This window comes from Oncorhynchus mykiss, chromosome 12 (genome assembly GCF_057628025.1).
Source record: "Oncorhynchus mykiss isolate SJ-2025 chromosome 12, ASM5762802v1, whole genome shotgun sequence".
Taxonomy (NCBI): Eukaryota; Metazoa; Chordata; class Actinopteri; order Salmoniformes; family Salmonidae; genus Oncorhynchus; species Oncorhynchus mykiss.
Window position 1 is genome coordinate 70,423,220 of NC_143033.1, and position 72,089 is coordinate 70,495,308.

Sequence of the window (72,089 nt, forward strand, 5' to 3'; positions counted from 1 at the left end):
CTTGATACACACAGGAAATGGTTGAGTGTGAAAAACCCAGCAGCGTTGCAGTTCTTTATACACTCAAACCGGTGCACCTGGCACCTACTACCGTAACCAGTTCAAAGGCACTTCAATATTTTGTCTTGCCCATTCACCCTCTGAATACACAATCCATGTCTCAATTGTCAAATGGTTTAAAAATCCTTCTTTAACCTGTCTCCCCCCCTTCATCTACACAGATCAAAGGGGATTTAACAAGTGACATCAATAAGGGATCACACCTGGATTCACCTGGTCAGTATATGTAATGGAAAGAGCCAGTGTTCCTAATGTTTTGTACACCGATTTGAGGTTGCACAATTCCCGGGAACTTTCAATAAGTTACCTGGTTTCCCAGCAATCCTGGTTGGAGATTTCTGGATTCCCTTCTTGTTCTGGGAATCCTCCAACCGGGATTTCAGGGAAACCAGGGAATTTATTGAAAGTTCCCGCGACCCTACACTGAGTGTATATCATTGATTTCAATGTTCAACAGTGCATGTTGAAACTGCAGATTGCTCCTTTTAACTCAAAAAGCGGCTCGTCTCCAACGGGCAAACCACGTGGGCGTTTACAGGATGCCACGGCACCACCCACCTGGAGCAATGTGGCAGCTGCAGTTCCGAGCTCCAGGGACAAGGGTGGTTATGTGGGGAAACAACTGGTTGATGTCTGTTAACATGGTTTCAATGCAATCCAATTTAGACTTTATTATTATTCACCCCAGAAGGGACACCTGGGCTGGGAAAGGCTTTGTAAAACAAGGTCCCAGATTGGTTTCTAGAGTTCACTTTCTTTTTGGGGTATACTGATGTTAGAGGAGGGATGTTGACCATGTGGGTACTCAGAAAGGGACATGGTTCACCATGGTACCTGAGCTGGAAAAGTCTCTCTTTCATTGGGCTGTTTCCATATCTATTCATGCCTTTGCTATGGAGATGTTGAATGTTGTTGAATCCGAAATGAGAGATGCAGCTGGCAGACCCAACAGCATCAAAAGGACACCACTCTCTCGGGTCTCCTGTAATTGTAAATACATGAGCCAAGCTGAGCGTAACAACAGACTATGATTCAGTCCTTCAGCCTTTGCAGGCCAGGGGACTTCAGCATGATTATATGTATATGTATGCATGATGTAGATTTGTTAGTGTATGTATTTGTTTTTGGAGAGGGGAAGGGGAAAATAGTTTAGGGGAATCACATTTTCTATGTGGAGTTGTATGGATACTTTAATATTGAATATATTTTCGTTACAGCGTTGGCCACCTTAATGTGTTTTGGACTGGGAAACCTTCCACATACACAGGCAATGGCTGTTTGTATGTGACAGTCGGTTTGGCCTACATCTAGGCTACAGCACGCCATGACGCTTCTATATATTTCTTTAGTTGACTATTCCAGATTTCCCGACCGAGTGGGGAGAGGGAGCAATAGAAGAAACAAGGTGGTTTTTATGTTTCGGGATGTGGGATGGCATAGCAATCATGGCAACAGCCAATCGGATTTAGCCGGTGGCAGATGGAGTTGGCAATGTGTAGCCTAGCCTAGACTGTGGACAGACTCTGCTGGGCAGGTTTAGCACACGCCCACTCTATATGCCCCGTCGACCATGGCTCTCACTCACACCAGAGCTGTGCCAGGGCCCATTGCTCTGCCATTTGAGCCTCGTTAGCTCCCCCTTCTGCGAGGAGAGTGCTGGCGGAGAGAGGGTAGCGCGGGAACGACCACAGCCTTCTGTTCCCTCAGTAGTGTGTGTTCACTGAACTGGAAGAGGCCTATGGGCAGCTGCCCTGTTGCCTCTATGCTGCGATGAGGTGATATCCTTCCTGTTATCCTAGCCTTCTATGCTAGAGGGCGCTGTGGTCTGTTTACAAGTCAACCAACATGAGTTAGTGTTGTTTGGTGTTGTTGTTGAAGTGATTGTTCTTCACTCCAAAATACCAGTTTTCTAAGATTCTTTGAATTGTGTCAACGCAATCTGTTGTGTTTGTGTAGATCCAGCTATATGTCTCAATCCCACATGAATGGGAAAGAAGAGAGCATTTTCTGAATAAAAATCAAAAATAGTTTCCAAGTGACACCCGTTTGGGACACAGACAAAGATTGGGTATTGCAGTTCATAACATTAGTATTACAGAATGACTGACTCTAATGACTTACCCTCCTTCCTGTGTGTCCCCTCAGTTAGCCATTGACCTGACTGAGGGATGGAGTCCCTCTTTGGGGGCGAGCTGGGCCTCCTGGGCGGGGGCGAGGGGCTGAGGGATGACGGCTGCGGCTTGGGGTCGGGGGTCAACTGGTCGTCCTCACCCATCCAAGATGATATGTACCCCTCCCACTTCGCCCTGGCCGCCGCCTACCATGACATCAAGACGCGATTGGCCAGCCTGGAGCGAGAGAACAGCAGCATCAAGAGGAAGCTGAAGAACTATGAGGTCAAGGTAGGTTGACTGATCTATTCATGACAGAGGCTACGTCCCAAATGGCACCCTATTCCCTTTATACTGCACTACTTTAAAGGGAAGTCCTATGGCCTTATGGGGCCTGGTCAAAAGTAGTGCACTATATAGGGAATAGTGTGTCATTTGGTTACACAGGTATTGATTGGTCAGATAGTATGCAACACTGATGTTGTAGGTCTACATCAGCCATCCAATGTCCCTTTTTGAATATTTTTAAAAGGCATCCCCCTTAAAGGGATAGTTAGGGATTTTAACCCTTTATCTTCTTCCCCAGAGTTAGATTAACTCTGGATACTATTTTTATGTATCTGAGTCCAGTATGAAAGAAGTTGGAGGTAGTTTCGCAAGAAAATGCTAACTAGCCTAGCACAAAGACTGGAAGTGCTAGTTATTCCCATATACTTCCAGTCATTTTGCTAATGCTAGTTAGCAAACGTGCAAATGCTAGTTAGCAATTGTGCAAATGATAGTTAGCAATTGTGCAAATGCTAGATAGCAACTTTCTCAAAACTGCATGCAGATACATAAAAATGGTATCCACAAGTTCATCTGACTGTGGGGAAGTAGATACAGCTTCATTGCCAAAATCCCAAACTATCCCTTTAAAGCCATCACTGATTTTACATGACTGAATTGGTAAAAGCTATTCTATGGAACCTGTGCTTTCACCTATGTAATTGAGTTCGATCAGTGATTACTCCCAGGAGAGGAGGAAGGGAGGATTGATTTTGAAAGTATTGAAACATTCAGGCATACCCGAATGAGGCCATTATTCCGTTGAAACTCACAGTGGAAAAGCTTGTGGTAGAGGAAGGTTATTTCCTAACCTCTAATAATAATCTGACCTCGACTTGCACTCGTGTACTCTTTTTTTTTTCTCTCCTTTTGCTTTTTCCATCTCCTATCTTTTGTGCTGTGACACTCCGTGTCCTATTCTCACCGTCGTCCTTTGATCTACTTTCTCACCTACTCATCTAATTTTCCTCCTCTGTCCTTCTCTTGTACCTCTCCCCTCCTCCTCTCTCCCAGTTCCCTATGATCAGTGAGTTTGAGGAGGAGAGGACCCTACAGTGCTGCTCCTGTGAACCCAAGGAGACCTGCCTACTGCAGTCAGAGACCACCAACCTGCAACAGAGAGTCAACTCACTCACACAGGAGGTAAGAGATGGAGGAAGAGAGGAGAGGGTAGAGGAAGAGAGGGGAGAGTGAGGAGAGAAGAAGAGATGGGGTGAGGGACGCGAGACGGAGGGAGGGAGGGTTGTGAGGGGAGAGAGAGGTAGGAGAGGAGAAAAGAGGGAGAGGGGTGGTAGGAACTGCACATCGAACACTTTTCTTTCTCCTACACTTTTCCTGTAATGGCATATTTTCTCTATTCCATCCCATAAATATGACCACTGCCCTGGTGAGAGAGGGGCTGTCTTAGACACTCACCCGCCGCAGGCTTTACTGCACGTCCGTAGAGATGATGGTTGTGTGGCACTTCGGATTGCAAGTTTACAAACAAAAGGATGCTTCTTCGTTCAAAAATATAAAACTTAGACTTTCTAATATAAAAGATGGGAAACAAAAATATTCCTTATAATTCCTCTAATTCTAATACCTTATAAGTGGCAATAAATGAAGACTGTTTTGTGCAGTAAATTCAAGATATCATATGAGTAAGTGCGGTCAAAAAACTCTACCAACTCTAACCAAGACTCCTCCTCGTAGGCCTGACTTCCTCCCTCCAATAACCTTTCCTTCTCTCATAGCCACTGCACCGGCCGCAAGGGGGGTATAGTCATCTCCAATAATGGCTTCACACTAATAATTCAACTTATAATGCTCTGGTTATTGTATACAAATAGGCTATTTGGCTTTAACATTCCGGCCCCTAATTGTAAAATGCACAAAATGCATCAGTTACCTAAAATATTTCAAGTAGAGCCCATAACAACAAAAACTATACTGCATCAGAGCGTAATCGTAGTTCATAATTGTCTAAGGTCCTACATAGACCTAGATGTATGGCTGTGTGTCAGTGAAAAATCCATAGTTCCTGAGCTCGACATCTTGGGATGCATGTCACTTAAAAATGGAGGTTGGGGCCCAACATCAGGCTTTTTTCATAGGTTTAGTCTGCCTCAATGAGCAGAGAGAGCTTGGTGATGGGCCTGTCTAAAATGCTAGTCTTTGTCTAAACTAAGATGCTCCGGACTAGGCCTTTAGCCCCTGGCAGGGCCTTCACCAGGCATCCCATTAACCATGAGTTTCTTGGAGCTATCTCATCCATGATGACAACCAGGTCTCCAGGAGTGAAATTTCTCCTAGTGTTATTCCACTTGTTCATTTTCCTGCATCAATGGGAGATATTCCCTAACCCACCTCTTCCAGAAGAGGTCGGCAATGTACTGCACTTGCCTATACCATCTCCTGGAGTGCAGGTCTCCTCTCTGGAATAGCCCAGGGGACATGACAGGTTTTGCCCTCAGCAGAAGCAGGTGGTTAGGAGTGAGAGGCTCAAGGTCGTTGGGGTCGTTGGTCACAGTTGTTAATGGCCTGTAATTTATGATTGCCTCGACCTCGCACAGAGTTGTTTGCAATGCCTCGTCATCCGGTGCTTGTTCTTTGAGGATTGATGCTAGAATCTTCTTCGCTAGCCGAATCAGCTTTTCCCATACTCCTCCATGGTGGGCTCCTGAGGGAGGGTTGAACGACCATTTTACTCCAACGTTCCGTAATGTGTTCTGGATCTCCTTGTGATCCAGTTCCTTCAGAGCCTCTGCTAGCTCCCTTTGTGCACCCACAACCTCTGTGCCATTATCAGTTCTGATACTAGAGGCTGGGCCTCTTCGGCAGGTAAATCTACGCAAAGCGTTCATGCAAAAAGCTGTGTCTAAGTAGCTAGCAACCTCTAGATGGATGGCACGACAAACAAGGCAGGTAAAAATCACACCCCATCACTTCACAAGAGAGCAGCCTCGCTTGACCTGTATAGGCCCAAAGTAGTCCATACCCACATGTGTAAAGGGTGGCAGGTCACACGGTCCTGTGGAAGGTCAGCCATCTTTTGTTCTCCAGCTTTGGCCTGCATACGCCTACAGAAGACACAACTCTTGATGATCTTTCTTGCCAATGCATTGGCACAGGGCATCCAAAAGCATTGGCTAAGTCTGGACAGCATATGGCCCCTCCCACAATGACCAACCTGCTCATGAATCTGTCCTAGGATCAGTTTGGAGGTGCGGGAATCTTTTGTCAGTATCATGGCATTCTTCAGCTCCATAGGCATGGATCCTTTATTTATCCGCCCTCCTACTCTCAGTAGGCCTTTATCCATGATTGGATTGGGTCCATCTTACCGATTCCTTTAGCAGATTGACTCCCTTTCTCTATCTTCAGGTGCTGCTTCTGCTCGTAGCAGATAATTGCTTGCTCAGCTTCCTCCATGTCCTCCACAGTGAGGCTTTGTGTCTTGACAGACAGCTTGAGCTGGGTCGAGCGGGTAATTCAAACCTTCATGTTCTGGCTTGATTGGAGCAGCGGCCCTTTTAGCTTCAGCATCCAAGCTGTTCCAAGGTGAATATTGCTCGGTCAGCTTGCTAGTTGACTCTCCTCTGTCACGCTCACACTCTTTATCGTGAGATCCTTCCTTACCTCGGGGTTGTCCTGAGGGATAGAGCCCAGCTGTGGATTCTTTGGCCATTGTGTTTCTGGTTTCCCAAAACTCTGGTCCTGCCAGCCATCTTGAAGTCAGAAAGGTCTCAATGTCCAGGCCACGTGAGGTGTCGTCAGCTGGGTTCTGTTTTCTATTGATGTATCTCCACTGCTCTCCTCTTGACAGATCACGAATCACAGAGTCTTGGTTCGCTACACAAGTATGGAATCTTGTAGTCTTGTTGTTGATGTATAAAGTCGAGTCTTGTAGTTCAATCTGGACCTCTGTTCTGAGCAGCTGATCTACTCGCACAGCTTGTGTTGATGCTAAATTCCAGCCTGGGGATTGTCTTCTGCTTAATGGGAGTCACTCTGGACTTACCTAGCACAAATCCAATGTGAACCTTTTCTTCTTCGCCTGTGAGCCTCAAGTAGCTTGCAATTCCGCAGCCTTGTTCACTTGCGTCACAGAAGTGATGCATCTGGAGCAGATTTAACTGGACCAAAGTTTTCAGGCTTCATGCATCTATTCACCTGGAATCTGGAAAGCTGGTCTAACTCTGAGAGCCATCTTTGTCATGGTTTACAGAGTTCATCTGGAATGGGCTCATCCCAGCCACACTTGATCTTGCAGAGCTCTTGGAGGATCTGCTTGGCCTTCAGAATAAAGGGAGCAAGGACACCTAGTGGATCGTAGAATGAGCTTACGGTTGATAGGATACCTCTTCTGGTAGCTGCTCGGCCCTTGATCATGACCCGGTAGGTGAGTAGGTCATTCTCGATGTTCCTTTGGATACCAAGCGCTCGTTCGAAAGGTAGCTTTTCTCTGTCGAGATCCAGTTCCTTTATCTGCTTGGCTTTATGTTCATCAGGGAGGGAGGCCAATACAGCACGGCTGTTACTGACCCATTTGGTCAACTCAAATCCACCTTGAGAGCACAGATCCCTGAGATCTCTTGTGAGAGCTATAGCTTGCTGTTTCTGTGCCCACTGACTTGAGACAGTCATCAACATAGAAGATATACAGAACAGTATCGGTAACCTCCTTATCATATTTCTGACAGTTATCTTCTGCAACCATTGTTTGTGGGTCCTGTGGAGTATTTTTTCCATGTTTCCACCTCATTCAGAAACTCCGCAAAAGTTTCCATCTTTGGCTCAAACCGATCAATTGTCTCATTCCTTTAAATTCATCAGGTCACAATATTTGCACCGCTTCATGAGCCTCCTTAAATTCAGTGAGGATCGAATCAAATATTTCAACAGCTTCAATTTACAATTTCAAAACGTCCTTCCTTAAGCAAAGCTTCAAATTTCGTTCATTTTGCGTGTGCACCGTCCATGTTTGCCTCTACGTATAGAGCTGAGCAACTTTAATTCATCTTTATTTTCTGCCATAGCAGTGATTTGGGTTTGCCCGTGAGACATTTATTTCCCCTTTTATTCACTTTGACACTTTGTCGTTTCAATACGTTCACACGTTTTGATTCGCGCAGTTCATTCCTTCCTTTGATTGCGCCTTAGCTCCGTCGGTATATTTTCATTTGCAACACGCAAAGTAATTCCATTTTCATTTATTTGTTTAGTATTTTAGTTTCTGTTTGTCAAACATTAGCACCCATCGGCACTTCCATCCTTTGCTTGACCAAACAATTGTATGGAACCGATGAGTTCCTTCAAAAATTCTCAGTGGTTACTGAGGACTGCAGAATTGTAGGACTTGAAATCCTTCCAGAGAACGGTCCTCCCGGTCCAAGTGCGCTTCAGTTAAAGAACAATAATCCAGCACGTGTAGCAGAGCTTTCGGGCTGAGATTTTTGTCTAATGTAATGGCACATTTTCTCTATTCCATCCCATAAATATGACCACTGCCCTGGTGAGAGAGGGGCTGTTTCAGACACACACTCGCCTCAGGCTTTACTGCAGGTCCGTAGAGATGATGGCCGTGTGGCACTTTGGATTGCAAGTTTACAAACAAAAGGATTGCTTCTTCGTTGAAGCGTATAAAACGTAGACTTTCTAATAGAAAAGATGGGAAAACAAAAATGTTCCTTGTAATTCCTCTAATTCTAATACCTTATAAGTGGCTATAAATGAAGGCTATTTTGCGCAGTAAATTCAAGATATCATATCAAGCTGCTTACCTATTGCAGATTCAGTCTTCCCAGCCTGGTGCAGGTCTACAATTTTGTTTCTGGTGTCCTTTGACAGCTCTTTGGTCTTGGCCATAGTGGAGTTTGGAGTGTGACTGTTTGAGGTTGTGGACAGGTGTCTTTTATACTGATAACAAGTTCAAACAGGTGCAATTATTACAAGTAACGAGTGGAGGACAGAGGAGCCTCTTAAAGAAGAAGTTACAGGTCTGTGAGAGCCAGAAATCTTGCTTGTTTGTAGGTGACCAAATACTTATTTTCCACCATAATTTGCAAATAAATTCATTAAAAATCCTACAATGTGATTTTCTGGATTTTCTTTTCTCATTTTGTCTGTCATAGTTGAAGTGTACCTATGATGGATATTACAGGCCTCTCATCTTTTTAAGTGGGAGAACTTGCACAATTGGTGGGTGACTAAATACTTTTTTGCCCCACTGTAAGTGCGGTCAAAAAACTATACCGCTCCCCCGTCTAACCAAGACTCCTCCTCGTAGGCCCGACTTCCTCCCTCCAATAACCTTTCCTCCTCTCATAGCCACTGCACCGGCCGCAAGGGGGGTATAGTCATCTCCAATAATGGCGTCACACTAATAATTCAACTTATAATGCTCTGGTTATTGTATACAAATAGGCTATTTATCGCTAACATTTCCCTTTGTATATCTCCACCTTTCCCTCAGCTCCAGAAGAGTAAAGAGCGAGAGGAGAGACTCGAGGATGTGATTCAGGCCTATGAGAAGATCCACATGGAGAAGAGTAATGTTCAGAGAGACCTGGACAAGATGGTGAGACGCAGTAGGAAACAGTGCCCCCTCCTGGACACCATGAGTAGTACTGGTAGAGCGATGGCGGGAGGGGACAGTATTATAGGCTAAAGCATTATAATGAAATAGAATCCTTTACATACTAATTTAAGCAAACACTATATTGACCATCAGTTTTCCATCAGCAATGTACATCAGCGTGTGTGAGACCGATTGTACCGCTACCTGCACACGTGCATGTACCCTACATTTGTGTGTGTGTGTGTACCCTACATCTATGTGTGTGTGTGTGTGTGTGTGTGTGCTCTCCATCAGACAACACTAGCAGAGCAGCACATGGAGCGTATCTGTGGTCTGGAGTCAGCTCTGAGGCAGAGGGAGGGGTCCCTGCAGAAACTCAGTGCTCAGCTGCACAGCAAGAACATTCATTACCTACAGCTACACACCAGTCTGGACGTGCCTCGTGGTGAGTGTGTTTGTATGTTTGAGTGAGTGTGGATGTGTGTGTGTGTTTCTGTGTATGTTTCTCACTGTACCTGGATGTGTACTACAGAGCGGAACGGGCGGGGTCCCACCCTGCAGAGCTCTCGTAGTCTGGACGCCGTGTCCGACCTGAAGCTGCAGCGGTTGGAGGCGGAGCTAGAAGGGGCGCGGCAGCAGGCCCAGGGGGCGTGTCAGAGAGAGACGGAAATGAAGGAGGAGCTACAGAGGCTGCAGACAGAGATCAGACAGCTGCAGCAGGATGTACAGACACAGGTCAGATAGTGACACACACACAGGAGGTTGGTGGGACCTTAATTGGGGAGGACTGGATCATGGTAATGGCTGGAGAGGAATCAGTGGAATGGTAACATTACATTTGCTACGTTTCAGCCATTATTATGAGTCGTCCTCCCCTCAGCAGCCTCCACTGACACACACACACACATCTGTCTCTGTCCAGCAGGAGGTGACCACACTCTGTGAGCACTGTGACGTGGAGTGGATAAAGAAGGCAGGAGATGAACAGTGAGTGACAGCTGCCCATCTAATACTCCTGGCATGTAGCTATGTCAGTAGAATAACCAAGTCTCAAATGGAAAACTATTCACTATTTAGTGCACTACTTTTGACCAGGACCCATAGGGTGTGGTGCCCTATATATGGAATAGGGTGCCATTTTGGACGCAATCCTAACATTGTCCCTCCTGTGCAGGGTGAACCTGGCGTTGGCCTACACTGAGCTGACCGAGGAGCTGGGTCGTGTGAGAGGTCTGGCTGTCAAACAGACTGAGATCCTCAGGAAGGCATCCCACGAGCAAATGGGTCAGTAGAAAACATGTGAATATTAAAGATTGTGCTCCATATGGATGTTGAATGGAGTGGAATTGCAGTATGCCCAATGAGGGTGCCAATAGGGACACTAATGTAACAATAAATGCGATTTAGCAGATGCTTTCATCCAAAGCGACTTAGTCACGTGTGCATACATTTTACGTACTGGTGGTCCCGGGAATTGAACCCGCTATCCTGGCATTGCAAGCACCATACTCTACCAGCTGGGCTAGAGAGGCACCAGTGGACTATAATAACCATCCCATTCTCTCTCCTCCAGTCCTAAGACACTCCCCAGCCCCCCAGCGTCGCTCCCCAGCCTCCCAACGCCCCTCCCCAGACCGCCTCCACCCTCTCCCCTCTCCCTCTCCTCCCCTCTCACCTTCCTCATCCCCTTCTTGCCCCGCTTCCTACTCCCCCACTGGCCTCTCTTACTCCCCCACCGGCCCAGCCTCCTACTCCTGCCGTCCAACCAGCCAGCGGTTGCGTGCCCGCTTCCAGGGGCGCCGCAGCTACTCGGAGGTGGCCGACTCGTCTGCCCACCAGAGGCCCCCACCCAGGCTGCTCCGTGACCCAGTCTCCACCCTGCCCAAGCCCAGGAACATGGGGGAGTCTGGGGCCTACTCCCGTCGGCCGGCCTCGGCCCGTGGCGCTGTAGGAGGTGGTGGTGGAGGGGGAAGCAGCCTGAGCAGTAGTCCCCATCACCATGACCTGGAGCAGGGCTTCCTTCTAGATGCAGAGGTACACACCACATTGTATATATTTGTTTAAATATAACTTATATAACCTTATTTTGTCATTTTTTAAAAACTCACCACTCGTTTGGATGAGTTTTATTAGGGAGTAACATTTTAAAACATTAAAATAAACATTTATCCACCAAGGGGTGCCACTTCTGTCATCTGGAGGATTCCCCGGCCCCCACTCCACTGGTCACCCCACCCCAGTCGTCTGATGATGAGGAAGAGTGGAGATGCCCATCCCCGGTGGCCAGTCCTCCCAGGACACTGGGGGTCATGGGGGTAAGCTCACGGGAACCCCCTCCCTGCCCCTCCTTCTTGGCCCCAAATGGCCCAGCTACTCTCACCTGCCACCTGCCAGGGTACGTGGATGCAGACCACGCCCAGTCCTGGCCCTCCATCAATGTGAGTTGTTGCTGCTAGACTTCAGAGCTCAGTAGTGTATCTCAATAGCAGTAATAATCAGAGCATCCTTACCTGACATGCAAATAGAAAACCGGTTATTCAGTCATTACAATGAGTACATTTACAGTGTTTACCTTTGAGTTGAGTGTTTACACATCCTAACGGGTGCCGTTTTGTGATTGGCTGCCTGCAGTTGTGGATGGAGACGGAGGAGAACGACACCCGGAGCTGCCCGCTGTGTCAGCTGACCTTCCCCACCGGTTACCCTGACGACGCCCTCATCAAACACATCGACACACACCTGGAGAACAGCAAGATCTAACCGTTGCCCCCAGACACAGATCTAGGAACAACTTACCCTGCCAAATTCAAACCTAAACCATTACCAGGAAAACACAAAACTGACCTTAGTGTCCAGAGGCGAATTCGTCCTACTCCAGTCTGCTTCGCGTCATGACTCTACCTGCTGTAAAATACAGGATTCACGATGGGCTCACCCTTAATAAAAGTGACAGCACCACAATTGCGGATCCCCTTGGCAATATGGCACTCGAGAGGAACAGACTCCATCTAACTGTAGAGAGGTGATACTGTCAAGCCTCTAGTCGTTTTCTAAACTGGAAAGTTTCCTTACCTCTGGTTTTTGACCATGTTAGTTTAGGGCTATAACAAGGGCCAGTGCTGTTTCTGAATGCTCCCTCTCTCGCCCATGTTATCAGGTATGGTCTTTGACATGGTTACCTCGCACTGTTTTTAAACGCCATCAGTAAAATGGGTCACACCCCTAACTACATGCTTCATCATAAAGTTGACTCTCCGTCAAACCAGAAGGAAGTCTTTGCCCAGACTTTAAGGGCACATTCATAGCTGGAGGTACACAGCACTTTTTTTGGAATTTAGTTCAAATGGAAAGAAGAATTTTCTTGAATCTTGATGAAAACCGATCTTTAAATGAATGAATAACAGTATCTCACGTGTCTTCATATAATTCAATGAAACAAGTCAAGGATGACTGAGGGGTTGGCGATAATCGCTATAAATGGTTGAGCTATGGCGGGATGTCAAGGACCCTGAAAACAGGGATGGACCACTATAGGTAACTCATAAGAAATTCCTTTGTATATTGACATTCAGGGATTCAGGACATTGTACAACAGTGATTAAAACTAGGGTAAATAACAGGCCGAAGATGTTCTGGTTTGCAGGAGCTGTACAGTGAATCCAGGCTGTTGTTCTCCATGGATGATTTGTGAATCTCAGAATACTGAAGCTTTATATGCAGTCATCTCCAGTACTTGCCTACAGGTTGTCAATACAATTAACAGCAACCCATTTAAAACCCAACGGGGGGAGGAGTTTTCCAGATCTAGAACATCAGCTGATTTCTCAACTCAGCCTATTGTGAAATTTGCACAGCAATCAATATGATCCGAATACACTGGATGGGGATCTACCATCAGTATGTTGTCTTACGTCAGATCAGTCGGCACTGATCAGTCGATCGAGGGACGAGCGTCGCGCAGGGTTTACACCACCAGTCGGAAGACAAAACGCCATTAGTATAGATACCATAGAAGGTAACACTGCAATCAACCACAAAAATGCGGGATCGCTTCTGGAGGAACAACCAAGACACTGCCAATGAGAGAACAGTACGGCGCTACAGGAATCAGCGATCAAAAGGAAATTACATTTGAAAATAGACATGAACCCACGTGCTCACATTGCATTCCAACACACTACAGTATTCCATTTCTGAATCTTTTCTTCCTTCAGTAGAATCACGAGGCTTAGTTTACCCTTTATAGTCATCTTTCGGTTTTCTGTAACGCAAATAATAAAAACCTAAATATCAAAATGATATAACTGGTTGAACTTCAGCTCATCCCAGTCTTCAATGACTAGTCTTAAACAGCAACTGGTTGGACTGGGTTCCACGCTTCGATTCAATTCATTAGACGTCAACTCATAAGGGAACATGTTGTACACCCATAGGCATTTTACATTCCCTGCATTGGGAAATAGTTAAAAGAGATCCTTCCAGTTAAACAACTGCTTACAATAGCCACAAGACGTTGCAGTGTCAAAGAAAACCAAAATCGTTTTAAGTTCCGTATTTATTTGAAAATAGACTAGAAAACAATTCATTTGGGATGATCGATGATCCCCCCCCCCCCCCCGCTATAGCCCTCCCAATTGTTTTTACACTGAAATGTAACAATGGTTCTCTTTTCCGTAAAACCCACTGTTGAAACATACATAAAAAAAACACTTTATAGTATCAACCTAAATCAAGGTTGAAAAGATCACCCTAAAAAGCATTAAACATCTATAAACTCACTCTAGATAAATACAAAAAACTAAGGAAAGCAGTGAAAGTGTTATATAGGTCACTGTTCTTTAAAACGGGTGAGGAAGGAGACAGACGTGAGGCATTCAGTGACTCAAACCAATGTGTTATTTAAAAACAAGTCCAAAAGATGTAAAGTACTGTACAACTAAATATACAAAAACACAGTAAGACCCATCGAGAGTGCAAGAGGTAGCCCTTCTTACCCCATAAAACCCCATTAAATCCACAGCAGTCTTAAAAACAATCCCCTACCCGGTTAGTTCCTCTTTAGAGTGAGAGTTTGATATCACAAATTGATTTAAATAAATCTGCATATAGACCTAAAAAGTCAATAAGTAAAAGTGTTTAAATATAGACATATTACATTGACAAAAAGCATCATGCATCTCTATAACATGCAAGGTAACATTATTCAAAACTCTATGTTGGATCTCCGACCACCAATGGGTAAACTTGACAGTTAAATGCATGAACCAATTTCAATCTGGTGATTTTCAAGGCAGTTTATATTTGCGGACACCAGAGCGTTCACTGGGGTGTGGAAGATCGGCATCAATGTGGGAACATCAGACTTGAAGGAAAAGATCCATAGTAGTCCTCATCTACTCCATGTTGACATTTCCTCTCTCCAATGGCAGACAGTCACCCTGGAATGATTCATCCATGCAGTCAAAACTCCCTTCACCTTTCCCGTCAGTGGAACGTTAGTATCTGCGTTCAGTAGTCTCATTGGGAATTCAGTCTATGATGAAGCCAAAATGACAGGAGGCTCTGCCAGGTCTACTCAACACCACAGATCCAAGTTCTTGGTGTTGGCAAAGCCTGGCTGATCGCGGATCTTCCAGTAGGTTCCGTTGCTCAGCCAGATATCATTCCCGGCCGCATCCAGTTCTTTCCTGAAGGAGGGAAGGGTATATTTACTTTCTAGTGTGAGGTAACCTTATAAAAAAAGGGGCATCAACAGATACTGTGCATGAACACAATATAATGTCAGTGGTCACCAACACAAGTCATGGAAAAGCTACAGGTGCAGGCTTTTATTCTAACCCTGCCCTAACACACCCGATTCAGCTAATCACAAAGACCCTGGATAAGCAGGGATGATGACCACTGCCTTGCTGTTTCTACAATAAAATTCTATTTGATTGCGTAAGGGACGGTTGGTGAGACTCACCTGAAGAAACGAGGCACGTGCTCCTCTCCCTTCTTGGCCAGCTCCTTTCGTCGGTCCCGCTGTTTCTGCTCTACTTCCTCCTTCTTACTGTCAGCCCCAGCTACATCTCCCTCCTCCAGGATCCTATGGGGAAAGAACAGTGGAGAGATACGACATTCAGCTGCACTCTGCATGACCGGATCAAAAAGGCGTTAACAGGGTCAATTGTGTGTACAGTACCATCGCACGCAGCCACATCGGCTGTGGCATCACATCAATGCACAACACAGCTCCCTGACATTTGAGGAAGTAGATGTCACTGAACGATATCACCCACATGACCCACTGTACAGGACCCAGAGTTTCTCTTAGTTAGATCCTGTTCAAGAAGTATTCCTAGCCCTACTTCCAATGCATTTGACAAATCTAAATGAAGTGCACACAGCTGAACATCCTCTACGTACGCATTACTGAGCAGGTTGGATGGTGGTCTCACCTCTGGTCTGGCCTGTAGCGGGTGTCTGAGGGAGGTAGGACCTTCTTGAGTTCAGGGGTCAGCTCATTGAGCTCCCTGGCGTAGCGACTGAAGCCGTAGTACTGGAAGTGGTCATCAGGCTGAGGGTCTGGGGATGGGAGAAATAGGGTACTGTGTGAGGCGATACATAGTGCTGGTACTATAGAGTGGATGACGGACTCACGGATTGAGGAAAACATCCATAAGATAGAATTCACTGAAATAGTGTGGATTAGGGAAAATATAATAGACACAATGGTGTGGATTACACCATTTTATAGGATAAACTATAATATCAAGATCGGATTAGAGATTAGGATTATCGTATATAGCAAATAATAGATTGTTCAGATAATAGCAGTACTCACTGGGCTTCCAGATGCACTTCGGGTTAGGCAGGGTGTCGCAGAAGATGCCCTCATGCCACAGCCCACCGAACCGGTGGACCACCTCTCCCGCTTGGTTCAGAACCTGGCCCTGCACCTCGTTCTTACTGGTCTCTGAGGTCCAGTAGCGGGACTGAGGGAGAGACGCAGGGAGAGAGAGAGGGGGCCGCGTCAATGGAGACTTGTTAGGTACCTCCATATGTAAAGCTTTGGAGATTTGACAAATTTCTAGACCCCATTCAGGCTGTTAACATTTTATTGTATTCATTATAGGTCCCATTGTGGGGTTATCCTTCAATTGAGCTTTATGTTCTGTGGTCACCGGGCAGGGGTCTCACCTTGACGAAGGAGATCTTGCAGGTGCACAGGTCACTCTTGGTGTTTCTGATGGTCACCTCGCCGTAGTGCTCCAGCCACCTCTGCTGACTCAGGACGTTGTGGACGCAGGTCACCACCTTGTTCCACTCGTAGTGATCCCCATATCTAGAGGGCAGAGGGAGACATGGGTTTAATGCAACTGGATGAAGACGTGCACTCTTCAAATTCATGACCACTTGAGCCGGTTTCAATACTATGAACATTTCATTGAATAAACACAGTAAATGATACTTTCAGGCTTGTTACAGCTCATTTGGCAAGCTAACGCCTTTTCAAATCTTCAATCAGCTCAATCAAAACACTGTCCCCGAGCTTCTACTTTGAACAACGGATCAAGACATTCAAAATGACGAAGTGAAAGTAGGGTTACGTTACCTCTTTTTTTGGGGTCGAATAATCATGATGGAATTTGCATAAACACTCACTTTGACAACTTGACATTCACTGGACCAGAGGAGATGATCTCCAAAGACTTTCCCCAGAACTTGTTCTTCCATTGCTGGTCTTGCCAGAAGGTGAAGTTCTCAGACTCTGCGTGCACGGCGGAGCAGGGTGGGTGGTGGCTGACCTGGGAACAGAAAGGAAAAACCTTAAATAACTGAATCTTCAGTGGAAGACACCCTGGATCAGTTAAGGGTTACTTGCCGTGCAGATGGAATCTAGGATGATTCTGGGTGAGGATTATTCAAGTCGTACCTGCTCAGCGACGTAGCGGAAGCCGCGCTCCTTGCGGTGGCTCTCGTAAGTCTCTCCCAGGACGGGGTTGAAGGGCTTGTAGCGGTTCCGCCAGGTAGCCCAGGCGTAGCCAGAGATGGAGAAAACGCCAATGTACAGCTTCATGAAAAATAAGGTATGGGAAAATGGATGAGTGAGATCGCACCCATCAAATGGCACCTGAAGAAAACTGCTACCACAAAATACTATAGTATTTTACATGCTAAATCTGCAATTCAAGTTGACCCCATTCATTGTTTGTGGATTTCACCGTTTCTCTTGCAATGGCTCTAATGCACAGACTCTACCCACACACATACTACACTGACACTCCAACACACACACGCTGCTGCTATTATGTTTATTATTGATCCTGATTGCCTAGTCACTTTTACCCCTACCTACATACTGTATTACCTCAACTACCTGGCACCCCTGCACATTGACTTGGTACTGGTACTCCTTGTATATAACCTTGTTATTGTGTTATCATTTTTTTATTTCTCTGCATTGTTGGGAATGGGCTCGGTAAAGTCTAAACCGGTTGTATTCGGCACGTGACCAATAGCATTTGATTTGAGAAAGCATAGACCTTTTTTTCAGATTTCAACTAAGCAAATCTACAAATCTAATTCACTTGAATCAGCACCAACGCTGGTATGGCAGCACAAACCTATACTTGAGCTGCTTCGTTTCAATGTCAGGCACACGTCGGGCCGCCTTACCATCCTTTCGAAGGGGTCCTCTGTGCGGTTGGCGATGTCCAGAAGCTCAGAGTACTCCAGCTCTTCGCTCACCCTCTGCAGCAGGTTCAGAGGTTCATTCAGGCCACAGGGCATGGACACACGTGACAGGTCCTTGCCAATGTTGTTGTACAGGATGGTCATGATGCCAATGTGGCTGTTGTCGACACAGTTGGCGGGCAGGACGGTGCGGCGGCCTGTGTTGGTGGGCACGGTGCTGACCATGTCCGGGGCTCTGGACACGCTGGTGCGGTAGTTCAGGGTGGAAGAGGCTGCCAGGGGGAGAGGGCATACAAAGGTTAGATGGAATTCTATACATTTCCTATTGAATCTCACATGTTTTTTTACAATTACGCCCAGCACTTAAGGCTTGAACATAAAAAAAAAAAATAGACATGATTCAGCCCTTAAAGAGAGAGTTCAAGATTTTCTCCCAGGGTCAGATAAACTTGTGGATACCCTTTTATGTCTGTGTTCAGTTTGAAGGAAGTTGCCAAATAGCGTTAGCACAATGCATGGAAGTCTATAGGAATAGCTAGCATGCTAGCTGTTCATGTTGACTTCGTCATTACACTAACATACCTCAATAGTTAGCATTGGCTGGCAAAACTACAGGTGACTGGCAGCCCTTGTGGTGTGGGGTGCATTTCCCTGGCATGGTTTGGGGCCACTCAACCCCTTAGAGGGCAAGGCCTGTTAATACACAGCCATTCTTAGTGATCACCTTCAACCTACGGTGAAGCATTTATATCCGGAGGGAAGTGGCCTCTTCCAGAATGGCAATAATGCCCCCATCCACAAGGCACGAGTGGTCACTGAATGGTTCGATGAGCATTAAAAACTATCCGTCTCAGTCACCAGATCTCAACCCAATTGAACAGCCTAGCTAACGTTAGCCGCCTAGCTAGAATTCGTAACATCCGTTTTGCAAATTCGTAACATATAATACAAATTGTAATTTGTAACATAAGAAATGGCCGATGGATTCCACAAATGAATACATACCATACGAAACATATGGAGTGTCTTGGATTTACATGACAGAATAATACGAAATGCTCTGAGACCAGGTTGAATTGAACACTTATGGTTGATTCTGGAGCGGCACTTAACAGCATTTTCTACCCCAATCGACAAAACACCAAATTAAATGATGGAATTTCTCGTGGAAGAATGGTGTCGCAACCCTCCAAGAGAGTTCCAAGGCTCATTGAAGTAGTTCTGCCGGCTCGTGGTGGCCCAGCGCCTTATTTAGAGCAATGTTGGCGTATCCTTTATTCTGCCGGCTCGTGGTGGCCCAGAGCCTTATTTAGAGCCATGTTGGCGTATCCTTTATTCTGCCGGCTCGTGGTGGCCCAGAGCCTTATTTAGAGCCATGTTGGCGTATCCTTTATTCTGCCGGCTCGTGGTGGCCCAGAGCCTTACTTAGAGCCATGTTGGCGTATCCTTTATTCTGCCGGCTCGTGGTGGCCCAGAGCCTTATTTAGAGCCATGTTGGCGTATCCTTTATTCTGCCGGCTCGTGGTGGCCCAGAGCCTTATTTAGAGCCATGTTGGCGTATCCTTTATTCTGCCGGCTCGTGGTGGCCCAGAGCCTTACTTAGAGCCATATTGGCGTATCCTTTATTCTGCCGGCTCGTGGTGGCCCAGAGCCTTATTTAGAGCCATGTTGGCGTATCCTTTATTCTGCCGGCTCGTGGTGGCCCAGAGCCTTATTTAGAGCCATGTTGGCGTATCCTTTATTTTGGCAGTTCATTTCATACTGGACGCAGAGACAAAAATGGTATCCACAAGATCTTAAGTAGATAAACAATAGACATTCTGTATGATTGAATGTATGCCAGAGTGCCAATGTCTCTTGTTTTAACTTGCACGGCAACCATTAGAGGACCACAATGGAAACAAATCTTTAGACTTGTGCATATAATCCTCAGCAATTTTTGGTACATTTATTTGTTGCCTTGTTTCTTTATGCATTTTAAAATTGTCAAAATCAAGGCTTCTTTGCCAAAACGCTGAACCATCCCTTTAAAATGTCTGAAGTCCCAAAGCTGTCAAGGAAAGGAGGATGGTGAAACAGGAAGAAAAATTAAGTAATGACAGTCACTCGATTTCTCCATCTCCCAAATTAGAGTTTGATGTTGGATTGAGGTGGAGGGTATGATGTTTAAAGAATGAAATATCTATACAGATTAGACAATGCGTTTGTTAAATTGTCACCAGTCCCACACAACCAAAGAGACACCTCAGGAGGACAAAGGAGGGAGAAGAAAGAGAGATGATAAAATCATGGTAATAAAATGAGTAGACTACTATAGGGCGTTTTCAGGGTCCAATCAGTATGCTTGCATGTACAACATTGAAAATGTACTGTCTTCAAATAAATTATGTGCATCAATGAATTAAATGATCCATATGGGACTTCCAATATGGCCGCAATTCACCACCACTCCACCGATACTTCAGTTTGACCAGTCCCAAAATACCTTTTGTTTGCGGTTGGTCCGGTGATACTGCCTCTGCAGGCAAAGTGGAAGCTATGTTCAGAAAACGTAATAAAAATACATTTGTACACAGATTACATATATACACACCCAATGTTGGTGTCAGCCGAGTTCATGAATATAACTACCTAGATAGAGCTTGGCGATATAGACACAAATCCACATCACATTAAAATGACTAAATGATCGCGGTAAATTGAAAAAGACAAGTTTACAATAATGTGCACCAGTTAATTTTTATATTACCCTTAAAACTACTCATTTGAAGGTTGTGGTCATTAATTGTCTTGTTAACAGCCCACATTCAACAGACATCTCATTTCAAACTACACATTCCTCTAGTAAAGGCTACTTCTTGTTAAAAATTGATATCAGTAAAACGTCCTCGATAAATGGTTGGTTCGGTCGGTAGTGATCATTTTCGGTTTATCATCCCAGCTGTACTAGATACTGCATATTGTTACTTATTTTTCAAAGACAAAAACTCAAACGGACCACGTAGACCGAACTGTATTCAAGGTATAATGGGACTGCTCAAACACAATATTATAGAACACATCCTTAGAGTGGCCGTTCTAGTCATTCTACTTCTAGGACCACAGCTGAACAGTGATATCCAAAGAGTGGCGGCTCACCATGGACCTCGTCTGGCTCAGAGTTACTGGTGGTGGTGATGTCACTCAGCCCGGACTCATCAGACTCATCTTCTCCGTTTTCAGAGGAGTTCTCACAGACGATGACATCTCTGGCGTCATAGTACTCGGCCATGGAGTCGGCCAGCGAGGGGGTGCGCTGCACCGAGCAACCCTTAGAGGGCGTCTTCTCAGCATTCTGGTGACCGAAGTAGGAAGAATAAGACTATAGTTAACAGGAAGCATACAAAATCAACGCTTTCAGATGGATAAAAGTGATGTCAATAATGTCTTACAAAAGAAAGTTAAGGAAGAAAATCCTGCTCACTTGATAGAGAATCCAATGCATACAGGCACAAACACAGATACAGGCAGACAGTACACAGCCAGACACACATTCAGAAACAAGTGGCAACCTGCCTCTTGCCGAGTGGGGGTTGGCGCCTGAATACACACCTGGTCCTGACGCACAGTGCTGTAGGACTCCTTGGAACCCCCCGTGGATCCAGAGGAAAGGGACAGGGAATGAACTTTGGTTTGGCAAGACTGCACCTCCAGCTGGATACACACAAACAGTGACTTGTTAGTATACTGTAGAGAATTGTATGAAAACCAAGCACAATATTAAGCTCATTTCCCCATTATCAAACTTGGCCCATATGCAGGTAAGTTGGACAAAATGTACAGTATGCACATTTGGTGGAAGATTTCCCTCAGAACTCTTTCAGCTTTGTCAGATCCATCCAGGACAAAACAATAGATGCAGCGTTCAACCAAAACAAACTATCCTAGTTCCATTTTCATAGTAATTAGTGAAGTTCAGAAACATCTAGTAACTCAGATCAAATAGATACGTTCGGGGGAGGTTTTAAGTTGTTTCACCAAGATAAATCTAATGTTTGAACAAGTGTCTTTACATTTGAAAAAGGCTTTTGTTTCATCCAGGCAGGCTCAAAACAGGAGAGCAGGGGAGGAATGGTTCTGCCCCTGATGGGCAGTACCGAGATGTCCCAGCCCCAAACAGCCCAAACCAGTTCTGGCTGGCTTCTCACACGCTTGAACAGCAGCACACTGAGACGGGACTATATTTTGTAAGGAGAGAGCAAAAGAAAGCGAGAGAATAGGTGTGGCCCATCGAAACGTCTGCTGTGTGTGTTTTAAAAACAGACACCACAGTGTTATTGACTAAATGTGAATAAAGCCTTTCTATTGGTCGCTAGATCTCTTCCTGTTCTTCTTGTTACTTCCGAAAAAACAAAACAAAGAAACGTAGGTCTCTCCTTTGGAGCCATAAACAATGGTTTATGTTCTTAGTGTGTAGCAGGAGGTTCCGTCTCATCGAGTGTACTGTATATGTGAGTGTGTGTCCGGGGCAGGCCTTTTACCTCAGACAGTGTGCTACACAGGGTGGCCAATTGATTGGAGGTGGAGGAGCGTAGGTCTGGACCGGTCCAAGCCTGTCGGACCCGCTCACGTTCCAGGGCGAGCACTTCGTGGATGGACTTGAGAGATGCATGAACTAAGAAGATTACGGCAGACAAATGTCATTTCCATTTGATTTCCCGTGTTCATCCACACCAACATAAGTCCCTGAGTAACTAAAGTAAGTCAATTACTACCAGATTGCAGTGGTCTACATTTTTTAATGTTGCAGAACCAGCCTCACTATAACCAGCTCTACACATGACTTTCCTATGAGGAACTTTATGAACACCCCATCGAATGAGCCCCAAAACCCTGTAACACCCCTCTCTTACCCCTTTGGGACAAAGCACAGATGTCCTGCTGGATCTTCTTGGCTTCGGGGGAGGTGATGAGGGGGTTGGAGAGCTGGGAGTACACGTAGTCTGGGATGGACGACACCGAGGCGGCCCCCACACTCAGGTGGTTGGACGATGTGCTCAAGTGGCTGGAGGTAAACTGAGGGAGGAGAGGGGGAAGGAGGGAGGAAAGTTGGGGGGGGGGGGGGGTTGATGTGTATAGAGAGCCATTTTGTGTGTGTCACTTTCGAGTGACGCACACACATGCTAGCGTCAAAATGGCCTGTAGCTGTATCAGAAAAGCTTTACATTGATGTCGGGACCTTGACAAACGCAACATTGAGTGATGACCATGAAAACAAAACTGATGGCTAGAATTTTGCTCAACAAGTACAATATTCTCCTGGCTTTATCTAGCTCCATCTTTTTGACATTTTTTATCTTGCCTGTTGCTAGCTCGCTAGATAACTAGTCCTCAGACGACATCTGCCATGTAATTAGATGGTCTTTTACAACATGTTTGTTAGCTTGCATGAGCTGCCTCTGAAGTTGGAAGTTGTCATTCACTTAACTGTAAACAAGCCCCTTTGGATGCCTAACTGTAAAACAAGCCCCTTTGTATGCCTAACTGTAAAACAAGCCCCTTTGGATGCCTAACTGTAAAACAAGCCCCTTTGGATGCCTAACTGTAAAACAAGCCCCTTTGGATGCCTAACTGTAAAACAAGCCCCTTTGGATGCCTAACTGTAAAACAAGCCCCTTTGGATGCCTAACTGTAAACAAGCCCCTTTGGATGCCTAACTGTAAAACAAGCCCCTTTGGATGCCTAACTGTAAAACAAGCCCCTTTGGATGCCTAACTGTAAAACAAGCCCCTTTGGATGCCTAACTGTAAAACAAGCCCCTTTGGATGCCTAACTGTAAAACAAGCCCCTTTGGATGCCTAACTGTAAAACAAGCCCCTTTGGATGCCTAACTGTAAAACAAGCCCCTTTGGATGCCTAACTGTAAAACAAGCCCCTTTGGATGCCTAACTGTAAAACAAGCCCCTTTGGGATGCCTAACTGCACGCGCAACGTTTCATGACGCGGCCAGGAACTTAGTTTATATATTGTATGTTAGTAGCCTTACTTCTTTTGTAGAATCTCTACAATTTCTATTGCTGAGTTTTTAACTTTTCTCGTCTTTAGAAAAACCCATCTCGTCAGCTTTAAATATACTAGGGTGCAACCATCAGATTATTTTTAATGCAATGTGTCAATGTGTTTGTACCGGTCCCTTAACCATACATGAAAATGGAGAGGGGACATGCGGGAACAGTGGGTGAAAGTAGAAGAGGAGGATTCTGAGACAGCCATGACACAAATGTCCAGAAAACGTTCTTATCCAATGACGAATGTCTTGTACAGTGTATCATAAGTATTCAACTCCTTCGAGGTCACATTTTCCTGTTACAAAGTGGGATTAAAATGGATGCAATTGTGCTCTCTTTTTTGTCAACAATCAACACAAGCATTAAACACTAATATACCTTGATGAGATAAGTCTTCACCCCCTTGAGTCATAACATGTTAGTAATACTTTTTTGGCAGAAATGACAGCTGTGAGTCTTCTTGGGTAAGTCTTATCAGAGCGTTGCACACCTGTATTATGCAATATTTGCCCATTATTCTTTTCAAAATTCAAGCTCTGTCAAGGTGTTGGGGATCATGGCTAGACAGCGATTTAAGTCTTGCCATAGATTTTCAAGCAGATTTAAGTCAACTAACTTGGCCACTCAGGAGCATTTACCATCTTCTTGGTGAGCAACTCCAGTGTAGATTTGGCCAAGGAAGGTGATTCCTCTCCCAGTGTCTGGAATAAAGCAGACTGAAGCATGTTTTCCTTCAAGCTATTGCCTGCGTTTATCTCCATCCAGTTTCATTTTGTCCTGAATCTCCCCAGTCTTTGTCAATGCCCATAACATGATGCAGCCACCACCAGGCTCGAAAATAAGAAGGCAGTTACTCAGTGATGTGTTGGATTTGATCCAAACATACAGCTTTGCATTTAAGCGAAAAAGTAGTCATTTTTCAGTTTTTTTTGTGGGTTTTTTTTTCCCACACTAGGATTACTTTAGTGTTTTGGAATATTTTTTATTCTGTATACTTATTTGTATTCATCTTTTCACTCTGTCATTTAGGCCCTCATTGTAGAGTCACTACAATGTTGATTCATCCTCAGTTCTCCCATCACAGCCATAGAACTCCATAGTCGTTTTAAATGGCCTCATGGTAACATCCCTGAGTAGTTTCCTTGCTGTCCTGCAGCTCAGTTCAGAAGGACGATTGTATCTTTGATGTGTCTAGGTGGTATAACGCATCATCCACAGCACAATTATTAACTTTACCACACAGAGTTATTCAATGTCCGATTTGATATCGTTACCCATCTACCAATCACTGCCATTCTTTATGAGGCGTTTGAAAAAGCTCCCTGGTCTTTGTAGTTGAATCTGTGCTTGAAATGCAATACTTGACTGAGGGACCTTAGAGGTTTTATGTATGGGGGGACAGAGGAAAGGTTAGTCATTAAAAAAATAAATCACCCCTATAACTCACACAGAGTGAGTCCATGTAACTTATGTGATTTGTTAAGCTACATTTACTCCTGAACTCATTTTGGCTTGCCTAAACAAATCATGTGAATATTTATTAAACTATATTTTAGTCATTACATTTTTGTCAATTTGGAAATTGTCTAATTGTATTTTTCACTGACAGAGTATTTTCTGTACATAAATTACTTTTTTTTTTATTATATCCATTTCAGTCCCACTTTGTAACAACAAAATGTGGAAAAACATACTTTTGATACCCACTGTATAGGACATGAGAACTTACCATGCCGCGGGTTTCGACTCCAGACAGGGTGCGAGAGTGACCAAATATCTTGTTTGTCGTCTTCCTCTCCTTCTTGGCCTTGGGGGTATTAAGGGTCAGATTCTGAAAGACAGGTAGAATATATACATGCTCAGACTAAAGAACAGCCAACCACTAAATGAATACTCCAATGTCACACTCACAGGTGTTCCATTCTTTCCAACCATAGAGAACATCTCATATACAGCACGTGCGGTTGTAGAGTAGTGGTTAGGGCGGTGACCTTACCTGCATGTTGATTCGTCGCTCTAGGTCACTGTTAGAGATTGGTTGCTGGTCACTCTCCAGCCAATTGAGCCTCTGGATGAGCTGGGCCAACTCAGTCAAGTCCAACTGAGAACGAGCTAGCTCTGTGGGGGTCAAGGGTCAGAGAAGATTATTGATAAAGCTTTGGAGTGAAAGCTTAGCTCTGAAAATAACTGGATATTCATTTCATGCTGAATTGTAAAATGATAGCCTTGATTCCCTAGCCTCACCATGGAAGTACCTTACCTTGGGAGCAGGTATCGGACTGGTGGGTCTGCTGGAGCCACGCTGCCACCTTGCCGTTGACCCCTGGGGCTGCTGTGGGCGGAACCTCCATCTCAGCCTGGTAGACCGAGGCAGTGCTGTCATAGTGAGGGTACTGGAACCACATGATTTGGGGACAGAGGAGGGAAAGAGAAAGAAGAGTAGTCAAGTGTCAGTCAAAGCCAATTTGTATAAAGTCCTCTTGTTCTATTCAGAATATACCTTCACCTATTTCGGTGTGACCAGAGCGTATTTGGTTGTAGCACTGCAAGTAGGAGACCACATTGCATCACACCCCTGTTTCTCTGTTCACTCACCATGCCTGGCATGGCAGCTTGGTTCCTCTGGGCTAGACTGGCCATGGCTGGCAACAACGTGCTGTTGCCCATGGTGAGGGCATGGAGGACTCCGTGGTGGACGCCCAAGGCCTCATTCTTTTTGAAGACACGATGGGCACACAGCTTGGTCAGCCATATGTAGAACAAGTCACTGTTCTTGGCCTAACAGGAGAGTGAATTTGACATGAATAATTACGTTAATTGGGAACAACACATGCTACTTCTTCTGGATAAGGAACAGGAAACTGTTGAGCGTGAAAAAAAAAATACATCAGCGCTGCAGTTCTTGACACAATCCGGTGTGCCTGGCACCCGTTCAAAGGCACTTAAATCTTTTGTCTTGTCCATTCACCATCAATGCCACACAATCCACGTCTCAAGGCTTAAAATGTTTTTTTTTTTCCTACCCATCTCCTCCCCTTCATCTACACTGATTGAAGTGGATTTAACAATTGACATCAATAAAAGATTAGAGCTTTCACCTGGTCAGTCTAGGTCATGGAAAGAGCATGTTCTTAGTATCTTGGGATACTCAGTGTACCTTGACGTGGTATAAATAGTCTCCACCATCCAGATCAATGCGATTGGACTTCTTGTTGATGGACATGACAGCGAGGCTAACGTCCAGGGAGCCGTGGAGTTTTCCTCTTTGGATCTGACCAGTGGAACATTAGAATGGATGAACACCCCCCCCACTGTATTGTCCAACGTGTATAAACAAGCATTACATAGCCTGTAACATTTACAATACGGCACTGACCGATTTCAGAATGATTGATATCGTGAGTTGAATTTGTGTTTTTGGAAATGTATTGTGAATACATACATCCTGCTGTGTCTTGGAGTACTTGAGGATCCCTTTTTCCAGCAGGAAGTACCTCTGAAAGGAGAGCGACAGAACCACATCAGACAGGGGTCTATTCATAAGTGCACACCAGTAGCAATGAGAACAGATTTATTTTTTTGAGAGAGATTTAGATTAGTTTGGGAAACCCTGGATTAGTCCCTTCCAGCCATTTACTTCCATTTGGCTACTAGTGAATCCACCCCAGGAAGTCAGGAGTGATGGTGAAACAGAACTAAACAGCAAAACTGTGCTTCAATTGGCTTTCAACTGTTCTTCAAATTGGCTTGCCAAGTATAGCCTTCACATTACCTTGTGCCAGCCATTCAAAGGGTACTTCCTCCTCTTCATCAGGAAGCCCTCACAGATACCAGGTATGCTCATGTCCAGCCCTGACCCGATCCCTGAAGCCATGTCCATGTGGTCTTCCAACACCTCCCAGTTCCTGGAGTTCTATGGGGGGGGGGGGGGGGGATACAGTTTATTAGTTTGGCTCCCAAGTGGCACAGCGGTCTAAGGCACAGCATCTCAGTGCTACTAGAGGCACCACTACAGACCCTGGTTCGATCCCGGGCTTTATCACAACCGGCCGTGATCGTGAGTCCCATAGGGCAGCACACAATTGGCCCAGCGTCGTCCGGGTTAGGGGAGGGTTTGGCCGGGGTAGGCCGTCATTGTAAAATAAGAATTTGTTCTTAACTGACTTGCCTAATTAAATAAAGGTTAAATAAAATAAAAATGTTGCATTGTCCATAAAGAACTTAATACTCACAAAGTGGGTTTCATCCATTCAGCCATCCATCCATAGAGATATTCATGATGGTTACATACATCATTGGTTGCATTATAGTGTAAAGAGGAGACACGTCATATACAAAAGCCAGGCACACCCCACTCGCACTTTTAATAAAAAGGAACGGCTCAGAAACTACCTGGCGGGAGTTGCGTGATGACCCAGCGCTGTCGTTCCGTGAGTGTCCGGCCTTGAATCCTCCAGAAGGAGACTTGTCCAGATTGCTCATCACTGATTGGCTGCTGTTGAGTGAGGGTGGGCACACCCGAGGGTCCATCATTATGATTGAATGAACAATGTCGCTAAAAGTAAGCTCTGCTTTTCGACAAGGTTCTCTCTCAGTGGAAACACAAATCTGTTGACACAAAAGGAACAGTAATGTGAGGAGACAAAAAAAAGTGACATTTTAACTGGTTTCACATTTAGCAGCTTCATACGCTTTTTAATGTCCCATTTTAAATGATGAGAAATCAGATAATAGACTTGAAGACGTCTTTTCTTGAACTTCAAGTGTCAGGAACACACTTCACGTGTGCTGCCCTGCTGCAGTGGGCCCTTGGATCATAAGTTCAGGAAAATGAGGAAGACAACTTACACATAATCCACCCCAACCCCCTCAACCTTATGGTTGGCTTGGCCTTATGAAAACCGTGGTGGACAAAGCAGTACTAGACAAGGTCCAGGAGTACTGACCAAAGAATAAGACAATGCATTATTCAAAATTAATCAGATTCTACTAGCAATTTTTAAATTGGTCAGCTCTTTTTTTTTAATTTCAGTCAAAACAATATTTTCCTGAAAAAGTTTAAATTAGACCTAATCTACAGCATGAGAGATTATCAAAAGTATCAAACAGATATAATTCCACAGTAAAAAAAAAAAAATTGGATCAATCTACTGATACTCCAGAGTTATCCTATTCCATGGAATAATGTCTTTAGAACCTTGATAGCATCCAACACCACAGTAACACACCAATGTTGAGATGTAAACACATACAGTGCCTTCGGGAAGTATTAACACCCCTTGAGATTTTTTCCAAATTGTTACCAGACTTATTCTAAAATAGATTAAATAAAACCGTTTAAATCAGCAATCTACACACAATAACAAAGCGAAAACAGGTTGACATTTTTACAAATGTATTAAAAACAGAAATACCTTATTTACATCACTATTCAGCCCCTTTGCTATGAGACACAAAATTGAGCTCCGGTGCATCATGTTTCCACAACTTAATTGGAGTCCATCTGTGGTAAATTCAATTGATTGGCCATGATTTGGAAAGGCACAAACCTGTCTATATAAAAGGTCCCACAGTTGACAGTGAATGTCAGAGCAAAAACCAAGCTATGAGGTCCGAGACAGGATTGTATCGAGGCACAGATCAGGGGAAGGTACAGTGGCCAGACGGAAGCCACTCCTCAGTAAACGGCACATGACAGACCGCTTGGAGTTTTACAAAAAGCACCTAGACTCTCAGACCATGAGAAACAAGATTCTCTGGTCTGATGAAACCAAGATTGAACTCTTTGGCCTGAATGCCAAGCGTCACATCTGGAGGAAACCTGGCACTATCCCTTCGGTGAAGCATGGTGGCGGCAGCATTATGCCGTGGGGATGTTTTTCAGCGGCAGGGACAGGGAGACTAGTCAGGATCGAGGGAAAGATGAAAACTTGCTCCAGAGCGCTCAGGACCTCAGACTGGGGCGAAGGTTCATCTTCCAACAGTACAACGACCCTAAGCACACAGCCAAGACAACAAAAATAGCTGTGCAGCGACACTCCCCATCCAACCTGACAGAGCTGGAGAAGATCTGCAGAGAAGAATGGGAGAAACTCCCCAAATACAGGAGTACCAAGCTTGTAGCGTCATACCCAAGACGACTCAAGGCTGTAATCGCTGCCAAAGGAGCTTCAACAAAGTCCATGCCAACAACAAATTCTGAACCTATACATCCATGCATTAATCATTTTATATTACTTAAAGTGTGTGGAAGAGGTGATTTTTATTTTTTATCAACAATGACAATCCACCTGAGTCTGACAACTTGGATGGAAAATTACTGAGGATGATAGCAGATGATATTGCCACTCCTATTTCCATCTCTTCAATGTAAACATACAGGAAAGTGTGCCCCCTCAGGCCTGGAGTGAAGCAAGTCATTCGATCAAACAGCCGACCAATCGGCATGTTAACAACCTTTAGTCAACTTTTGTAAAAAAAAAAATTTGACTAGATAAAACTTCCTCTCACTGTCAAATGAGTTTATTTTCAGCAAACATATGTTCAGACAAATATTTACACAACAAGATTAAACAACAGACACACTGAACAAGTTCCACAGACATGTGACTAACAGAAATTGAATAATGTGTCCCTGAACAAAGGTGGTGGTCAAAATCAAAAGTAACAGTCAGTATCTGGTGTGGCCACCAGCTGCATTAAGTACCACAGTGCAGCTCTTCCTCATGGACTGCGCCAGATTTGCCAGTTCTTGCTGTGCGATGTTACCCCACTCTCCACCAAGGCACCTACAAGTTCCCATGAAAATAAAGGAGAGCTGCACACTCTAGGAGCTCAGATTCAAAAATGTAATACCCAACGTTTCGACAGCCAAGCTGTCTTCATCAGGGTATAATCACAAACACTGCGGGATGACTCATTTATAGTGTCAAAAGACGCTATGTAATCATGGCCAAGAGTGGCCTAATATCATTGGTTAATTCTCAAATATTAAAATCGCATACAAAAAACAAATGGATAGCATACGATCATAGATTCATTTTAGACTACACAAGCTTACAAACAATTACAATGGCAAAGTCACAATAATCACAAGAATGGCTTCAGATCAAAGTCTACGTTGAGACCGAAGGGAGCAAGGGTCTTTAAGTTAAAGATCCAGGCAGCCTCTTGTTTTAACAATAAATTCTAAAAGGTCACACCCTCTACTAGGGAGGGTGACATGTTCAATGACAATATAACGCAGAGGCGAAATCGAGTGGCCTGCCTCCAAAAAGTGGGCCTCAACTGGGTAAGTCAAGTTTTTGCACCTAATGGTGACCCCACTCTCCACCAAGGCACCTACAAGTTCCCATGAAAATAAAGGAGAGCTGCACACTCTAGGAGCTCAGATGCAAAAATGTAAAAAATGTAATTTAAAAAAAAGATGCTCTGAGATACGTACTTTTAATTCGCGCTTTGTTTTACCCACAATTTTTACCAGGACAAATAACTGCCTTAGTGGAGCACGTAATAACACCTTTGATTGGGATCGATTTCCCTGTTTGTGGGTGTTTGAAGGATCTACATTCATAAGTGCCATTGCATTGAGCACAGCCATTACACTTGTAACTTTCATCCAGTAGGGGTGCAAATAGACATTGCTCAGGAATATCTTGGGGTGGTAAATCAGGGTGTATCAATTGGTCTGAGATTTCTGCCCCACGAGAATATGACAAAGGGAAGGTCTGAAAACACATTACAGAGACTATCATCGGATTTTAGAATGTGACAATGTTTGTGAAAGATTCCCTTAATTTGTTCAGAGCGCTTTGAATGGTGGGTAGTTAGAATGCAAGAATGTGTGGTTTTGCAAGACAGACCTTAAAAAAGGTAATGTCTCGTTTTGTTTTAAATTTTCTCAATGGCAAGATTAATCTGATCATTTTTGTACCCACTTTTGAACCTACAAGTTCCCAGACATTTCTGGGGGGGGGAATGGCCCTTGCCCTCACCCACCGATCCAACAGGTCCCAACGTGCTCAATGGGATTGAGATCCGGGCTCTTCGCTGGCCATGGCAGAACACTGACATTCCTGTCTTGCAGGAAATCACACACAGAACGAGAAGTATGGCTGGTGGCATTGTCATGCTGGAGGGTCATGTCAGGATGAGCCTGCAGGAAGGGTACCACATGAGGGAGGATGTCTTCCCTGTAACACACAGTGTTACGATTACCTACAATGACAACAAGCTCAGTCCGATGATGCTGTGACACACTGCACCAGACCATGACGGACTCTCCAACTCGATCCCACTCCATAGTACAGGCCTCGGTGTAACACTCATTCCTTCGACGATAAACGCGAATCCGACCATCACCCCATGTGAGACAAAACCGCAACTCGTCAGTGAAGAGCACTTTTTGCCAGTCCTGTCTGGTCCAGCGACGGTGGGTTTGTGCCCATAGATGTTGTTGCTGGTGATGTCTGTTGAGGACCTGCCTTACAACAGGCCTATCAGCCCTCATTCCAGCTTCTCTCAGCCTGTTGCGGACAGTCTGAGCTGTGATGGTGGGATTATGCATTCCTGGTGTAACTCGGGCAGCTGTTGTTGCCATCCTATACCTGTCCCGCAGGTGTGATGTTCGGATGTACCGATCCTGTGCAGGTGTTGTTACACGTGGTCTGCCACTGTGAGGACGATCAGCTGTCCGTCCTGTCTCCCGGTAGCGCTGTCTTAGGCGTCTCACAGTACGGACATTGCAATTTATTGCCCTGGCCACATCTGTAGTCCTCATGCCTCCTTGCAGCATGCCTAAGGCACGTTCATGCAGATGAGCAGGGACCCTGTACGTCTTTCTTTTGGTGTTTTTCAGAGTCAGTAGAAATGCCTCTTTAGTGTCCTAAGTTTTCATTACTGTGACCTTAATTGCCTACCATCTGTAAGCTGTTAGTGTCTTAACTTCTTTGGGACTGGGGGGCAGTATTGAGTAGCTTGGATGAATAAGGTGCCCAGAGTAAACTGCCTGCTACTCAGGCCCAAAAGCTAGAATATGCATATAATTAGTAGATTTTGATATAAAACACTCTGAAGTTTCTAAAACTGTTTGAATGATGTCTGTGAGTATAACATAACTCATATGGCAGGCAAAAACCTGAGAAAAATCCAACCAGGAAGTGGGAAATCTGAGGTTTGTATTTTTTTAAGTGATTGCCTATCCAATATACAGTGTCTATGGGGTCATATTGCACATCCTAAGGCTTCCACTAGATGTCAACAGTCTTTAGAACCTTGTTTCAGGCTTTTACTACGAAAAGGGAGCGAATAAGAGCAGTTTGAACCAGGGGTCTGGCAGAATTTCATGAGCTAAGTCACGTACGCGGCCATGAGAGCGAGCTCCGTTCCGTTTAATTTCTAAAGACAAAAGAATTGTCCGGTTGGAATATTATTGAAGATTTATGATAAAAACATCCTAAAGATTGATTATATACATCGTTTGACATGTTTCTACGAACCCTAATGGAACTGTTTGACTTTGAACTAAGTGCCTGCGCCCTGTGAATTTGGATTTGTGAACTAAACGCGCAAACAAAAAGGAGGTATTTGGACATAAATTGACTATCGAACAAAACAAACATTTATTGTAGAACTGGGATTCCTGGGAGTGCATTCCGATGAAGATCAAAGTGAATATTTATAACGCTATTTGAGTTTTGTGACACCTCTCCTTGATTGAAAAATGGCTGTAGGTTTTTCTGTGGCTAGGCGCTGACCTAACATAACTGCATGGTGTGCTTTTTACCGTAAAACTTTTGAAATCTGCCACAGCGGTTGCATTAAGGATATAATTATCGTTAATTGTGTGTTTACACTTGTATCTTTCATCAATGTTTATGATGAGTATTTCTGTAATTTGATGTGGCTCTCTGCACTTTCACCGGGTGTTTGTTTGAGACAATGCATTTTTGAACATAGTGCAACAATTTCAAATTAGGTTTTTGGACATAAAGATGAACTTTATCGAACAAAACACATTTGTCTAACATGGAGTCCTGGGAGTGCCATCCGGTGAAGATCAAAGGTTAGTGATTAATTTTAACGGTATTTCTATATTTTGTGACACAGCCATTTTCCAAAGAAGGAGAGGTATGTTTTTCTGTGGCTAGACGCTGACCTAACATAACCGTAAAGCCTTTTTGAAATCAGACACTGTGGCTGGATTAACGAGAAGTTCATCTTTAAAATGGTGTATAATACTTGTATGTTTGAGGAATTTTAATTAGTAGATTTCTGGTTTGAATTTGGCGCCCTGCAATTTCACTGGCTGTTGGCGAAGTGGGACACTACCGTCCCAAATATCCCAGAGAAGTTAACAACCGTTCCACAGGTGCATATTCATAGTTCTTTGAACAAGCATGAGAAACAGTGTTTAAACCCTTTACAATGAAGATCTGTGAAGTTATTTGGATTTTTAAGAATTATCTTTGAAAGACAGGGTCCTAAAAAAGGGACGTTTCTTCTTTTGCTGAGTTTTACAGTAAACAAATTCACAGATTTTCATGGCGCTTATAGGGAAGGGCATTCAAGATGTACAGACAGCACTTACACAGATTACGGACGATTGTCTTAGAGACATTTATAAAAAGATTGTGGGAGCTGTTTTCTTAGTTCAGTTTTTGACATTATCATTAAAGAACACAATGGAAGCCTCTCCAACATAATCCAGGTAGAGTCAGGCATTCACCAGGGCAGCTGTCTAGGCTGTATTTTTTTCAATCTTTACTAATGACCCGCGACTGGCTCTGAGTAAAGCCTGTGTGTATGTATGCTGATGACTCAATACTACACACATCAGCTACCACATCAAGTAAAATAACTGCAACACTTAAAGAGCTTTAGTCAGTTTCAGAATGGGTGGCAAGAAATAAGTCCTAAATATTTAAACTGAAAGCATTGTATTTGGGACGAATCATTCACTAAAACAAAATTACAATTGGTCCAGAACCGGGCAGCACAACTGGCCCTTAAATGTACACAAGAGCTAAAATTAGTGTCAATCTGTCCTGGCTCAAAGTCACATGTGTGAGAAGTATTGACATGTTGAATGCCACATGTCTGTTTAAACTACTAGCACACAGTTCAGACACCCATGCATACCATACAAGACATACCACCAGAGGTCTCTTCACAGTCCCCAAGTCCATAACAGACTATGGGGAGGTGACACATGACTACATGGAACTCTGTTCCACATCAAGTGAAAACTGATCAAAATACAACTGATTAAAGAGCCGGGACTGAAGAGGCACAGACACACACACACACACATGATAACATGCATACTATACCAGCATATCCCAAACTCTATCCTCGGGACCCCAAGGGGTGCATGTTTTGGTTTATGCCCAAGTACTACACAGCTGATTCAAATGATCAAAGCTTGATAAGTTGATTATTTAAAAATCAGCTGTGTCGTGCTAGGGCAAAAAAACATGAACCCCTTGCAATGTGTTGTGAAATGTAATGTTTTTAATTGTGTAGAACTGCCTTAATTTTGCTGGACCCCAGGAAGAGTAGCTGCTGCCTGGGCTTGCAAGTGGCGCAGCGGTCTAAGGCACTGCATCTTAGTGCCAGAGGCGTCACTACAGACCCTGGTTCGATTCCAGTCTGTATCACAACCGGCCGTGATTGGGAGTCCCATAAGGCGGTGCACAATTGGCCCAGCATCTTCCGGGATAGGGTCATTGTAAATAAGAATTTGTTCAACTGACTTATGTTAAATAAAATAAATGGGGATCCATGATAAATACAGATGTATCAAGTCTGGTAAGACTTCTGCCATTCTTCTGCATTGGAGTTTGGTTATAATTGTATTGTCGCAATTTATTAAAATCTGCAATCTGGAGGGGACTCCAGATTTTCCTGGTTTTAATATAACGGAAATAACTGTTTGATACATGGAACTCGGAAGCACTGAATTGAGCGATTGATGTTGTCATTTGAGTAAAATAGGGGGCTACTTTCCATTTTTAGTGATTCTTTTTTTATCTGCTGATAGTTGCTTCAGGGTTAGAGTCCATGAAGGATATAGGTTCAGTCCAACTTATTTAATGCGGATTTATAAAGACTTTCATAGTAGCTTTTAAAATGGTTATTTATAGCATTGTCTCTATTTTTAGCATTCGTATCCTTATCTTTTCAAATTATAACTGGTCTGGCGTGTATTCTTTTCGTGAGCGCTACGAGGTGTTTACCAGGTTTATTTACCATTAAATAGTATGCTTTGAGTTTAACCTGTAGTTGTTGGCGCTCTTCAAAAGTAAAAGATCATATTCCTGCTTAAATTCTGATGAACAGCCAATAACATGGCAAAATTGAGCTTCTGATGTGATCAGAGCAAAAAAACGGCCTATAGGAAAGTAAAGAATCAATGACAGTATTGTTGTTTCTAACTGAGGTATGTTACAATTAGTGTCCTGTTTGCACATCAGTTCAAAAGAGTGGAGTGACCTTCCAGGAACTGTGTGTGGGAGAGCAAGCTTTGCTCAAACAGCCCACGCAACAGAAAGACATTACAGACAAAGAGGTAATCAGAGGATTGGATGAAATATTCTGCTAAGCCATGCATGCTTATGATTGGACAAAACAGATGAAAAGGAGCTTCATGTCAAATTGTGAAACATTAGTTTCACGTGGAATTCTCCTTTCATTACATTTGTCAACTAAAATGAAAAGTCATTTATAATAGGATTTTTCCAGGGCTTCTCGTCTTGTCATCATCATTATTTTGTCAAGAAAAATAGGTTGTTGACGAGTAAATTACATGGTAGTTATTGCTGGCAAAATTGACTGAGGGGGCATCATCAGAGTACAAAAAAAACAGAAAAACTCCAATATCCCGCAGATTACATTTAGCCGAGGAGGCCATTTTGATTACAGTTTCTCCATCAACTGGTGGCAAACAAAAACAACTTTCTAGGTAATTGACTGTATTTTCTCATTTCTACAGGGAGTAATACGAGTTGCTGTTGCTGATTATTTACAATATGTCATGAACAATGTAGTACATACTGTAGTCAACTGAAACTAAACTCACTTGGGTGGCTTTGAAATCATTTTAAAATATACTAAAATACAGCCATCAAACAATGGCATTCCTGAATCTCACAGACCAAATGACTTGAGGCTTATGCCGTCATGATACATGGTCAGCTTTATGCTAAGTCGGGACGAAGAAGAATGTTACAGGGACTGACACACACAATAACGATGTGGAATATGTCGTTCAACCAGATAACAAGGATACAAACAGACTTCTTTTGAGTAAGAGGGCAACTATGTTTCTCAGGCCTTTTAAAAAACACGCGGACTGAAAGTGTGGTGACGTTTGGGGAAAAAAAAACAGAGCTTCCTGTCAGCATTGATAAAGGGCTCTTGATAGCCGCATCTCTTATGGTTTGAATTAGAGAACTTATAACTATTGACACATACCTGACACCAACAAAACATGAGCCTGTTCTGGATGCTTGATTAATTTGGATCTGGATCAAATGTTCTGAACAGCTGTGTACAGTAACACAACCATAGCAACTGCCGAGTTACTCCTAACAACCAAGAGTAAAACGTCTACAAACAACCCCGCTGCTGTAGCTTACTCCTGATGCAGTCCAGAGTAGCAATCACAACATCGGAGTCTTGGTTGGAAGAGGAACGCCTAATAATCAGAATGACCTTTGAAGCAGATCACGGGAACACCAAGGAGAAAACTGCCAGAAGAGATAAAGAAAGTCACGAGAGAGAGAGAGAGAGAGAGAAAGACAGCATCAGGTGCCGGAGGCATAGGGTGATCAAACAGGTTCCTGTGCTCCAGGAATGTGCCTGAGCTGCATCAACACACAGGGCCCCTTACAGCCGCAATGACACTGCTGCTGCTACTGGGACACCTGGGATGTTCCACCTTCTAGACTAGGTTCAAGGTTTAGAAATACAACATGAGGCATACAATGAAAGTGTCGTGGGGTAAGGAGGATGCTTTTTGATGGGATTGCCAACATAAGCTTTGGCGGCACTGCAAGTTCCAAGCCTGTTCCAAGAGAATTCCAACATGGCTGACATTGTGCAGGACTGTATCTATGGCTGTGGGACATACTTGTACCGTAGCATTGGTCAAATCACATTTGATGGGCCCACATGCATACCATAGCCACTCCCTTGTCCACAACTTGGGTTTATCAGAACCAGAATCAGGGGTAGACACACGGTGCAACCTTCAGTAAGGCCGGGATACAACATTCCTAAATGCTCACCCTGGATGGCCATCTGTAAAGCATTATATAAACCATAGGCATTCAGCATTACCCATATATGTTCTGATGGAAGTATGGACTGTCACCTTAATCACCAACTAGGCCATTAACTGTGTGACTGACAACCTTCCTCATCAAAATAGCTAAATATACACTAAAGAGACAGAAATGTGTTTATAGCCAACTTGTTCATATTTCTAAAAGCAAATTTGAGCGCAATACAAATGTTACCATTTTACCTTAGAATGTTACCAAGACTAGGACATGGGCAATGGAAGTTCAAGTCCTAAATCAGTTGAGGCCAGAGAGTAACTGGATGCATATATTTCTACAAAGATGGTAAGCAGAAGACACACGAGTGAAACGCAGAGATGGAGAGTTGAAAATAAACGGCATTTGATAGCCTCATTTTCACTGCATCTCAGAAGTCTGTGAGAATAAGCAACAATGTTATAGCATGAACAAGAAACGTATCACTAGATCCTCCCTGTATCCCACGCGTTGATTAAAAACTAGTTTGGCACCTGGATTTGAGCACATTCGTGTGAACACACAAGCGCTTCAAAGCCATAGATAGCTAATAATGTTACGACAACGGGGCCAATTGTTGCTCAGAAAAGGTAGGCCTAATTACAGTACTGTTGTGGCTTCAGAAAATGTTTGCTAAAATGTTGAGAACGCTTGAAAAGGCCAGCCAGGTCACCCGTGATACAAGTCAATAGTCGATGTCCATCCATGTCTGAGGACATCGGGAAGTCACGTGGAAACCAGCCACTAGGGGCAACGGTGAGCATTGTGGATCGCGGATGGGCATCTTTCTCCGATTCTTAAGGTTGCAACGAACTCGAACTCAGCAACAGGAAGATGTGTGATTTTTGTTTTAAACCCATCCCCAATCTTAAACATTAGGAGTTTATGCCTAAACTTAACCGTAAACACTTCGAAATGTGACGTTTGCTAAAACTTCCAAATTAGATGTTTTAAGAAACATGGATTAACGTCTAATTATGATGTGGGACTGTGAGAGCTAATTGCAGCACTCACTTACATCTCCTATGGTGGCACAGTTGAAGTTCAAGATGTCCAATCTCCAACAAATTATGAGTTGTTTTACTTAAAACAGGCCTAAGCAAAGTAAACAAAAACACTCGAAATTCGATCCGTAATTGATCAAACATAGCCTACCGCAATATCAAACGCAATGGAAGCAAAACAAACAATTACTAATAATTCTCTAAATCAAACATTCGTTTCAACCAATTAAATGCACTTGCATTATGTTCATTTATTCCCTATTGTCAATTAAATTAGAACGAAACACTAACCTGAAACCCGTGGATAACCCAGGGACGTGGCCAGCGTGAAAGAAGACTGACTTTTTTTTTGCTTCCTCCCCATTTGTCATATCGTAGCACTACGTCACTCCGTCGTCGAAATCCGAGTGTCCCAGGTGAGAAAGGTGTGCCCAATCCATATGCCTCGTTCAAAACAACTGTGAACTCGGAAATGTCCAACTTCAGGGTATTCAAGACAACTGGGACTCGGGGAAAAATTAACTCCGACTGGGAAAAATCCAACTCGGAATTCCAAGACGGAATTCCAAAACTTCCCAGTTGCCAAAACACGCACTAGTTATAAACCCTTAACTCTCCAAATTCCTGACGCATCAGAGAAAGATAACATGAATTTAACAGGTCATTTTTACATCAATGTTGTGACACATGATTTGATTGACTTTGCACGAATTAGTCAGTACAATTAGCCAATTATTCGGCTATTGGTTTATTCATTTTAAGAATTGTATGTTATATTCACTAGTAATATATTTGACATGACAATATTGTTTACCAGAGTATACCTAATAAACCACATGTTTACAAAATGAAGTCACACACAGAATAGTATTTTTTTTATTTTGTAAAAAGATAGCATTTGTTTGGTGTTGTTTTGGGGGGAAAATAAAACACCTAACTTTTCCTCATAAACAAAAAGACACTCCAATGTGTTATTATTATTACATCACATCCATATATACATGCAAGATAGGCAGTGACTCTTCACATAGTAAACTGCCATCTCTCTCTCAAGTGCTACAGGGTTGTGAACCAGCTTATGTGGTGGGCAGGAGAAATCTAGTGATAGTTAGACACAAGATGCACTGTTAATAGGATGCCTGGGCCTTGCTAAACCGGTATGACCAACACCTCAAGCATAAGCCCATGCCACTGCCACAAAGCATAGGGCCTAGAATGGGCCAATGAGAGTTGCCCTAGCAATGTGAAGAAATGTAAGGTATTCTCTCCCTCAGCTGTTGACAGTCGTATCAGAGGATGTGCATCTCAACTTAGGTACATTCATGTATGCAGTGCTGCTGAGTATGTGGTCACATGTGTCAGCTACATTTGAGTAATTTAGCAGACACTCTTATCCAGAGCAACTTACAATAGTGAGTGCAAGTATTTTCATTTGTACTTGTCCCCTGTGGTAATCGAACCCACAACCCTGGCGTTGTAAGTGCCATTCTCTACCAACTGAGCCACACGGGACTACACACAGGCTTTACACACTCATGGAAAAAATGTATGTATATGCATCTAAATACACACAGATCAGTGGTGGAAACAGTACCTAATTGTCATGCTTAAGTAGAAGTACCTTAATAGAAAATGACTCAAGTAAAAGGGAAAGTCACCCAGCAAAATACTACTTGAGTAAAAGTCTAGAAATATTTGGATTTAAATAGACTTAACAAAAGTAAAAGTATTATCATTTCACATTCCTTATATCAAGCAAACCAGGCGGCACAATTTATAGGTATTTATTTTTTGTATTTTTTTTACAGATAGCCAGGGTCACACTCCAACACTCGGACATCATTTACAAACAAAGCATTTGTGTTTAGTGAGTCCGCCAGATCCGAGGCAGTAGGGATGACCAGGGATCTTCTCTTGGTAAGTGTGCGAATTGGACCATTTTCCTGTCCTGCTAAGCATTCAAAATGTAACGAGTACTTTTGGGTGTCAGGCAAAATATAAGGAGTAAAAAGTACATTATTTTCATTAGGAATGTAGTGGAGTAAAAGTAAAAGTTGTCAAAAATATAAATAGTAAAGTAAAGTACAGATACCCCAAAAAACGACATGAGTAGTACTTTAAAGTACTTTTACTTAAGCACTTTACACCACTGACACAGTGAGTACAACTCAAAGCGGTATATCCATTATTCGGAAACACTTATAGCACATTCACTGAAATACACATGCATGAGTACAGTAGCCAATCTAATAATACAGGTGAGATAAAAGTCCCATCTGAGATAAACATTTCAGAATAGGTGATCTTAGAAGTTGTGTACATGTATTATTTGATAAACGCAGTGGTCTAAAGTACTTTAGTAAAAATACTACTTAAGTAGTTTTTGGGGCATCTGTGCTTTACTATTAATCTTTTGACTACTTTTACTTTTACTTCACTACATTCCTAAAGAAAATACTGTACTATTTACTCCATACATTTTCCTTGACACCCAAAAGTACTCATTACATTTTGAATACTCAGCAGGACAGAAAAACAGTCTAATTCACAAATACTTCTTAAGAGAACCTCCCTGGTCATCCCTAATGCCTCTGATCTGGAGGCTCACTAAACACGCATGCTTCGTTTGTAAATTATGTCTGAATGTTGGAGTGTGCCCGTGGCTTTCCGTAAATAAATAAAAAAACAAGAAATCTGGTTTGCTTAATATAAGAAATTAAAAATGATTTATACTTTTACTTTTGATATTTAAGTATATTTTAAATCCAAATACTTTTAGACTTTTTCTCAAGTAGAATTTTACTGGGTGACTACCTCTACTTGAGTAATTTTCTATTCAGGTATCTTTACTTTTACTCAAGTTTGACAGTTTGGACTTTTTCCACCACTGGATAAACGTATTGACAGTAATATTTTGTTGTGAGAGAAATCTGATATTGCTAACGGTTGAAGTCTGTCTTTAAGACCCCACTGGGCACACACTGGTTGAAGAAACGTTGTTTCCACCAACGTGGAATTCCTGTAGCCAGACAATGACACCTGGTTTAAAGACGTGAGGTCCTCTGGCAAATAACTATATACATTTCCAGCTTCACAAGAAAGGCACGACGTGGAATAGATGTTGAATTGACGTCTGTGCCCAGTGAGACAGTTGTACAGAGCTGAGGAGCGTGTGTGGACCTTATGTAGGCCTACAATGGTGTTTATCTTGGCCTGAACCAGTGTACTGGAATATATTGACTGAGTTGGCTAGCATGAGTAAGCTAGCATGAGTAAGCTAGCATGAGTAAGCTAGCGTGAGTAAGCTAGCATGAGTAAACTAGCGTGAGTAAGCTAGCGTGAGTAAGCTGTGATGTATGACCAGTAGTTGTTCCTGTAAAAAATGCTACATTTATGACAGGCTTACATTTTCCATAGCAGTTGCATTTTGTTTTCTTGGATCTTATGATTAAGGTGTCCAACATACGGATAAACAGGGGTCAACCCATCCACTCACCTGTGACCTGACCTTGGTTAAGTGGCCTTACAGATAACTACTTGACCTACAGCATGTATTTTCTACATCCTGACCTTAAAACCCTTGAACGTCCAACTTATACACACACACACACACACATTGCACTGTCAAGTACTTTATACATAAACGTGACAACACATCCATTTGGTAACCTCCATACCACAACTAGTTGGTGGAAGGAAAAGGTGAGATGCTTCACAAGTGTTGTTATCGCCTAAAGGCCCGATCACTGATGAATGGCTACTGCATAGTTACTAAAGAAACACAAAGCCGAAATACACATGTCTGTAGAGGTCAGTTGTTTAACATGTGTCTTACATCTCTGTCAAAATGACAGCATTTTTCTCCGCCTCAACTGAAGATAAAATAACAGGTAGTTCGCTCAGTACTTGGATGTAAAAAGTCCACGGGAAGAGTGCGCTTACAGTAAACTGTAGTCCTGACTCATTTAATGTGGAATCTCTCCAGATTGATGTTTGGAACAACATATGTGAATGGTGCAAATGGGACTCTTTACCACATATCGTCTTTGGAGGAGGTTTGTGGAGGACCTATACTCCCAGAAGAGCAAAAGGTTTTAAATCAAGTTTGACGTACCAATCTCTTTTTTGGTTGAAGTTTCCTTTTGATAAGAGAGTGTTCCTGTGGCACCCTCCAGATTGTATAGGGGAGAGTGGGGTAAGTTGAGCCATTTTTAACATTCAGCATCACTACATCAAGGCAAATATAGTAATATTTCAAACAAAGATATCTACATACATTTCAGGACATCGTGTATCACTGGAAATAATCACTATTTGTTTAAACAGAACAGTTTTGAAAACCTAGCTTGTCCCAAAAAAGTGGACTCTTGGCACACATGGGGTAAATTGAGCTTATGGACAGGATAAATTGAGCTTATGGACAGGGTAAATTGAGCTTATGGACAGGGTAGGTTGAGCGGCCTTGGGGTAAGTGGGTGATGGTGTCCTGTGACAGTGTGTGATGGTGCTGTTAGGTCAAAGTTTAAATCAAGGAATGGGGGTGTGGTATATTGTATATCTTAAATATATGCCTACATTCAGATATACACTGAACAAAAATATAAACACAACATGTAAAGTGTAGGTCTGCTGTTTCATGAGCTGAATTAAAAGATCTCTGAAATATTCCATACGTGCAAAAAGCTTATTTCTCAAAAATGTTGTGCACAAATTTGTTTACATCCCTGTTAGTGAGCATTTCTCATTTGCCAAGATAATCCATCCACCTGACAGGTGTGGCATATCAAGAAGCTGATTGAACTGCATGATCATTACACAGGTGCACCTTGTGCTGGGGACAGTAAAAGGCCACTCTAAAATGTGCAGTTTTGTCACACAACACAATGCCACAGATGTCTCAATTTGGAGGGAGTTTGGCAATTGCCATGCTGACTGCAGGAATGTCCACCAGAGATGTTGCCAGAGAACTGAATGTAAGTGTCTTTCTCTACCATAAGAAATCCATTGTCATGCCAATGTTGTTTTAAAGATTTTGGCAGAACGTCCAACCGGTCTCACAACCGCAGAACACGTGTATGGCGTTGTGTGGGCGAGCGGTTTGCTGATGTCAACATTGTGAACAGTTTTCCCTATGGTGGCACTGGGGTTATGGTATGGGCAGGCATAAGCTACAATGAACAATGAACTCAATTGCATTTTTCTCTATGGAAATTTGTATGCACAGAGATACCTTGACGAAATCCTGAGGCCCATTATCGTGCCATTCATCCGCCGCCATCACCTCATGTTTCAGCATTATAATGCACGGTCCCATGTTACAAGGATATGTACACCATTCCTGGAACCTGAAAATGTCCCAGTTTTTCCATGACCTGCATACTCACCAGACTTGTCACCCATTGAGCAGGTTTGGGATGCTCTAGATCAAGGTGTACGACAGCGTGTTCCAGTTCCCGCCAATATCCATCTACTTCACACAGCCATGAAAGAGGAGTGGGACAGCATTCCACAGGCCACAATCAACAGCCTGGTCAACTCTATTCGAAGGAGATGTGTCGCACTGCATGAGGCAAATGGTCACATCAGATACTGACTGGTTTTCTGATCCAGGCCCCTACTTTTGTTTTTAAGGTATTTGTGTCCAACAGATACACATCTGTGTTCCCAGTCATGTGAAATCCATAGATTAGGGCCTAATGTATTTTTTTCAAATGACTGATTTCCTTATATGAACTGTAACTCAGTTTAAATCTTTGAAATTGTTGCATATTGCGTTTATATTTTTGATCAGTATACTGTACTCTGTTCAATATAACTTACCCTTCTATTTCTTGACTGTTGTTTCGATGTGCCAATTCGTAAGCAAGTTCTCTGCATTTGAGGCTACTAAAGCCCATGAAACTGGTCCACGAGATTCTTGATATGTTTAGCAAGTTCAGACTCCATGTCATCAGACCTTATTTACCTCTGCTACTCTATCCTCGCTTCTTTCACACAGGCACACATTCATTTTACTTTTTGTCAATGTGCCTCTTCAGTGTCATTCATTCTATTTTATCATCCCTTGTTGCTCCTCGAATTAACTTCTCCCCTTATCTCTGTCTGTTTCTATTTTTCTTTCTTTCTTTCTTTCTCTCTTTATTTCTCTCTCTATCTTTCTCTGTCAAAGGAGTTTTGCGTATGGCTCTGATTTCCCTGCCTTATCACTGCCCTCTGGTGGTAGTCGATTGCCATAGCAGACTTGTAAAATGTTGGATCATAGCCATAGGATATTTTATTGTACAAGTGTATTAAATGTATGATATTATATTTTAATGTACAGGATATTCCATCCTTTATAATCCCTAATATAATTTACAAATACAATTTTGATCATAGTAGGACTACCTACACACCCGATGAGCCTGGATATGCAGGTCCAAAGGACAGTATTAGCATCAAAATAGCATGTATTAATATTTTATAACTGATACGTAGTATAAGTTGTTAATTGTGTATTGTTTCATGTTCCTGAAGGGTTCATGTGAATTAACAGTTTGGGATCCACTGCCATAATAGACCCTGCCTAGCAGGGTTGGGGTCAATTCCATTTCAATTCCAGTCAATTCAGCAAGTACACTGAAATTCCAATTCTAAGTCTCTTCAATGCTTTTCAATAAGGGAAATGTCGAATTGGAATTGGATTTTGGTTTACTTTCTGAATTGACTGGAATTAAAATGGAATTGACCCCAACCCTTCTGTCTAGATCGAATGTACCAACTTTGAGATAAACATTGGGCTTGTTCCCACTAGAGGGCATCATTAACTGTTTTATCACCAAAGCCCCATATACTACCCACCACTGCGACCTGTATGCTCTCGTTGGCTGGACCTCACTACATATCCATTGCCATACCCATTGGCTCCAGGTCATCTGTAAGTCTTTGCTAGGTAAAGCCCAGCCGTATCTCAGCTCACTGGTCTCCATAGCAACACCCACCCATTGCACGCACTCCAGCAGGTACATTGCACTGGTTATCCCCAAAGCCAACACTTACTTTGGCTGCCTTTCCTTCCAGTTCGCTGCTGCTAATGACTGGAACAAATGGCAGAAATCTCTGAAGCTGGAGTCTTATATCTCCCTCTCTAACTTTAAGCTTCAGCTGTCTGAGCAGGTTACTGATCACAGTACCTGTACACAGCCAATCTGTAAATAGCACACCGGACTACCTCATCCCCATATTATTACTTACACTCTTGCTCTTTTGCACCCCGGTATCTCTACTTGCACATCATCATCTGCACATCTATCACTCCAGTATTAATGCTAAACTGTAATTATTTTTGCCTCTATGGCTTATTTATTGCCTACCTCCCTACTCTTCTACATTTGCACACACTGTACATAGATTTTTCTTTTCTTTTGTGTTACTGACTGTACATTTGTTTATGTGTAACTCTGTGTTGTTGTTTTTGTCGCACTGTTTTGCATTATCATTATATAAGAGGTAATGGAATGAGTTCACAGTAACACAAGAGAGATCCTTAAAGCGTTTCAATAAAATCATATGTATATTTTATTTATAAAACAAGTCTGCATTTATTTTACAAAATTATTCAAAATGTACAGCACCCTTTCAATGAAAGGGATTTTTGTCATTAAGTGTAGAAGGTGAAAATGAAATGAAAGATACTTTTTCAGTCTTTGTAGAGGAGGGATCTCATGTGTAGTTATAGCAAAGATGGTGGATAAATGAAGAGAGTTCACTCAGGCCTTCTACCACCGAAAATAAATAGTCAGTTCCGGTCTACTTAACTGGGTGTGTCTCCCATAGCCACCAATGCAATAGCAGCTAGGTCTGGTCTACTTACAGTACTTCATTGACTTTCATTGAACCAGAAAAAAACAGCAATTGGGGTGTCTCGCTTCCTCTTCCATTTCTGGTTTTGTGTTGGCTTCAGTGTCTGCCAATATCTTGCAAATACTAAAGCAACACTGGAGAAATGCATAGAACTTGTGTTGAAACCTTGCAGTCTATCTATGAAGCAGTCCTTGACTTTTACATTAGAAAGTGCAATTCAAAGAAAAACTGAAATGTTTGTCTAGTTTGAGATTACATTTTAAAGGGATAGAGATGTCAAGTGTATATATATATATATACTCAGGTTATAAAACTCAGATTAGTTTTAGAACAATTGATTTTAGAACAATTGATTTTTGAGGTGACATGTTTGTGAATGACACGTGACACAGTCTGCCGCTATGGAAACCAGTCAACCTCCAACAGTCGGTAACCATGTCCTCTAGGTCAGAAAGCTGTTATGCAAACGTCTGTTTCATACGTTACCTATTTGCTTTGTACAGATGACAAACTTAGCAACACCAGTAAAGTACACATTCTGTACCGTACAATGACTGTACAATGTAATATGAATGCCCTGAAACTCCTCTCTGTTCCTGTGATCTGTTGAACATTTAAAACCGAAGATGACTAATAGCACCTCATTAAAGGTTGTCTGTTCATGTAAACATGGCCTAGGTATGAAGCAGACAGACAGGGGAGAATCAGGTGTCGCCATTCTTCCACTGATTATAGATGGAAGAGACAGAGAGTGTGATACCAAGATGCATACAAAGACTCCCAGTCAGTCCCACATTTATAGGGAATAAAGAACAAAGATCTCTGGCTGGATTGACACAGACGACATGTCCCAATGGGATGCACTGCCCTCCATCTCTATGAGTGTTACTGAGTGTGATAGAGGGCACCGTATGAAATGGTGTGACCAATGAGGGAGAGGCAGAGAACGTCTTCTGTGTTTGAGTGTGCATGAATTAGTTTAATAGAGAAAGCCATGAATTTTTGGTGTGTATGCATGTGTGTGTGTGAACTTTGTTTCCCAGCTCAGAGGTTCTCGTTGCTAGGCTCGTGACCAGGGAACAGATCAGGGGTTTCGGCTAACGTGGCCCTGACCTTCTTCTTCTCTTTAAAACGTCCTGAGTGGGACACTTTGACATGGCGTCCCTTGGTGGTGGTCTTATCCACTATCCTCTCCAGACGGGCGTTCAACTGGCTGTCCTCTGTGGCGCCCTCTACTGGCCCGGGGGCTCCGCCGTGGGGTGTGGTATTGCTGCCGTACTCCGCTGGGATCTCGTACAGTACCTTGGGCTCCGACTTCTTCTTACGTAGGAAGGTGAGCTTCCACCAGCCAGGCGATGGGTCAGCCATGACCAGACACAGAGAGAGGAGGGAGAGCGGGATGTAAGAATGGAGGGGCCTTGGGTTGGTGTAGGGAGAGAAAGAGCGAGAGAAGTTTAGTAATAAGTTAGTTAACTGTAGCTTTATAGCTCCAACGTTTACAATGAAGATGGATCAGACATGAGTCATGACCTCTCAGAGAGAAGAATGAGGGAGGGAGGGAGAGTTACGTAAATCCCTTCACTACTCCCTTCCCATTCCCCATTCAAACTCCTGCCACACCTCTTACCATAAGCCCTAACCACAGTAACCTGACTCCCAACACTGCCCAGCTCAGATCGATCTGTGTCAGATAGATCTGTGTCAGGGGGAACAGACTGAGCTCTCCTGAATATTTCAGGGGAACTCAATAGGCACCATATGGTGGAGTGATGACAGGGCACCGCTGGTGATTGGGTTACTCCTATTGTGTGTTGGCCAAGCTAAACGTGCTGGCTGCTAATACAGCGCCTCATATTTCAGCTAAACCCTTTCTACGATGGGGTAACACGGGTTGCCCAATCTCTGGTACTGAGGTGCTGCTCTTTGAATAGCAAGCGCCGTGCTAACATTGTCACTACTTCTGCCACTACTACTGCCATTATCAGTCCCTCTACCATTGTCACTACTTCTGCCACTACTACTGCCATTATCAGTCCCTCTACCATTGTCACTACTTCTGCCACTACTACTGCCATTATCAGTCCCTCTACCATGGTCACTACTTCTGCCACTACTACTGCCATTATCAGTCCCTCTACCATGGTCACTACTTCTGCCACTACTACTGCCATTATCAATCCCTCTACCATTGTCACTACTTCTGCCACTACTACTGCCATTATCAGTCCCTCTACCATTGTCACTACTTCTGCCACTACTACTGCCATTATCAGTCCCTCTACCATTGTCACTACTTCTGCCACTACTACTGCCATTATCAGTCCCTCTACCATTGTCACTACTTCTGCCACTACTACTGCCATTATCAGTCCCTCTACCATTGTCACTACTTCTGCCACTACTACTGCCATTATCATTCCCTCTACCATGGTCACTACTTCTGCCACTACTACTGCCATTATCAATCCCTCTACCATTGTCACTACTTCTGCCACTACTACTGCCATTATCAGTCCCTCTACCATTGTCACTACTTCTGCCACTACTACTGCCATTACCAACCCCTCTACCATTGTTGCCACCACTATCACAATAGATATGACTACTACTGCTACTACATCGACTACTGCTAATGCAAACCTGAGATTGGGGTTAGTTCCATTCTGATGCAGTCATTTCTGATCATTAATACACTTCTGTTTCCAGCTGAAATCCCCCCTGGCCTTGGTTCAAATTCAACCAGTCATTAGAATAATTCTTTCAACAGGAAGTTTCAGTTTAGTGTTTCATCTCCATGGAAGTGTCCCTGTTAGGACTAGACAGAAAAGCACCCTGGAGTTAGAGAGTGAAGAGCTTTTTAAGCTCCAGGTAAACAGTTCTGCAAACAAACACCAAAGGGACTCCCAGAAATCACGTGTTCTGTAGTGTGTCAGTGCAGGTTAAGTGCTCTTGCTCGGACTGTAGAAGTCGTGGGAGAGTTTGGCGGCTCATTGTGTGATACAGGCAGAGCAGGTTGTATTGTCTGTCCTGTGGGTTTTTACACAAGTACACCTTCCCACTTTAGCAAACATGTACTGATTTACCAACACACATGCTGTATCAACACAAATGGACATCTAGAAGATGAAGACCAGACTAACTATGTGAAGCGCAGACAAAGGCGAAGGCCGAACACACACATGCAAATGGAGGGACACACATATAGCAAACATGTAGTAAACGTAAAAATAGACACGTGCACGCGCACACACACACACACACACACACACACACACGCACACACGCTAACACAAACACATACTGCTCTGCCCTCGTTGCACACAGATAAAGCCTCTGCTTGGTGCCACTCTCCTGCCCAGAAGAAGGGAGTAGGCTGTTACCCGCCGGTTGCCTAGCAACGCTGTGGAAATTTCCATAGAATATGCTAATGTAATTTTGGTGATCTGTTTGGGTGCTGATCAGTGGTGGAAAAAGTACCCAATTTTCATACTTGAGTAAACGTAAAGATTCCTTTTTAAAAAAAATACTCAAGAAAAAGGGAAAGTCACCCAGTAAAATTCGACTTGAGTAAAAGTCTAAAAGTATTTGGTATTAAATGTACTTCAGTATTAAAAGTAAAAGTATAAATCATTTAAAATGTCTTATATTAAGCAAACCAGACGACACGGTTTTCTTGTTTTTTAAATTTACGGATAACCAGGGGCACAGTCCAGCACTCAGACATCATTTACAAACGAAGCGTTTGTGTTTAGTGAGTCTGCCAGATCAGAGGCAGTAGGGATGACCAGGGATGTTCTCTTGATAAGTGCATGAATTTGACAATTTTCCTGTCCGGCTAAGCATTCAAAATGTAATGAGTACTTTTGAGTGTCAGGGAAAATGTATGGAGTAAAAAGTACATTATTTTCTTTAGGAATGTAGTGAAGTAAAAGTAAAAGTTGTCAAAAAATATAAATAGTAAAGAAAAGTACAGATATATATACAGTGCCTTGCGAAAGTATTCGGCCCCCTTGAACTTTGCGACCTTTTGCCACATTTCAGGCTTCAAACATAAAGATATAAAACTGTATTTTTTTTGTGAAGAATCAACAACAAGTGGGACACAATCATCAATTTATTGGATATTTCAAACTTTTTTAACAAATCAAAAACTGAAAAATTGGGCGTGCAAAATGATTCAGCCCCTTTACTTTCAGTGCAGCAAACTCTCTCCAGAAGTTCAGTGAGGATCTCTGAATGATCCAATGTTGACCTAAATGACTAATGATGATAAATACAATCCACCTGTGTATAATCAAGTCTCCGTATAAATTCACCTGCACTGTGATAGTCTCAGAGGTCCGTTAAAAGCGCAGAGAGCATCATGAAGAACAAGAAACACACCAGGCAGGTCCGAGATACTGTTGTGAAGAAGTTTAAAGCCGGATTTGGATACAAAAAGATTTCCCAAGCTTTAAACATCCCAAGGAGCACTGTGCAAGCGATAATATTGAAATGGAAGGAGTATCAGACCACTGCAAATCTACCAAGACCTGGCCGTCCCTCTAAACTTTCAGCTCATACAAGGAGAAGACTGATCAGAGATGCAGCCAAGAGGCCCATGATCACTCTGGATGAACTGCAGAGCTCTACAGCTGAGGTGGGAGACTCTGTCCATAGGACAACAATCAGTCGTATATTGCACAAATCTGGCCTTTATGGAAGAGTGGCAAGAAGAAAGCCATTTCTTAAAGATATCCATAAAAAGTGTTGTTTAAAGTTTGCCACAAGCCACCTGGGAGACACACCAAACATGTGGAAGAAGGTGCTCTGGTCAGATGAAACCAAAATGGAACTTTTTGGCAACAATGCAAAACGTTACATCCCCACCGTCAAACATGGTGGTGGCAGCATCATGGTTTGGGCCTGCTTTTCTTCAGCAGGGACAGGGAAGATGGTTAAAATTGATGGGAAGATGGATGGAGCCAAATACAGGACCATTCTGGAAGAAAACCTGATGGAGTCTGCAAAAGACCTGAGACTGGGACGGAGATTTGTCTTCCAACAAGACAATGATCCAAAACATAAAGCAAAATCTACAATGGAATGGTTCAAAAATAAACATATCCAGGTGTTAGAATGGCCAAGTCAAAGTCCAGACCTGAATCCAATCGAGAATCTATGGAAAGAACTGAAAACTGCTGTTCACAAATGCTCTCCATCCAACCTCACTGAGCTCGAGCTGTTTTGCAAGGAGGAATGGAAAAAAATGTCAGTCTCTCGATGTGCAAAACTGATAGAGACATACCCCAAGTGACTTACAACTGTAATCACAGCAAAAGGTGGCGCTACAAAGTATTAACTTAAGGGGGCTGAATAATTTTGCACGCCCAATTTTTCAGTTTTTGATTTGTTAAAAAAGTTTGAAATATCCAATAAATGTCGTTCCACTTCATGATTGTGTCCCACTTGTTGTTGATTCTTCACAAAAAAATACAGTTTTATATCTTTATGTTTGAAGCCTGAAATGTGGCAAAAGGTCGCAAAGTTCAAGGGGGCCGAATACTTTCGCAAGGCACTGTATATATATATATATACTTAAGCACTTTACACCACTGAACCTAGTGACTTTTGGCCTGATAGCTGAGGGTTGGGTTTGCGTGTGTAGATGAACAAGCGGAAGCCAAGACAGATTTTCTTCTCTCATGACAAAACAGCGGATACACTTGGCCAACATGTTCATGTTTGAGTTCCTTTGACTGGTTTCCTGCCAGGGAGAAACGTTCAGAGGCAAAGCTAGTCTGGGCTACAAAGTCTTTTTATCTGCCTCAGCATAATAGCCCGTCTAAGATATGTCTTGAATATCTGGCTTTAGGTGAGATCATTTCTTGTTTACAGTTGATAGTTTTACTGGTCAATTGTTATTCAAGCTGACATATTTGTAAGGATAAATAGCTTATCTGGGTTTACTAACACATATGTCAGTCACCGGACTTTCTAGTACTGCCCTATGTGTGGGTGGTTATCTTACAGTCAAAGTGCAACCCACTTTATGACCCTTCTCAAGCGGTTTTCCTTATTAGTTCTATTGCCCATTGAAATGCCAGTCAGCGACATTCAACATAGCTCACTCTCAGGTCATCCACCCTGTCTGTCTTTCCGTAATTCCATCCACCTCTTGTCCTTTAGCCATCAGTAACCTAGATTTCCCACATCACCCCCTCCTCAGAGCAGAACCTCCGTCAAGTAGCGGGACCATGTCCTGGACTAGTCGTTGGTACAGCCAGTCCAGCTCAGCAGACAAGGTTCCTTCCAGTAAAGCTCCAAGTACTGAGTTGGATTAAATGATGTCATGAGGAATTCCATAAGAAAACATGAAATCTCAATTTTAGAGAATGTCACGACTCCCACCGCAGGTGGCTCCTCTTCCTGTTCGGGCGGCGGTCGTCGTCACCGGTCTACTAGCCGCCACCGATCCCTTTTCCCTTTTCTATTGGTTTTGTCTTATTGGTTACACCTGTTTCTTGTTTAGGTTTTTAGCTGGGCTATTTAAGCCGGTAAGGCCCGCCTGCTCTTTGTGCAGGCATATTTTTCTTCTGTGTTTGTGTGTGGTAGTGCGTTTCAGTTTTGGTTTTTCTCCGGACTGGTTAGGTGCTGGTTTTGGGCCGGTAATTTATGTGCGCCCTGTATTGGCCGTGTGCTATTTTCTCTGTGCCGGAAATTAAAGCATTGTTCTGTACCTTCTGCCTCCTGCGCCTGACTCCGCACCCACTACGCCTAAGTGCGTCACAGAGATTCATTCATTTTATGGCTGTGGCTGTGTGGCGTGACTATTTGGAATGGCCAAAGGCTAGGCCAGAGGCAATCCCTTCAAGGTAACAATGATCATGCCCATATTCCTTATCCAGAAAATCGATCAAACAATCAGAATCACAATTTCACTCCATTACAGGTAGTAAACCTGCACTTAGAGCCCAGATTTCTAGTGAGACCGTATCACCGTACACTCTGTAGCAATCCTTCCAGTCATGTGGAAAGTCTACGCTATGGTAAACATCCACCTGTGTGTGCAGACTGGGGTTAACGCCACTGATAGGAAAGTCACCTTTGGTGATAACTCTGTCTGCAATAAAGCCTATAGCTCCATTCCCATGCAAACGTTAGACTCTTATCTGGGAATTCAAATATTTACGAAATGTGGAGCATGGTCAAGCATGAGGGGAAAGTCCCTAAAAAATTACAACCTCACTTCTCGTGCATCTGTCAAACTATTGCATTAAGCAGGCTTCGACACAACAGTGGCCAATATGCTGGCCATTAGGGCAGTGGTCAAGCCCTCTAAGGATATACTATACGTGTTTTGGTATGTGTTAAATTGATGCGAAGAGTAAGATGTCAAGGCGAGTTACGCAAATGACGGTGTCATGTTGGTATTTTACAGCTGACGTAGTTTGCGGGAGCGTTGTATTGAATCCGTACAAATGTCGACACATTGGCATACGGTCACCAAGGCACAGTGCAATCAGTTAGGTGCAGTGTGTGCTAACAGCTTAGTGTTTACTCAGTGTGTGTACGGTCAACAGGCTCAGCGTTCAAAGGTCCTTATTGCTAACTGGGCCCAAGGAAGCCTATCGTGTCTGAAGTCCACTTTCAGTCAGTTTAAGAGGTGTCCGTCTGAATGAGGTATGTTGCGTGAAGGGTGCAGCAAGCACAACGTTTGACGTTGTGGAGAAAGATACAACAAGCTCTTCAAATTTGATCATCCATATTTTGTTATTGCAATCTTGCTGTACATCTGGCAAAATGTTGTTAATTGTGTACTGTCAAGGTACAGCTTAGGGTGTGTGTGTGTGTGTGTGTATGTATGTGTGTTCACAAGAATAGTAAACAAACAAAAGATGTTGTTGGTCCCCACAAACTTAAATGCTATTGGTTGGGGGTTTAGGGTTAAAGTTAGAATTAGTGTTAGGGTTAGGAGCCTGGGTTAGTTTTAGAGTTAGGAGCCTGGGTTAGTTTTAGGGTTAGGAGCCTGGGTTAGTTTTAGGGTTAGGAGCCTGGGTTAGTTTTAGGGTTAGGAGCCTGGGTTAGTTTTAGGGTTAGGAGCCTGGGTTAGTTTTAGGGTTAGGGTTAGGAGCCTGGGTTAGTTTTAGGGTTAGGGTTAGGAGCCTGGGTTAGTTTTAGGTTTAGGGGCTAGGTTAAGGTTAGTGTTAGGGTTAGGAGCCTGGGTTAGTTTTAGGTTTAGGGGCTAGGGCTAGGTTTAGGGTTAAGGTTAGTGTTAGGTTTAGGGTTAGGGTTAGGAGCCTGGGTTAGTTTTAGGTTTAGGAGCTAGGGCTAGAATTAGGTTTAGGGTTAAGGTTAGTGTTAGGTTTAGGTTTAGGGTTTGGGAAAATAAAATTTTGAATGGGACTGAATTGTGTGTCCCCACAAGGTGATTGTACAATACTGTGTGTGTGTGTGTGTGTGTGTGTGTGAGCAATAACCTCACCTGTGTATATGTAGAGATCTGGAGGCGACCTTCCTCCCAAAGCTTAATAGTTTATGGGAGAAACCCTGCTAGCAAAGCCAAATTCATTGATTCAAATATCAGATCATTCCCACTCCAATATCCACTTCAGAATCCTCTTCCACGCTTATCCTTTTACTGCTGTCCTTCCCTTCGTCTTCTTCGTCCTCCCCTGTTCAGTCTATTCTCTCTCTCTCTCTCTCTGATAGTCAGGTGTAGAGCTACAGGTACAACCTTTGTCCCTCCTCCTGTCACACAAATACACACTCAGCTGAGTTGAACACTATAGACTCCACCCACTGGGACTTGGGCAAACACAACCAGGGTGACAGTGAGACGAGGAGAGCGTAGATAGACGCTCAGTAGATCCGCTCGACCCATTACATGTTCTGCCAAATCACTCTGCCAACACGTTCACCGTGTCTGCTGGTCCAGTCAGACAGAAGGCTTGGTAATACCAACTATGCAAAGCCTTGAGAGGTGAGAGAGGACCATTGTTGTTTATGGTTATACCGGAGATCTGCACGCCCTTAGATATCATGTTGTGTCCATGTCGATTTTCATCATGCCTGGCGTTATAGTTTCCAATACTCCCTCAGAAGTAGGACATCAGTTCATACAGTGCCTTGCGAAAGTATTCGGCCCCCTTGAACTTTGCGACCTTTTGCCACATTTCAGGCTTCAAACATAAAGATATAAAACTGTATTTTTTTGTGAAGAATCAACAACAAGTGGGACACAATCATGAAGTGGAACGACATTTATTGGATATTTCAAACTTTTTTAACAAATCAAAAACTGAAAAATTGGGCGTGCAAAATTATTCAGCCCCTTTACTTTCAGTGCAGCAAACTCTCTCCAGAAGTTCAGTGAGGATCTCTGAATGATCCAATGTTGACCTAAATGACTAATGATGATAAATACAATCCACCTGTGTGTAATCAAGTCTCCGTATAAATGCACCTGCACTGTGATAGTCTCAGAGGTCCGTTAAAAGCGCAGAGAGCATCATGAAGAACAAGGAACACACCAGGCAGGTCCGAGATACTGTTGTGAAGAAGTTTAAAGCCGGATTTGGATACAAAAAGATTTCCCAAGCTTTAAACATCCCAAGGAGCACTGTGCAAGCGATATTATTGAAATGGAAGGAGTATCAGACCACTGCAAATCTACCAAGACCTGGCCGTCCCTCTAAACTTTCAGCTCATACAAGGAGAAGACTGATCAGAGATGCAGCCAAGAGGCCCATGATCACTCTGGATGAACTGCAGAGATCTACAGCTGAGGTGGGAGACTCTGTCCATAGGACAACAATCAGCCGTATATTGCACAAATCTGGCCTTTATGGAAGAGTGGCAAGAAGAAAGCCATTTCTTAAAGATATCCATAAAAAGTGTTGTTTAAAGTTTGCCACAAGCCACCTGGGAGACACACCAAACATGTGGAAGAAGGTGCTCTGGTCAGATGAAACCAAAATTGAACTTTTTGGCAACAATGCAAAACGTTATGTTTGGCGTAAAAGCAACACAGCTCATCACCCTGAACACACCATACCCACTGTCAAACATGGTGGTGGCAGCATCATGGTTTGGGCCTGCTTTTCTTCAGCAGGGACAGGGAAGATGGTTACAATTGATGGGAAGATGGATGGAGCCAAATACAGGACCATTCTGGAAGAAAACCTGATGTAGTCTGCAAAAGACCTGAGACTGGGACGGAGATTTGTCTTCCAACAAGACAATGATCCAAAACATAAAGCAAAATCTACAATGGAATGGTTCAAAAATAAACATATCCAGGTGTTAGAATGGCCAAGTCAAAGTCCAGACCTGAATCCAATCGAGAATCTGTGGAAAGAACTGAAAACTGCTGTTCACAAATGCTCTCCATCCAACCTCGCTGAGCTCGAGCTGTTTTGCAAGGAGGAATGGGAAAAAATGTCAGTCTCTCGATGTGCAAAACTGATAGAGACATACCACAAGCGACTTACAGCTGTAATCGCAGCAAAAGGTGGCGCTACAAAGTATTAACTTAAGGGGGCTGAATAATTTTGCACGCCCAATTTTTCAGTTTTTGATTTGTTAAAAAAGTTAGAAATATCCAATAAATGTCGTTCCACTTCATGATTGTGTCCCACTTGTTGTTGATTCTTCACAAAAAAATACAGTTTTCTATCTTTATGTTTGAAGCCTGAAATGTGGCAAAAGGTCGCAAAGTTCAAGGGGGCCGAATACTTTCGCAAGGCACTGTATGTAACCAAAAGGCTTAGCCCTCGGATGCTTTACGGAAGTGCATCTTCATGGCTTCAATTTGTATTGGCATCATTGTTGGATGTCAACGTGTTGTTCAAAAGCTCTTGGATACATAAACCACACGTGTATCAATATCCCTCGCCTGAATATACAACACACACGTTCAGACACATACAACGACCGGGGCAAAAAAAGATATACTTCGTATTTTTATCCGAAGGGTAAGACAGCAGAAGTCTCGTACAACCCTCTCCAATATCCCCAAAAAGTGAAACCTACGCAAACACAAACGTCGGCTACACAATAAAACCATCTCCAAGACAGCTTGTGAGAAGGCTTGAAACTGGCAGATCACATGTCAGTTGAAAACATCCTTATGACCCAAAATGGCTGCCATTAAAACCAAAGAGGCCTATATAAGCCAGCTCGTCTCTCCCCGCAATCCTAGAGAGCATGGCTCCTTGTGTCCAGCTCCAAGTAGTCAACCGTCTGTTTGCTGAGGCCCATAAACCTGTGATCGTGTGATTACGTGTCTCTAGAAGGGCGATGTGGACAAACAACACAATCGAGGCGTGTCTTTTGGGTGAACGTGTTTGTTGTTTCATATACATGTTTCGCCAGTGACTTTCCCTGAAGCATAAGGGTGACAGTGGGCAGTTTCTCTGACTATCTACATCGTGTAGGCTACAACTTGAACCAACACAGATGTGAACCCATTATCCTATATCATAATATCCTGTTTTGACTATCTGAACTCTACAATAAAACATTTATTTGACACAGCGCTATGAGCATTATTGAAAGATCAGATTGAAGAGGGAGGAAATAGGCCTGAGCAGCGCCCCTGTCCTATCAATCTCTGCCACGGGGCACATCATGTAAAACTCCCAACAATGCCATCCTTAGATCTCAAGCATATCTCAGCTTCATATCAGTTTGCATGTTCTGGGCATAAGTGGTCATGCTCCCTCCCTCCCTCTCTTTGTCTGATCTCATCTCTCTGTCTCTCTCTCCCTCTCTCTCCCCCTTTCTAGGATAGGCTGGGCGTGTGCCTCGGCAGTGTTTTATTGGCAGATGCCTGGAAAACAAACACAATTGATAGGGACACACCATCCAACACCCAACAGCGCTGTCTTTTACCAGCACTGCACAAGGGTTCACGTGGCTCTATACATAATGTTCCTTCTGACCTCTGACCCCAAATGAGTGTTTCAGTTCTTCAAACCAATAGATGTTTGGAGAAGGAGAAAGGGCCAAAGGGGTCACATGTGTGTTAGTATGTGACAGAGAGGGGCAGAGAGGAGGAGAATGATTATCTATGCATAGTCACTTTACCCCTACCTACATGTACAAATTACCTCAACTAACCTGTACCTCCACCACGTTGACTCAGTACCAGTTACTTTTTATTTTATTTTTGACTTTAGTTTATTTTGTAAATATTTTCTGAAATCTCTTTCTTGAACTGCATTGTTGGTTAAGGGTATTTCACGGTAATACCTGTTGTATTCGGCGCATGTGACAAATACAATTTGATTTGATTTGAACTTCAAGGTGACAGGGGCCTTGGACAGAGGGCAGCATGTTGCCCTACAAACAGAGCCTTGTTGATCACAGAAAGCACAGAACAATTCTGCTCTGGTCTGTACCTGGGTGGGGAAAATGGGAGTGAACTTTACCTCTACGACTGGGTCCTAGTTGATGATACTGGTTTGGAGTACTTGGTGGATAACAAGAGAGCTGGGGGAGAAAATAAACCGTAGAGACAATGTCATTCACTTGTGAGAGAAGATCTGATTAAATATCCCTTGTAATCAACAGCAACGTTACCGTTCGCTGCTGCCAATTTGACGTGACTGTTTGCTGAGACTGGATTATCAACTCTACGTGAAAATATAGTCAAGTGCCCACGCACTGAAATGTTCATTCAAAGCAGGACAGAACTGTAGCGACGTAGATAAGCAAACGCGTCCCGGCATCAATCACAACTGTCTCGCCGATAAAGGAAAGCCGTGCCAACGAGCCAAACAGAAGAGTCTTTCCTGTCAAACTGATTCTACGTGCAGTATAATCTACCTGTCAATCTACTAGAGAAGCTGGCACTATCACATCACACTGTAAAGGCATGTCAATACAATATGCACTGCCTTTTACACTAGATGTATGTTATTCTTGTCATGTTGCCTGTGTGAGTGTCTGTAGTGTTTTGATTTCGATATGTTGTTGGTTAGGCATGTGTTGTTGGGCGTTGTCTGCCAATAATCAACCAGTGGGTATAAATAGTTTATTGAGTTGAAATGTTTTTTGCAACAGTACCTCCTTGTGGACAGAGATTAGAACTGCACATACACACAATGGCAGAAGAGACATTGCAAGGATTCTATCACATTGCCCCCCACCTCCCCCCAAAAAAAGGCAATGTGACCTCTCTAAAATAAACTGTAATAGTCTCTCTTTGTGATCTACCACAGGTGCCAGACTAGGCATTTGGGTCAAATATTTCCTTAGTACAACAAGCCCCACTAGCAATAGAGACTATCAAATAGCATGTCACCGGATGTAGTACTCACATTACCCAGCAGAGAGCATCCAACCAGCATTGTACATGACATCACTGGGCACTGCTGGGCTCTCTGCCATCACACACAGGGCTGGCACTCTGCCATGGCAGTAACTTCACTCGTGCTGTCCTGCTGGTGGCAGACCTCTAAAGCGATTAGGCCGTGCTGCTCTCTGGCGCTAGGAAACCTCCATGGCACCTCCGTGCTGCTCTCCCATGTGGCACATTGGCTGTGGGTCCACCGGGTCAGTCTAGCACAGCTAGGAACTCTGGGTCTTTCTCCAAGTCCTGGGGAGCGTCTTACAGACTTACAGACTACAGTCCACTGGTTGCTAGTGGGGCTTGTTGTACCACGACGCCACCAAAATGACTGATGTCAGGAGAAGAACCAGGTTGAGTATGTTAGGTGTTTTTTTTCGTCTCTCGTACCAGTGGCTGTTCTCTGCGCAAACGAGATGGTTGAAGTTGTAAAGGGAGTCTTAAAGTAACACTGCCACCCCGTGGTCTTACCCTATCGTTGCAGGGAAGCTGATCATATGGGGACAATGGTTTGAAAGGTTTTTGTACTGTCTTTGTTTGCGGTAGTATGGTGATAGGACACCAGGTGGCAGTTGAGCATATTTACACTCAAAACCTTGTGATTTCATAATAACAGTTGAGAATGTTCTGTATGTTTTAGGATTCAGACACACAGTTTAGAAATACAGTATTCAACTCAATCAGAGGAAACAGCAGTGAAGAACATTGGGTGGATCATTGGTAGAATAATGAAGAGGGAGAGTGGAGGGAAGAGGGGAGAGTGATGTTTATTTATTTTCCCTTTTGTACTGTAATTATTTGTACATAGTTACAGCACTGTATATAGCCACAATATGACATTTGAAATGCCTCTATTCCTTTTGAACTTTTGTGAGTGTAATGTTTACTGTCCATTTTTATTATTTATTTCAGTTTTGTTAATAATCTATTTCACTTGCTTGGCAATGTCAACATATGTTTCCCATTCCAGTAAATCCCTTTGAATTGAGAGAGTGAGAGTGAGAGAGAGAGGTGCTCTGTAAATGTGATTCTGAAGGAGGGCTGTCCCCTTAAGCACAAGGTTGCCCCCTTCACTCTCCTCTCTCGCTCTCCTTCCCCTCTCTCCTCTCTCGCTTTCCTTCCCCTCTCTCCTCTCGCGTGCGACTCCATTTTAATTTCACAGCAGAGAGGGCTTAATTCATGGCAGTGGGTACCCCAGTGCCACCCCCCCCCCCCCGTCTCTCTCTCTCTCTCTCTGTCAAGCAGGACACTCAAAGCACTGTTACATCCTCCTGCTTCCCTCCATCCCTCTATCCCTCCTTCCCTCTCTTCATGCCCACCCCATCACTCCAGTCGCTCGTTACCGAGGGCGGCGGAGGAGGCACAGTGAATGATGGGAGCCATCCATTAGAACCCCACCACCACCCTCTGTCCTACACACACACACGCACACTCATACACACACACCTGACTCACAAATACACACCCACCCCCTAACACAAATGTATGCACACACACACTCACAACAACCACCTCAAACACACAGACAGACGAAATGCGTGGGAGTAACAGAGGAGGTGTAAGCCGTGCTTTAACGGCCTCTTCCTCTCCAGTCCGGTCCAATATGCACCAGTGTTACCGGTTACAATGGGAGTGGGGGATAGAGTGTGCCGGGGTGGGGATAAAGCATCAGACTACACCCCGGTTTCTATTCTCCTCTTGCAGCGCTGGTCATGTCTGTAACACGTTTGACACAACCAATTCGTAGCATTCCTTTATTGATTGGCAGTGACGTATTTTCTGTTTTGTTACTTTTCTGTTTACCTTCAACACCTCCGGGTCCTGCCCAGTGGTTCACCCATTCAGTCATACTGTAGAATGGTCCTTCTTTTCTGTTTACCTTCAACACCTCCGGGCCCTGCCCAGTGGGTCACCCATTCAGTCATACTGTAGAATGGTCCTTCTTTTCTGTTTACCTTCAACACCTCCGGGCCCTGCCCAGTGGTTCACCAATTCAGTCATACTGTAGAATGGTCCTTCTTTTCTGTTTACCTTCAACACCTCCGGGCCCTGCCCAGTGGTTCACCTATTCAGTCATACTGTAGAATGGTCCTTCTTTTCTGTTTACCTTCAACACCTCCGGGCCCTGCCCAGTGGGTCACCCATTCAGTCATACTGTAGAATGGTCCTTCTTTTCCGTTTACCTAAATAGCCACTTCCCATTTCAAATTGTGGGTAATCGAGGAGTATCAGCGCCGCAATAACTCATGATGATGATGACGACGATGATGTTCCTACAGTAACATCATTCATGGTCAAAGCTGTGATGATAGAAAGATGCTGGTGACACTAACGACTGTGCGAATGTCGGTAATGGTCACAGTGACGGTAATGGCAAGCGTGATGACATTGGTATTGGCAAGATAGTGGATAACACTAGTTGGAAGCATAAAAGTACAAACCACATAGAGTCCCAGGAGTGTTTTTTTCCCTTTCTACATGTAGTAGGTGAGCTAACCGGCACTTCCTCTCCGTTGATGGACAGATAGGCCAAACATCGAGTTTCAGAATCCAATCTGAGGCTGCTAGAGCTGCTGCTTAATATACAAAGCACTGTCACCCCTCTCCGCTAGTGTCAACATCCCATCACATCTTGACAACTGGGATTGTTTCCAAGATCAACTGACATGGAATGGAAAAGTTTCATTTGGTTCTGCAAAATATGTTCAATTGATACAACAAGAGAGTAACACAGTAGCACTCACGCACGCAGGCACGCACGCACGCACGCACACACACACACACACACAGAAACACGCCTATCAAAAGTCAACAGAGAAAACCAGTCAAAAGCCCATCTTTTTAAATCAAATCTCCTCATCCTGCCCATCCCCCTCCCTTTTGTCCCCCCCCCTCTACCTTCCCTCCTATCCCTCCCTCCCAAGGCTCCATATTTCTCCATTACTGCGATTTTTAAACACCTCTTGTACTCCTATTAAAAAAAAAGTTCTGCACTATTTGCCACGTCGGCTATCAATCACTGTCCTCACCACTACCCCCCCCCCCCCACACACACACACCCCCGGTCCCTCCAGCCCAAAGACAAGCGCTGCGCAGATCCATTTGTCAAAGTGGCTCCGGGGGCTACGCTTGACTGTGTCCGAGGAGGACAACCTGTCTCCGCCGCTACCGGGATGAAGGAAGGCGCTATGCAAATCAGCGGCTAATCTACGGCGGAACACAAGCGCGGCCCGGAGCCCGAGTTCCATTACTCCTCTTTAGCCTCCTGATTATGATTAAACTGATGGCTGCCGATCGGCATTAACACTTTACCTTCCGCGTCGTAGTATGTTAGAAGAGTAACCAGACTAAGACCTGGGTCTGTAGGTTTAGGGAACGGCACCAATGTTTTTGTAGCCCTATAGCACAAATGATGATTGGGTTGATGACCATTTAAAATGTCATTAGATGGTGCCGGTGGTGCCTTTCCCTTCATTCCCTGTAGCTGTGTGGTATTGCATACGGGGACCTAAAGAACAGATAGAGTGAGATATGGAGTCTTGTGGTCCATACCTAAACATACATTTGAGCTGGGGAACGTTTATTTTAGGGTGAACTGTCCCTTTAATTTGCTCTGAACTGGTCGGCAACGATTGGTACTCATCCCAGTTTTGGACCATGCCAATCTAGTAGTCTCCTACACTGTAGTGATGCTAAGGGCTAACCTTTTATCCATCTCAGGTATATTCATGAATAAATGCACTGTTAACACACATTCTGATGAGGCCCGGGCTGTCTTAAGAGCCGGGATCGTGACGTATCCGACACACACTCAGAATGAATGAAGGTGCTTTAACATGCTGCTACACTCGACTACAGCAACTCCACTATGTGATCTGTGGTTTGCAAGAGGCTTGCCAAAATTGGTTGTTTTGATGCATATTGTATTGTCCGTATCAAATGCTTTGGTAAGCGTGCAATCAGTTTCATGGGACTTTTACACACACACACATTGCATCAGCATTTTCACACCCCTTCCTCTTGCAGAGCACAGATAAACGCTTACTCTCATCCGCATAGAGAAATGCAATCACCTAAACGACAGATTTACTCACCTTAAAGACGGAGGCAAACACGCGCACGCATACACACGCACGCACGCACACACGCGCGCACACACACACACACACACATACACATACACATACACATACATACATACATACATACATACGTACATACACACAAACACAAAGGCCCCATTACATGCATGTTTACTTCCCCATAAATGACTAGAAACATGATGCCGGTTTATAACATGCTGTACAAGCTGAAGATACACACATAAATATACACACGCACACGCACACGCACACACACACACACACACGCACACAAACAAACCCACTGCATAAGAGGCACACACATGTAAATCATGTCTGGATTCTTTGCCAGCTTGTCTTTGTAGTTCTATGTAAATTGGATCTTAATAAAGGCATGGTAATGAATTCACTGCATGGTATCTGACACCATTTCCATGATAATACTCTGGACAGATCTGGACACATTTTGAGGGGCCTCGAAGCCCGCATTTTCTGAGCTGTAGGCGTTCATTGAGTCTGTAAAGCCTACATTAGTTGATTTAAAACAGTTATTTTGACAATACTACTAGTGTGTGTGTGTGTGTGTGTGTGTGTGTGTGAAAATGAATCTGTACAATCATCCATGACCAGATTAGTACACACAGAGATAAATATGAAGCATTAGAGAGAGAGATAATCACATCCATTTCTCCTCCACTTCATATTTCAGCCAGGAACGTTGACTAATATGGTTGCCGAGTGGCAGGGTTAACGCACCACCTGAGTTATCAGTGGTAAAGTGGCGAGGGATCTTTCGGCGCTATGAAAACACGGCATCCGTCATTTCTATTAAAACCCTGTGTCACAAGCTGTTTAGAGACAATAATATCACACTCCTTCGATAGCTGAGAGACGGACAGGGTCTGTCCCAGCAGATCAAATATAATGTCGATACCCAATCTGCTGACATGATTCAATGTGTTGCCATGCTTCCCTCTACAGAAATATCCTTTTTAGCCTTTACAGCGGCTGCTTGCTATTTTTTCTTGATTCACCTCTAAGATGGGATGCCTCCCATTCATCTGTGTGTAGGCTACCCTGGCTACGGTGTTGATCTTTTACATAGATTCAAACATAATTAGATGAAAGCTCCTCATCACAAACAATTGCAGAGTCAATGGTTTCTAAATGAAACATTTCTGAATTCGATTTTAAAATACTTTTTTTTTTTTAAATCTAAATGTATGAATTGGGCGACATTTGATGAACTTGAATAACTAAAAATAACAACAACTCAACATCGAGCTGCTAGTACAGTAGCATTGAAATGACTGTTCTCAAGTTTGTTTGTTTGTATGTTGAAAATACCCAGAAATACACTACATGCTATAATTAACAGATGTTCTAGTCTATGGAAGAGATCCTAGTAGGAATCCTCTTCTAGATGGATCCAGTCTGGGGAAGACAGGCTTCGTGTTTCACTTGGATGGTTTTGGTTCTTTCCAGTGGTTGTATCGTGTCAACTTGTGACTGGGCCCGGGCTACAACAGCTGTATTAATTAGAAGCTAATTATAAAACAACACCCCCTGACAGTGGGCTTACAGGAGAGGCGCTTCAGTCTGACTACCATCAAGCTGTCACTAAGTTAGTCTACGTCTTTACAGCATGAAAGAGAGAGATGGGGGAGAGAAAGAGAGAGAAATCCGCATTTTTCAAGAGTACACACACACACACACACACCAAAACTCACACACGCACACACACACACACACAGACGCTCTGTGTAATATCATAGCTTTGCCTCATTCATCCAAGTCTTTATACTCCTAGTTGTGTTGACATTAACCCCACTGGTAATACATGGGCTTGCCAGGCAGCTGGACCGTATGTTTAACATCATACACTGTGGCGGGACAAGACGTTATAGTGGGCCGACACTTGTGAGTGTGTGCGTGCGTGTGCGTGTGCGTGTGTGTGTGTGTGTGTGTGTGTGTGTGTGTGTGTGTGTGTGTGTGTGTGTGTGAATGTGTCTGTCACATGGCATCCATTACACCTGGAACATTGATTACAGACAGGAAGTATCTGTGGGCCTTGGCCACTCCCCCACCTCCCTCATTGGTCCTAGTCCCCTGAGGTCCCAACGGCCTTACTGCTCTATAAAGAGACCTATAAAGGATAGGAGGCCAGAGAGATTGATGTATGTGTGTGTGAGCGTGTGTGCGTTTCACACCCTGACACTGTAAACTACATGGCCCAATGAAGATTTTGAGAAATAGCAAAACCGTCAAACAGATACCTCTTATGTAGTGAGAAGACACCATAAATAGCCAAAGGTGAGGGATTGTATTCTGTATGAATGTAGGGATATGTGTTATATACTGTAATTATACACAGCATATACAGTTGAAGTCGCAAGTTTACATACACTTAGGTTGGAGACATTAAAACTAGTTTTTCAATCACTCCACAAATTTCTTGTTAACAAACTGTAGGTTTGGCAAGTCGGTTAGGACATCTACTTCATGCATGACACAAGTAATTTTTCCAACAATTGTTTACAGACAGATTATTTCACTTATAAATCACTGTATCACAATTCCAGTGGGTCAGAACTTTACATACACTAAGTTGACTGTGCCTTTAACCAGCTTGGAAAATTCCAGAAAATTATGTCATGGCTTTAGAATCTTCTGACAGGCTAAGTGACATAATTTGAGTCAATTGGAGGTGTACCTGTGGATGGATTTCAAAGCCTACCTTCAAACTCAGTGCCTCTTTGCTTGACATAATGGGAAAATATTGTAGACCTCCACAAGTCTGGTTCATCCTTGGGAGTAATTTCAAAATGCCTGAAGTTACCACGTTCATCTGTACAAACAATAGTATGCAAGACTTAACACCCTGGGACCACGCAGCCGTCATACCGCTCAGGAATGAGACGCGTTCTGTCTCCAAGAGATGAACATACTTTGGTGCGAAAAGTGCAAATCAATTCGAGAACAACAGCAAAGGACCTTGTGAAGATGCTGGAGGAAACAGGTACAAAAGTACCTATAGCCACAGTAAAATGAGTCCTATATAGACATAACCTGAAAGGCTGCACAGCAAGGGAGAAGCCACTGCTCCGAAAACCGTCATAAAAAAGCCAGACTACGGTTTGCAACTGCACATGGGGACAACGATCTTACAAAGTCCTCTGTTCTGATGAAACAGAAATAGAACTGATTGGCCATAATGACCATCGATATGTTTGGTGGAAAAAGGGGGAGGCTTGCAAGCCGAGGAACACCATCCCAACCTTGAAGCACGGGGTTGGCAGCATCATGTTGTAGGGGTGCTTTGCTGAAGGAGGGACTGGTGCACTTCACAAAATAGATGGCGTCATGAGGAAGGAAAATGATGTGGATATATTGAAGCAACATCTCAAGACATCAGTCAGGAAGTTAAAGCTTGGTCGCAAATGGGTCTTCCAAATGGACAATGACGCCAAGCATACTTCCAAAGTTGTGGCAAAATGGCTTTAGGACAACAAAGTCAAGGTATTGAAGTGGCCATCACAAAGCCCTGACCTCATTTCTATAGAAAATGTGTGGGCAGAACTGAAAAAGGGTGTGCACGCAAGGAGGCCTACAAACCTGACTCAGTTACACCAGCTCTGTCAGGAGGAATGGGCCAAAATTCACCCAACTTATTGTGGGAAGCTTGTGGAAGGTAATTTAAAGGCAATGCTACCAAATAGTAATTGAGTGTATGTAAACTTCTAACCCACTGGGAATGTGATGAAAGAAATACAAGCTGAAAGAAATAATTCCCTCTACTATTATTCTGACATTTCACATTCTTAAAATAAAGTGGTGATCCTAACTGACCTAAAACAGGGAATGTTTACTCTGATTAAATGTCAGTAATTGTGAAAAACAGAGTTTAAATGTATTTGGCTAAGGTGTATGTAAACTTCCGACTTCAACTGTATGTGCACATCACCCTTCACTCTCCCCTTAAGGCCCTTTCATACAGTAGGACTCACAAACCCACACAGGTCATGGGGAGCCATTGGCAAGCATGCCAAATGGTAACCTATTCCCTTTGTAGTGCACTACTTTTGACCGGGTGCTGGACAAAAGTAGTGCACTATTAAGTGGATATGATGCCATTTTGGACGCCCCCGGTGAAATGGGTGTAATGTACTGGTCATGTATCTCTCTCTGCATACCGGTCTATTGTGCTCGGCAATAACGGATCATCACTCCCAGAAATCCTCCTTCATGTTATGAAGGTGTCTGTATGTTCAGAGTCCATGGATACGTCCCAAAATGCACCCTATTGCTTCATAGTACACTACTTTTAAACAGGGCTCGTAGAGATCTGGGCAAAAGTAGTGCACTGTATAGGGAATAGGATGCCATTTGGGATGCAGTCATCAGAAAGAGATAGGCAAGCCATGTTAGTGTGGAGCTGCTCCTTAACCCCTAAACCACTGGCACAAAGAGAGGAGAGGGGTGGAGCCTAGGTATGAGGAGTTATGAAGAGAGAGAGAGAGAGACAGAGAGAGAGCTAAAGAGAGAGCTAGAGAGAGTTGACCAATCTCATTCATTACACAGAGAGAGTTATCCAATCACATTAATGAGAGAGCGTGAGAGAGATGTTGTCCAATCAGGATTGAGAGTGCCAGTTTGATTGACAGGAACAACTTTGTCATCAGTGTAGCTGAGGGTGTGGGAAAAAGACATTACTCAGTAAATGGCAGTAGTGGTTTTGGTACCTAGCCTTGCTATGGACACAGAGACATATAGAATATGTCTGTGTGGAGTTAGTGTGATCATGAATGAAGGGAGTTGTCTAGCCCAATAAAAAAACACCAACATTAAAAAAAGTCTAATTAAGTTTGCAGTTAGGAGTAAAGTTGGGTAACGCAGCCAATGTGCTTCATGACACACTAACTACACAGTACATACACAAAAGTACACTATAACAGATATAATTTAACATGTGCAAACACACACACACACACACACACACACACACACACACACACACACAAGCAGATGTCCCTTCCCACCTCGGCCCCCCTTCTTTCTCTTGTGGCCCGCGGGAGTTTCTGTACAAACAGCAGGGGTCAGCTGGCGACCCTCAGTACAGACCCCAGGCAGGGTCAAAGGTCAGGTTCTCAGCCTGTTGTTGCCATGGCGATGGCATCTGGAGAAGGAGGTGGCAGCCTCGAAGCAGTCGAATTGGAATTCCCTCGCTCCCCTCTCCTCTCTCTCTTCTGCCCTTCCTCCGATACATTACCATGGCAAACTGTTTCTTCGCAATGTCCCGAGGCCCATTTTAGAGGAACATCATTTCTAACACAAGGGAAACTGTGTGTAACAGTAATGATTTGACAGCTATGGATCACATTTATATGGCCCCTTACAGCTGTGGGTCTCACAGCATGTTATACTACCGTATGTAGTATACGGGGCGGCAGGTAGCCTAGTGGTTAGAGCGTTGGGCCAGAAACTGAAAGGTTGCTAGATCGAATCTCCGAGCTGACAAGGTAAAAAATCTGTCGTTCTGCCCCTGAACAAGGCAGTTAACCCACTGTTCCTAGTCATTGTAAATGTGAATTTGTTCTTAACTGACTTGCCAAGTTAAATAAAATAACAAATTAAAATGTAGAGTTACCTTGTAACTGGTATTTTTTAGATGGTATTTATTCACAGTCCTATTTCAGATGAGTTTATCTGGTATTCACAGAGACATTACATGGAAAGATACGGAACTCTGTACTCAAACCACACGTCTTGCCATTATGTTATTTACTGTAAATGGAAAAGTGACACCTAATTAACCGGACCAGCTGATTAACGGTTCAACATAGAAACACATAAATGCCGAATATAAGATAGGAGAAGAATACATGAATAGAAATGATCCTCGTTAGTGGTAATGAAGACCATAGCTCTGCCTGCATGGACACATCAGTGATTCGACTGCACAGATGAGGATTTATATGAGGACTTATAGAAGGCTGACGCACTCAGATTCAAGCCACTCATCTGACACGTCTTGGAGACATCCCAAATGGCACCCTATTCTCTTAATAGTGCACTACTTCTTGCACTGCTGGTCAAAAGTAGTGCACTATTTAGGGATTAGGGCGCCATTTTGGACGTAACCCTCAAATCTGTGTTTGGGTATTTGTCAATGTGTATCTGAATGATAGTTGTGAACCTAACTCTGATCTCAGAACAGTTTATTAGTGTAGCATAGTGTCTTTGAAATATAAGCTTCACTCACACACACACACACACACACACACACACACACACACACAGAGACATTAGAGCCCTGCACGGGCATGGATTTTAATCTCGAGCCCTACCCAAAGCCCTCGACCTTCAGGCCCTGCCCAGGCCCGATTGCTCCTGCCAAATTTAAGGCCCAGCCCTGCCCAAAACCCGAAATCAGAAATAACTTCCTTCGTTAGTAAATCCATTAGCTGCTCTCTCTGTCTGTCACTCACTCCCTGCACGCAGCTCACTCTGCATGCACTCTGCTCATGATGGCTCTGGGTCTGTGAGTATCTATAGCAACGGCGTCGCTTGGGCTGCTTTGCTCAATGAAGAGACATGAGAGAGCAGTTAGCTGCTAGCTACTTTTCGTCACTCTGAACTCCAACAAAACTCAAGAAACATTGTTCTTTCCTGTGAAATATATTCACTGTTTTATACTTGACGAGGCTGAAGCACGTCTGACACCATGTTATGATCTTAGTCGGAAATGACTGCACAACGTAGAAGAGCACGCACAAAGGGCTCAGCTTCATCAATCTAGTGATACCCGAGCCCTGTCCGTACCCTCGTTATTGATGAAAAAACAGGCCCTGTCCAGCCCTAACCCGTTGTCAAACGCCGGGGCCCATCAGACTCGGGTCGGGTAGCAGAGCTCTAAGTGATAGACACATAAACCATAGGCTCTGGCTGGCTGTCATCCGGCTACCAGAGGTGCCGCCACCTGGTGACATCTGCCAGGCGCCGGGGCAACAGCACCAGGGACAGGACAGGAAAGGAAGAGGAGAAGAAAGGATAGAAGGATAGAATAGATGACACACCCCAGTGTCCCTCACAGTCACCCCCTAGCCAAGGCATCTGGACACCCCAGTGTCCCTCCCTCTCACCCCCTAGCAAAGGCGTCCACTCCCCCCCCCCCCCCCCCCCTCCTCCGACAACGCAAACAGAGGGTCCTTGTGCGTCCATCTCCGAGGGGGTCAATTTACCAGCGCCTCGGGGGTGACATTAAGTTAGGGGTCAGAGGTCATGGGAGGGGGAGGGGGAGACCGTGGCACCACAGAGCAGTGACTGACTGGGTGGGCCTGTTTTTACCATATAAAGTCTGGCTTTTGTTTATCATAGGCTAGAACAGAACACGGCTTTATCTCTAATATGATCCATAATGGTTAAGGGACAGTTCCAGAGTCACTCAAACCCAATAAAGCATAAGTAATAGGACTGCTGTGTGAGGTCCCCATTCAATCAAAACTACTAAGCAAGACGTTTTTAAATGGTATAGGCCAAGTATTACTATTTTTACTAAACATAGGTCCCAAAAACATAGATATAGGCCCAAAAGCATAGATATAGACCTCCAAATACGTAAATATAGGCCCCAAAAACATAGATATAGACCCCAAAAACGTAGATATAGGCCCCAAAAACATAGATATAGACCTCAAAAACATAGATATAGACCCCAAAAACAT

General features: G+C 43.6%; 3 protein-coding genes across 5 annotated transcripts; 1 reads left to right on the forward strand and 2 right to left on the reverse strand.

The window, feature by feature from the left end:
* The first annotated feature begins 2,206 nt into the window (after positions 1-2,206).
* Positions 2,207-13,356, forward strand: LOC110538082 (TANK-binding kinase 1-binding protein 1). Its single transcript, XM_021624658.3, has 10 exons — positions 2,207-2,462; positions 3,513-3,641; positions 8,956-9,060; positions 9,355-9,505; positions 9,593-9,795; positions 9,986-10,047; positions 10,235-10,344; positions 10,634-11,094; positions 11,238-11,498; positions 11,692-13,356. Exons 1-10 carry the CDS (start codon positions 2,229-2,231, stop codon positions 11,818-11,820), a joined length of 1,845 nt encoding a protein of 614 aa, XP_021480333.1. The 5' UTR covers positions 2,207-2,228; the 3' UTR covers positions 11,821-13,356.
* Positions 13,357-13,600: 244 nt separating this feature from the next.
* LOC110538081 (oxysterol-binding protein-related protein 7) lies at positions 13,601-39,632 on the reverse strand. 3 transcript variants are annotated; one of them, XM_090193147.1, is made up of 22 exons: positions 39,400-39,632; positions 28,179-28,394; positions 27,559-27,699; positions 27,229-27,282; positions 26,944-27,057; positions 26,382-26,564; positions 26,047-26,179; positions 25,783-25,904; positions 25,516-25,617; positions 22,632-22,794; positions 22,260-22,393; positions 21,331-21,432; positions 20,878-21,073; positions 20,225-20,257; positions 17,722-18,011; positions 16,979-17,116; positions 16,708-16,850; positions 16,243-16,387; positions 15,887-16,037; positions 15,501-15,627; positions 15,026-15,148; positions 13,601-14,747 (listed from the first exon to the last, which is right to left on the reverse strand). In XM_090193147.1, the coding sequence occupies exons 2-22, from the start codon at positions 28,317-28,319 to the stop codon at positions 14,636-14,638; spliced, it is 2,847 nt and encodes a 948-aa protein (XP_090049273.1). In that variant the 5' UTR covers positions 28,320-28,394; positions 39,400-39,632; the 3' UTR covers positions 13,601-14,635. The 3 variants fall into 3 exon arrangements, with proteins under 3 accessions (XP_090049273.1, XP_036794011.2, XP_036794014.2); XM_036938116.2 differs by having other exon boundaries at positions 20,225-20,275; positions 39,400-39,565; XM_036938119.2 differs by lacking the exon at positions 20,225-20,257 and having other exon boundaries at positions 39,400-39,564.
* Positions 39,633-46,639: 7,007 nt separating this feature from the next.
* LOC110538083 (proline-rich protein 15-like protein A) lies at positions 46,640-55,615 on the reverse strand. The gene is made up of 2 exons (XM_021624659.3): positions 55,415-55,615; positions 46,640-48,367 (listed from the first exon to the last, which is right to left on the reverse strand). The coding sequence occupies exon 2, from the start codon at positions 48,316-48,318 to the stop codon at positions 47,995-47,997; it is 324 nt and encodes a 107-aa protein (XP_021480334.1). The 5' UTR covers positions 48,319-48,367; positions 55,415-55,615; the 3' UTR covers positions 46,640-47,994.
* Positions 55,616-72,089: the final 16,474 nt, after the last annotated feature.

Excerpts from the sequence above, each read along its gene's own strand:
- LOC110538083 (XM_021624659.3), bottom strand. The coding sequence starts at position 48,318 with ATGGCTGACCCATCGCCTGGCTGGTGGAAGCTCACCTTCCTACGTAAG.
- LOC110538081 (XM_036938116.2), bottom strand. The coding sequence starts at position 28,319 with ATGATGGACCCTCGGGTGTGCCCACCCTCACTCAACAGCAGCCAATCA. Across the intron at positions 25,905-26,046 it reads GTCCGATACCTGCTCCCAAG|AGCTAGCTCGTTCTCAGTTG; the intron begins GTAAGGTACTTC and ends TGACCCCCACAG. Across the intron at positions 16,851-16,978 it reads TCCGCTACGTCGCTGAGCAG|GTCAGCCACCACCCACCCTG; the intron begins GTACGACTTGAA and ends TTCTGTTCCCAG.
- LOC110538082 (XM_021624658.3), top strand. The coding sequence starts at position 2,229 with ATGGAGTCCCTCTTTGGGGGCGAGCTGGGCCTCCTGGGCGGGGGCGAG. Across the intron at positions 2,463-3,512 it reads TGAAGAACTATGAGGTCAAG|TTCCCTATGATCAGTGAGTT; the intron begins GTAGGTTGACTG and ends CCTCTCTCCCAG. Across the intron at positions 9,796-9,985 it reads AGCAGGATGTACAGACACAG|GAGGTGACCACACTCTGTGA; the intron begins GTCAGATAGTGA and ends TCTGTCCAGCAG.